The 72,089-nt window shown below is 43.7% G+C and overlaps 2 protein-coding genes across 7 annotated transcripts; one reads left to right on the top strand and one right to left on the bottom strand.

Moving 5' to 3' along the window:
• Positions 1-19,369: 19,369 nt before the first annotated feature.
• On the top strand, positions 19,370-40,479 carry LOC121596763 (trissin receptor). 4 transcript variants are annotated; one of them, XR_006005316.1, is made up of 9 exons: positions 19,370-20,215; positions 26,634-26,778; positions 30,290-30,449; positions 32,951-33,148; positions 33,251-33,412; positions 33,567-33,778; positions 35,532-35,733; positions 36,071-36,424; positions 37,869-40,479. XR_006005316.1 is itself a non-coding variant. In XM_041921976.1 (8 exons), the coding sequence occupies exons 1-8, from the start codon at positions 19,768-19,770 to the stop codon at positions 37,893-37,895; spliced, it is 1,554 nt and encodes a 517-aa protein (XP_041777910.1). In that variant the 5' UTR covers positions 19,370-19,767; the 3' UTR covers positions 37,896-40,479. The 4 variants fall into 4 exon arrangements, 2 of the variants coding, with proteins under 2 accessions (XP_041777910.1, XP_041777909.1); XR_006005315.1 differs by having other exon boundaries at positions 37,835-40,479; XM_041921976.1 differs by lacking the exon at positions 36,071-36,424.
• A 4,098-nt stretch (positions 40,480-44,577) lies between these two features.
• On the bottom strand, positions 44,578-68,993 carry LOC121596281. 3 transcript variants are annotated; one of them, XM_041921082.1, is made up of 5 exons: positions 68,667-68,993; positions 49,015-49,287; positions 47,152-48,934; positions 46,086-46,258; positions 44,578-45,507 (listed from the first exon to the last, which is right to left on the bottom strand). In XM_041921082.1, exons 2-5 carry the CDS (start codon positions 49,285-49,287, stop codon positions 45,022-45,024), a joined length of 2,715 nt encoding a protein of 904 aa, XP_041777016.1. In that variant the 5' UTR covers positions 68,667-68,993; the 3' UTR covers positions 44,578-45,021. The 3 variants fall into 3 exon arrangements, with proteins under 3 accessions (XP_041777016.1, XP_041777015.1, XP_041777014.1); XM_041921081.1 differs by having other exon boundaries at positions 67,785-68,991; XM_041921080.1 differs by lacking the exon at positions 68,667-68,993 and adding an exon at positions 50,258-50,462.
• Between the last annotated feature and the right edge of the window lie 3,096 nt (positions 68,994-72,089).

Genomic DNA, 72,089 nt, shown 5'->3' with positions numbered 1-72,089 from the left:
CGAGGTGCGAGAAAAGGCGAGCCGAGGAAAAGGTTACTTTTAAGCCAAACGATTGCAGCTACTACAGCCCACACGCAACCGGTTCGATGGGAGTGAGGTACGGCGAGGAGGTAAAAACACTTAAGCTTCAAATAAATCTCCCTTGACAGTTTGGTGCAAAAGAATGTGCGAAGGATGTTTGTTGGGCGCGCGCTACCCGAACGAAGCAAGCCCAACACAGCCGGCCCGGGCCCAGCGCAACGAATGAGATTGATGGGTTGGCGAGATAATTTCCTTTTGGTTTTTATTTTTTGATGCTAGATGCGGATCAGTGCAAAAGGCAAGGGTGCGTAATTAGGGCGCCCGTTTTAATAAGCAAAACTGTCCAGCGTCCGATGAAGATTAGATGCTTTTCGGGATGCTTTGCGTACTTACTTCACATTATGCTTTAAACCATACAGTGGTTTATTACATTCTTTATGGTGATTATAGTGACACCAAAATGCAGGGTAGGTTGTTCTACTGGAAGGGCATTACACTGAATCAAAAGCGTAGTTTAAATATTCGTAAAAGTTTGGTCAAAACGAAGAGTGAAAAAACGTATAATGATCATGCTTATGCGAAGAAAAGACGAACCGGTCCTGACAAATTTGCCATACGACAAAGTTTTGATATATTATTGTAATTTTCACTAACAACTTTTTCGGATACTCCCTTTTGTGGAGAGTTTAGAGACAGCCGGGTGAGTTATTTCTTCATTAGTCGCATTTGAAAATCTATTAACAGCGCATGAGTCTTTCACGTACCACTTCACTTACGACCATCGTGCTATTAATCCTCTTAATATCATGGGACTGATCAATACGTTGCTTTCACCTGATGCTGCGCTGGCATCAACTTATCAACAGCCCAAAACCCCATGTTTCGGTACCACCAGAATTAGAAAAGGCTATAAATTTTGCTCCTCCGATAACGCTCACAAAATTAAGGGATGACTGTATCCGTGTGTGCGTAGAAAGCCGGATCGAAACTTTTGCTCAGAAATCACATCAAACTGAAGCCCAAATCGAGGGGGGAGGGGCTGCTTAGCGCTCGCTACAATAAACAAAAACAAACCGTCCCAATCTTCGGACCCGAAACTTTTCACCCATAAATATCAACAGCTTCTGCTTGGGTCTGTGTGTGGTTCTTTTGCTCCTGTTGCTTCGATTGTTCGGCTCTTCAGCTTCACTGCATCCCATCCGATAACGGATTCCGTATTGAATTCCGTTCATCCAGTGTAAATCCCTCATGCCTGTTATCGGGAAGCAAAAACATCCACCTCTCTCTCTCTCTCTCTCTCTCTCTCTCTCTCTCTCTCTCTCTCTCTCTCTCGAGAACTCTCTTTCTTGAAGCCATTGAACCTAGTCAGATTCGGTTGGAAAAGTGTGGAGAAGGGTGTATGTGTGTTGTTTTTTTTTCTGGAGTTCATAATAAATCCAATGGAGAAAGAGGGGTGAAGATATTATGAACGCTGTTTTGGTTTGGCTCACCAGGGAAAGCATCCAGCGGCTACAAGAAGATAGCCGGAAACTCAGGATGGACAGCTACTGGGAGCTGTGGGAGGATGAGGACAGCAAATATGATGTTGTCTTAAGAAAGAAAACATTCCCGAGACAACATGGGGAAATGAAGCACTGGTTGGCAGTGGAGAGTGGACATCGGTAGCAAAACATCTATTCCAACTGATAAGCACTCGAAAGCATTGATTTTCCAGCCGGTGGTGGAGTGTTGTTTGCGATGTTTGCGAAAATTCCAATTCTGAATGTTGTTTCCATCCCAGGGCAGCGTGGATGGTAGGAATTTCAGCAGTTTGAATAATTGTAAATATTTCAGATCCATACCACAATGTCTGGGGCTGATGTGTTTGGGCAAGAGGATTGTGTTGGATTAGCATTTTAATTCGTTGAGCTGAAATATTTTCACGACAAAAAAAAACACACAATTTGGATGTAGTTCCATTGAATAACATTTTTGGAATGCGTTTAATCCAGACGATGAGTTCTTCTGCTGTAAGATTCGTTTGCGCCTGTTTGATGGAATGGTATTTGAGTGTTATATTTCGCATTTTTGATAGCCCATTCTTTGTTAATATTTAATATAATGCCAAATTCATAAGCTCATCATTCATCAGCTATACAACACTTTAAAAACGTTTAGTTTTAATGAATATTAATTGTAATTAATTAATTTTCTAAACAATTCGTCCATGACGTAGTTTAAATTGTATTGTAATAACAAACTTCTTGTATCGGTCCATTGAACTCTCTTTCTGCAGTTTATCACCACGTGGTATTCTTCGCCTCTGGAAGTAGCTTCTCAAGTGTACTTAAGTTCATATTGAGCCAGACATTTCATGGCATATACTTTTTAAGTTGTCTCGTCAAAGCCGGTACTGGATCTTATGGATCGTATTTTGTGCTTTAGCGAAAGTTCCCTGCTATCTAGATGTCTAAACAATTACTGTCACTGAGGTTCCCGGAGTAGCATCACTGGAACATCAGTGGTAGTACAAAGTTAATAAACCTGCTATAAAGATGCATCGAGTGTTTTCTTCGTCCGACTTCTTACGACACGAAGCAGTATTGTTTTATTACAGCAATATACTTGCCCACATGGTGCCAGAGACGACGTTTAACAAAAACGATAAAAAACTCGCTTCATTTTCAAAATTAGTTCTAATAGTCTACTTCCTTGTTCAAAAATGTTGAAGTGGCCCAAAATCTGAAGTAGAGCCGAATAGAACAAATATATGTCTGATTCAACCGACGTTTATTTCCATTACTGTTACTTGACTGAACATGTGTTTATTATTTATTAACAGAAGTAAAACATAACACAGTGACCTAGCGGCGTTATGCTTTACGTTTACCACAATGTTCTTAAACTGTTGATGTGAGCAGTTTTATATCATTATTAAGTCTAAAGTAATGGATCAAATAAGCAAATTAAACAATATTTGAAGATTCCATATTTGTAGCCAGACTGATTTAAAACGTATTGAAAACAAACATAAAGAGTTTACTTTGTATATTTGACCGTAAAAGTTTTATTCATTCGAAAGAACAACCAACACCCTTTCTTAAACTTTAATAACATTTTTTTTAAAACAAACATTGAAGTCTTGTCTTTATAGTGATACATTTGTACAAAAAACTCTCTCCTTCACTGCATTGTGCTCTTTCACCAAATCTAATCTGTTTGTTTTTACGCCATTCCCCATAAACCAAACCGTAGCGTGTACTTAAAGCAAACCAATTTGCTTACTTAATCGGTTTGCATCTCAACCATCTTGGCTTTTAGCCACTCACAGCAGCACAGCAAATTTTCCCGAAACCCTTGCACACTTTTCCCGAAACTATTCTCTCTAAACCGAGTGCTCCGCACCACACACCCATACCCCGTTTTGCACGCCGATCACGGATATTACGAGCTACCGTAAACACTTTTCGCATAGCGTTAGACGAAAAAGGGCATAAAATGAATGTGACAACCTTTCGCCAGATGGTTTTTGGATGCGCAACCACACAACAACGCAGTCCAGCCACAGTGCTCACTCTCGGACGGGGCCAGGTACGCTGTAGCGATAAATATTTTCCCTATCTGCGCTCCCGGCTTGGTGCTTGGTGGTGAAAAGTTTTCGCTTTTTGCCAACCAACCGTCGGGCGTAGTATTTAAGCCTGCAGCCGCGAACCGGTTGACCACCACACCAACAAGAATCACGCATATATAGTGTCGGTGTTGTACAAAAAAAAATACTTTCCATTGCAACGATGGGATTTGACGGTGAAAACTTTGTCCTTTTCAAGCTTGAAAAAGGGCGAAGGAAGGAAAACTAAACGCGTTACGGTGTAAGGTATGCACGGGGTGAAGTGTCGCTAACGTGGCTTACGAGCGGTTGCGCTTCTAAAAAGCCGTGGTACGGATGGTACGATGTCGTGAAACTTAATGTACTATTGCTAACAAACAGCCCGTTGGGCGCTACGAAGGTGCAAGCCATAATGCTTCTAGCATGTTGAAAAAAAGGCACAGCTTCCGCCGAGGTCAGCAGAACAAATATGGTATGATTATTGCTTTTACGGTTATTTTATGCAATGTGGCGGTGGTCCCAAGAGAGGCGCAGTTAAAGGTGAAGCGGGAAAAGAACTGGATTTGAATTTTTATATGTTTTCTACTATCCTCTCGGCATGTGCCTTCCTTTATTCCTCTGAGGCCTTTGGGAGCTCATGGTTTTGAGGGAAAAGGAACAATCAAATCAATTTCCACTTTTATTGACAATATATTAGGCAGAGAATTACTAGCAACTGTTACACTCACAGCTGTTGATGTTGATGATGTGTTACGGTTAGTGGCAAGGAAGAAATGTGTGATTTATTCTTTTTGCTTTGCTTCCGCATGGTTCGGAATGTATATTAGCAAGCTTTTTCTGATAAATTACCAGCTATCTAGCCTTTTAACAGTTTATAGAAGTATTATCAGGCGATTTTTATTCTTTTTTATTCACACATTAAATCATGCCAAATGCTTCTATAATAACTAAAAGCTTTAAAATTGTAAAAATAACTAAATCTTATGAAAATTGCTTAGCGATATAAATCGTTAATAGATATCGTGAAAATGAATAAGAAAATAACAAATTAATATTAATGATCTAAAAGTGTAAAATGTTTTTATTTTCCTGAACTCCATAATGCATATTGTAACTAAACTGGAGATACAGAGTACAATCCACTTTTTTTTGTATTTAACTATTTCAAATGTTACACATCAAACTTATTTTCAAAAACTATTCTTCAAAAAAGACAACCTCAAACTTCAACAAACGAACAGTGGAGCCGTGACGATGTTTTTCCTCTCCCAATTAATTCCAATCGCACGGACGGGACCGGCACGATTGACTGCATCACTTTGCAATTCATCTTTGTTTTGGTCCCGATTCCCCTTTAATTAAAGTGTTTTGCATTGCGCCCGACCCGCAACTAGAGCGTGCAATTGATTCCGATTTGCTGTGCGATCGTTTGATTGCAGATGAGATTGCACCATCGGGCTGGCCGGACTGCTGCAAACAAAACAAAAAACGACCCGGCCCGAGGCCATACCATCGGGCAGCGAGCAAATGAATAATTCATCACACATCGTCATCGAGCTGTCGTAGCCGTCGAAGAGGGCCAGAGTTTTCCGGAAGCGATCGTTATTGAATAAATCAACATCGTTAAGCGCCGGGGAACGCTTTTCACCAACAATTAACACCGAACTGTGTCGATATTCAATGTAAAACTGAAATCCAATCAACCGCACGTTGACAGCACTGCAGCCTGAGTCTGATTTATGGCTGCATGTTCGATTACTACTGTTTCCCTCGGGTGCAACTCAAGCGACTGCAACAAACTTCTCTGGAAATGCTTGGCAAGGCTCCCTCTCTCGCTGCTTCACTCTGTAAGCTGCTTACAGAGCACACGCTTGCCACAAGCCAACGATTGACGTAAATTAACTCGAAACCATCCGTGAACATCGGAGCTGCTCATTCGCAGCACATTGATCATTCAGACGGAACTGCACTGCCAGCTAATCGCGTGTCTCGCATCGCGGATGACGAGCTTCGCGTGTAGTAAATGACAACGTCGTACTATCGCAGCTCAGCATCAGCGCCGCAGTGCAGCGTACCGGTGGAGACAGGGCAGTAAAGATCATCGATTAGCAACGAGAACCTTTCCAGAATCGGGGTGTAATTTTGCAGCTCGGCGTAATGATGTGCCACACACTGGATCGGCCACACCTCTCCTCCAAACCGGTCGTTGTTCCAAGAAGCCCGCCAACCATCCCTCGTCTCGTTTGTCATGAATGATTAGAGCGATGGAGGCGATACAGGAAGGCTGGGCGGTCACGGTGAGATGCAGCCCGTTGGGGGATGTTTTGGTTGCAATCTAATTATCTCATCGCGCGCCTAGCGCCAATCTATCGCCGCGAGATTGATGCTCGGTTCAAGATGCATGACGCGAGATCCGACACTCTGGTGGCAAGTGATAGCCATTAGCATGAATTAATTCAATCTCCTATCAATAATTTACCGGCCTTCGTGGGCAGGGAAGGCAGAGCGATGTGATTGATCTGTCCGACCGGAGACTTTGTGTGGCTCTAGAATTGGGTGGGTGGAATTTTTTATTTATTTATTTGTTGGTGTACGTGTACGTGTGTGCTGGGTGTGCGAGAATGTGTTAGGGTACGCATCGGTGCATTACGTTGGATTGAATTAGCATACGAAAGAGCTTGACTTAAGTGTTGTTTGAATTAATGTAATAGTTGGGATGCTTTAGTTAGGGTGATTTAATTTACGAGTGTTGGTCGGAATTCTAGAAACGAGTGTGTTAAGCATGTGGTATGTGTTTACATCCCATTAGATCGCATGTACTGTAATTTGTTGAGTTGTGGAAGCTTAATTGCAGTAAATTTAGTTGTAGCCTAGATAAGGGCTAAACATTCACTCAACCTGTAAGCTAAGGATGACAATGTTTTCTTGAATCTGGTCCCAAATTGAATATTCATAATGGATAGACATTAGTGTAAGAAAATTCTTTCAAAAACTTGATTGCTTTGCACTAATTAATTGATAAATTTTCTCACACCGCATTTGGAAAAATATCTCTCATTTGTTTTGCGCAATTCGGCAAATTAAGAATCGAAATTGAAAATATTTTTAATCAATTATTAAGCACATCACACAACCAATAGCATCATCAGTCCTAAAAAAAAGGTTTATAGTTCTTTCTGATAATTTTGTATCTGAAAGCTCGTGATTATTTTGTATTAAATGTTAGTGTTATTTAAAAATCGGTTAACTAAATCCTTTCTTTGGCCATATTTATTTATTAAATTACCGGATTTCCCAAGGATTATTGGTTGGTTCCAGGTTTTTTTAGTTGCTTCCCATAGTTAATTGGTTTGTTATCACGATTGATTGAGCGTTACCCATCAATCGATTCAAACATTTAAGGGAAACAGTAAATAAGTGAGACGGATCCAAAAAATTACGAGAACCTTCCAATAAATCGTGGGAAACCCTGTGCCATCTATAGAATGTCACGCACTGCCACCAGGTGTTACTTTGAAATGTTTCAAAACTGTTTTTTATGTGTTTAGATCGAATGACGGCAGCTTTTTAGCATCTGTGGGCCTTTTGCTGTAAATGAGTTGCTGTTTAATCTGCCTAAAGCATTACACACTCATACAACATTACTGAAAAAACGGACCAGAGCTAGTCGAAATTAAACTCATGTTGATAACATAATATCGCGTCTTCGAAGGAATGCTGGCCGATAACCTATTTACCAAGAATACCTAAGCTCTAATGAATATCTTGAAGTGATTGGTCCTTCGAAGATAATATAAGAATTCATCATTTCCTGAAGGCGGCGTGATACGTATTGAAAACGCTTTAAACAGCATTAAAGACGCATCATTCTGCAAGCAACTCAACGAGTCAGCGTTAAAGGAGCGACTATAAAACGCTGTTTTAATACAAAATGATGCAAAGAAACAAGATTATTGACTAACAGTATACTTACTTACAGACCCAGTACCAGAATGTATTGAACGGCCTTTATACGCGTGCCCTGCATTCTAGTAAAGATTTCGTTGTTGTTTATTGAACAATTTAGCTGCATTTAAGCCATAGAAATAATACATGGGAATAAATTAATTATAAAAAAGTTGTTCCTAAAACTAATCTACGATTAATAAAATATTGTTCCAGGTGGTTGCTATGTTGAGTCTTCTACTGGCTCAACCGTAAGTTTTTACCGTTTGCGGTGAAATTCTAATTAAGTTTAGTAAAATATGAGATTCCATGTAGCTCCCTCGGAAATCGATCGAGCTTTTTATTCAACTTACCTCTTGTTACGAGATAATAAGGTATTAGCTTGTTATCGGAAGAACAATCTCACAACAATGACATTCACTTTCCTTTTATATGACTACACTCTGTTTACTTTATTATTCAACTGCTCACTTGCTTATTGTAACATTGATAGGGCGCGTGTTTGCCTCCGTTTAAAGATTACATGACCATGTTTTTCTGGGTAGCTGTTCTTCTTGCCTTTGTTCTCGTCGATGGCTGAGTACGCTCTGAGTAACTTTACAGACGATAGTCTCCAATGTCTTGGTATAGCATGAATCGTTTTCTCGAATAACATGCATGATAGACAAGCCTATCTTCTGGTTCAGGAGGCAAGAAACCTCACTATGCTTTTGGTGTTACAACACAAGCAATGTTTATTCTGGTTCATATACATTTACCTGTACAACACCATCACGATATTAAACAGCACTTAAAGCTTTTGTAGATCATTTGGTTTCGTTCCTTAGACTATCGTTTTTGTTTTCAACTATCACCAAACATATCTTAAGGTCAGTCCCTTGTCAGGCAACCTTCGTAATCCTTTGTTTGACACAACATGAATGCACAACTTATCCACGAACAAACGAAAGCGTGTGACTTCTTATCTGCATCCAAAGCCCCGCAAGCGAGCTTTCAGTTTTGTGTTTTAAAATTCATAATTTTATGCAAACAAAATATCTCTCCCCCCCCCCCTTCACCTCCCCTTTCTGCCAGAACAGCATCCTAAGTGATTGTGTTCCATTTTAGCGCCACCACACAACACATTCCCATTTGTTTCACCATTTGCTGTAATGAGGATTCGCGGTAGCAATGTTACGTTTTGCCGCAAAAGATAATCTTCAGATTTCCCTCGAGCTTGCCCGTGGTGCCGTTGGCTGGCGGTTTTGTCCTTCCGCGCAAGATGGGTAATGGAACACGTGCTTCCCGAGGCACGCAGTTCGTATGTGAAGTGCACTTTAGGCAGCGGGACTGACTGGGAGAGCGCGAACAATCATCATACGTGGAATTGGTACGTTCGCAACGACCGTTCGCGTCAACTCTTGCCAGCCGTTTGAAGAATTTTCCATTACGATATTGTGCCAGTTCTTTTGAAATCATTCCTTTGAGCGGGACAAATTGCCGCTTAAATGAAGCACCGCAGGGAGGCCGACTTCGCGCTTGGTAGACGATGGTGTACTGCACGGTCTGTAAATTACGCGACTTATTATATGTAACACGCAATTCGGTAAACAAAAACGCGTTCCTTTATTTATTTTACAATGTACTCACTGTTAAAGGCATTTTTGAAGCATTTTATCGATTGATTTACGGCATCTTGGTTTCACTGTACAAATAGAACTTTATGACGGCGGTGGAGATGCTCCACCCAATATGACTCACTGTTCGCTCCGTCTCGTTCATGATTTATGCGTTTCCGAATGAAAGGTCTGTGGGAGTGTTTGGACGGACACCTCATCGCCTCAGCTCATCTCATCCGGAGAAGGTGTGTATGTCTTTCTAAAAAGAAAAACTGGGCCGTAAAACATATTTACACGATACATTTACGGCATGGCTTTCGTTTCCGATCGTAAAGCTCGTACGTTTTGCTCCGATCGTGTACGGTGTGTGGCAAACAGCTCGATACATCGATCGTGCCAGCTCCCTTCAGCGTCTGTGTGCCCTGACACACTGTGAGGTTTCACTGTTAATAAATAAGCAAAGTAATCTACCTGCAAGACTCTTCCTGTCTGTCAAACCACTGCGCCCGAGTGATGATAATACGAGGTCGTACAAATCAATCCATCAGCCATCAGAGTTCGGGAGTGACGCAAACGTTGCCCGATGGATAATTCAACCATATTACGTTCCTACAACGTGTGCACACGTGCCGTCCGGAATGTGTATGGGAACATATGGTTATTTCCTGGGTGACAAGCGTGACATAAGGGCAGCCATGTTCTGGTCATCACTGACCTCCACCTTCTACCGTCCTTTATTGGTATTGCCGAGGAAATGGTGGCCTCAGATTGGAGAAGTCCGGCTCCGTTGGTAGCCATGTCAGGACTGGTAAAGGTTATAAATTCGTCCATTGCGAATAAACCAATAAAATTGAGCGTATGGTATATCCAGCGGCGTAACTATTTCCTCATAAAAATAAAAGAACATACTTCCAAAGAGGTCACACAATCTGCAATAGGTCACGATATTCCATTTCATACATTTTTTTTAACGAGTGCGCTTGCGACCAAATTACTTTCACCCCGTGAAAAGATCATTCAAATGTAAATGCCAAATATTGTGCGTGTATTGCACGTGTTGCTAGAGAAGCGGGGAAAGAGAGGGACTGAGAAAATCCTCCGCATAGTTGTACTTTATGCAAAAATGGTCACGCTTTTGGCATCTTGGCCGAAACTCCAACGGTGGAAGCGAAAAGTCGAAGCACTCCACCCAACCGGCGTCCGATCGATGGCTTCATCTTTGACCAGGTCCCATGTTTGACGAAGGGTTCCGGCCGAATGCGAAATGAATATCTAAATCTCGTGCCTGCCGGTGGCCCCCCTGGGCCGTCTACAAACGTCATATACAATCTGTCAATCAACGCGCGCGAAGCTGAAGTGAAGTGGTGAAGATTTTCATTTTACGATTTTTCCACCACACCACACATGCATGCCAGTTGGCAGACAAAGGCCAAACACACACACACAGACACACACATATATGTAAAGGGAGGGAAAATTGAAATTTTCGGCAAAAAACAGCATCACACATCAAGCACACAAAACCAGATGGAATCAGTCAACAATGTGGAAGCATTTCATTTCGGCATTTCACAACGGGCGGGATGTCCTTCGGGACAGCCGAGTGGAGATGCTTATCAATCACTATTTTCTTCCAGTTAGGAGGATAGCAGGTCGTCGTTTTTTTTTTGCATTGTGCCGTTGTCTTCGTTCGTTGACACATGGGAGATTTTCTGTAACGTTCTTTTCGCTTTTTTGTGGCGTTGCTTTGGTTCACATGCAACCTGTCAACGCAAGGCAACAGTGAAGCGGATTGAAAGTGGCGGCAACCGTAGTGGGTTGCTTGGATGTGGCCTAACTGAGTTAGACGTGGATGAATTCAGTGATTTTCCCACTTTTTATGCCCAACCATCTTCCGTTGCTTCGCTACTTTTACAGGCAGTGGCTCAGCGCACATTTGCAAGCGATTCGCTGTGGGTAGGACAATTTACAGTTCGGTCGTAATTCGTCCGCAATTTGCCAGCCCAGCCTTGCAACTAAATCCATCAAACGCTTGCTGGAGACTTGCAAAAGTTGGGATGAAATTTAATGCCATCTAATTTTGCTGCACGCTGCTAATGCATGTCCGAAGTGGCGGCAGGAAGTAAAACGATATCAAAAGCAAGCTTAAACCCCCTCCCGGCTGCATTTCACTTAATCTGTGCGGCAAGATCACTTTACTCGCGGGATGAAATTTTATATTTCCCTCGGGCACCGTTTTCCAACCCACCGCGCAGGGATTAATTTGTATCGCTGTTTGTGTATAGTTTTTGCTGACCATACAGTTGGCCTTCTAGCGATCGAGGTAGCAAGGTTGCGCCGCCTCAAAAGGCGGATTTGCGTACGCGCGGGTTTTCAAGTGCATCACGGGGCGAACGTGCGGGATCTATTTTTACTTCTGAATTACGTTCGGCTTGACCATTGCCGCCGAAACGGAGATAGTGCAGGCCAACTTATCAGGGCCAAGTGGGGTGGGTATCGTTTGTTTGGGTGGGGGGGGGGGGGGGTTGGCATTATATTTCGAGTGCATTCATGATCGGATTGCATTAGGTTTTATTTTGTTTCTTTTTTTTTGATTATTTAATGCACCACAAAAAGGTTGTTTCAAGTTTGATATTCTGAGACTGAGATAGTCCTAAAGTATTTGCTCGCAAAGTTATGAGATTGCTGTTGTCATGCTGTGTCCATTACAGCTACTGAAGAATTTAATTTTTTATTTGAAAATGCTAATTTTGTATAAAAGTTCAAAACCGAATACAGATTCTTCAATTATGAACACATTTTCTTTTAGTTCTCATGCATTAATTTATAAAATAAAAATTTCAAACCAAACACACACCATTCTCCAACCCTTTGGTTCCTCGTTCTAAGTGCTTAACTTACTGCAGGAATAAAAACAAATGGCTCGTAGCAACTGACCGACCAGTGAGCATGACAAGCGTGTTAGCAAGCTAGCAAGTCGTTTGACTTGGCTCCTTGCCCGCAAAATAAACCGATCTTGTTAAATGTCGGCTACGCTTTCTACATCTGGGAAGAACCCATTAGTACAGCTGCTAGAACCTGCATAATGCATGCCTTTGCACACGCTTTAAACAAAACCAGCTAAGTTGATTAAAACATCTAGCGAAATTCCTCGCCACGGTAGACTGTTGCTCGTTCCACCTCGCGCTTTGTTTTATTCTTGTAGGAAATTTATGTGACGAGTTGATGGAGAGATTTTGTACGTAAAGAAACCCCACACACACACACAACTGTGTGCCAAAGTTGAAGAACGTACCCCGTCAAAGCATCGATCAATTCCAACGAACGCCTCGAGTGTGGTAGCAAACGAACCAGCACGACCGGCAACAGCTGACAGCAGCGTCTTTAAACGTCGATCGTAACGTATCCCATAAATTTAAACATTGAGACACGAGGTTTTTTGTTGTGTTGTACGATTAGAACCGTTCACTCTGACCTCACAACGGAAATCACAACAACAACAATGAGCTTCTACGGCAATCACGATCGCCAGACACAAACAGCCAAACGCTCAAACGCGGGTTAAGAAATTGTAACTATAAAAAACACGAACATGCAACCGTTTTCCAGTACAACCCAGCAAAGGGGTGTTTCATTCATCGATCGTGCAAAACCTTCGCTTCGATTTTTATTTGCGATCGCGAGAGATACAGTAAACAGATCATTTTTGGTCGCACTTCACAGCGACGGCCCGCCCATGGGAACGGGTGGGCCAATGTTTACGATTAAACACTCCGTGCTCAATGCTCGTGGACGGCTCCGGTGTGTTTGCTTCGGCCCCAGTCTGCTGCACTTTAGCGCGGAAGTTTATTGGCCTCTAGTGCCTCTCTTCCAGCGTTTCATTCTCTTCTCTTACTCACGCGTTATGGTAAAGGGATGATTTTACGATTGTATGGCAATTTCACCAGCAACGCATTTGCATCCGTCGATTCGGTTGGTCGTAATAAAGAATTGCGAAAAAGCGATTATGTATTTTTGGAAGCGAATGGTGGTGTTTTCCTTTTTATAGACACTTAAACGTGGAATTCAATTTAAGTTTTGTCTAAAATAAACAAACGCAAAGGTTCAGCAGCACTGGGACCATATTGCTCTTTCAGCTTCCTTTGTCTTGTTTGGATTTTCTATTGAAAACATTCGCTTCAACTCTAATAATGTCATTTCCGTAGTGTAGCTATGTCAGTGAAATTTGCAAACCAGCGAATAGATTCCGCAGTTGAAGATCCTATCGGCTCGACGTGAAAGCCAATGTTAAACTCATTTGCATATCTTTGGGAGTCAGTAATATAATTGGAGTCTCAAACTAGGATCTTTTTTCATTCCCAAAATGGTAGTGGCTGGGTGCCTAAAGTATCAAAGTCACAAACAATCCCTTTATCGGTTGATAAGTAAATAATTTCTCACAAAAACGTGTTTAAACTGCTGAACACATAAAATCTTAAGCTCGAAAAATTTGAATGACGTGCGGAATCTATTATTTCTAGTGTTTTGATTATGTTTTAAAATTATTTATATCTTTTTGGATGTAATTTGATTCATAATACCTAACAATATTATTGTACAAATTAAAACTGAGCAGGTATTTAGAGGATATGTCTGTTTGTGTAGTTGCCAGTTCTGTTCATTTTACTTCGGGTCCACTTAATGGTTGCTATTTGTAAAAAATAACTCATCTTAGTATCCCTTAGTACAGCGCCTACCACAACTATATGGACAGTAGTTTTTTTCGGCGATTTTCGGAAACTACATAAGAGATAGATAAAAACAGTGAATGTATGAGTTGTGCAAAATACTATTTTACATCTTCGTATATTTTTTCAAATTTTTTTAACACGTTTTCACACGACTAATGACGAAAAAACAAATTTATGGTCGTACCATTACTATGAAGACACTTCGAAGAACAGGTTTTATGTACTAACTATCGCATTTAAAAATCGTTCAAAAATATAAATAACATATCTTGAAAGGTTTTAAAGAAATATTTTTTTGAACGATTTTTAAAAAGTGTTTTTATAACTTATTTAAGGTTTTATAAGTTTTATAAGAGTAATTATAAAAAACATTTTTTTAAATGTCAAAAAAAATTTCTTCACCTGTAATTATTGTTTTGAAAATGCAAACCAAAGTATATAAAAATAATTTCAAAAATTATTTTGAAACTGCCATGAGAACCTTATCAATTTTACGAACAACGGTTCCCAACTGATCCGATCAAACAAATGCGACACAAAAAGCTCAACAATGATTTTTTAGCAAAATCTACATATTTGCTGCTGTTACATACATAGTTGAAGAATGTAATCCTAGTCTGATATATTTTTCCTGCCACCACCCACTTCACCATCGATGTTCTCTGAGACCGCTACAAAGGCGCTTGTAAATGTTTTGGAGGAAGTGCAGACGAACACGATATTCAATTGCAATGGCCTAGAGTATTACTCTTTACACATATTCTTACCGGCATTACAAATACTTATCTAAAACATGTAAATACCACATTACTAATTCAGCCAGTCCTTATTTAGGCTCATAAACAGTTTGGTAATTCTTATTGAGCATTTCTTGGTATTAACTTCAAAATAATTTTACTCCATTTAGTGCAATAGTTAAAGGTTTAATGAAACATACACAATTTTAGATAAGGTTGATTCCACATTGAATACATTAGTGTTATCTCTAACGTGGTCCCATTATTCCACGTAATGATTGAAACTACCATGAACACAAACGATCCCAATAGCACCTCTAAACCGATCTAAACCAATCATCTCGGTAATGTACGGAAAGTCGAAAACATCCCCTAGCAAAGAATGCTTCCTCGCACAAACTCATCCTACGCAGAATACCAACAACTACCATTCTCTTATCCCTTCCTCGAAACCCCATTCTTTCCAACACTAACTTCATCCATTCATCTGAGCCCCGACCCGCTCCAGAAACCCTAAAGAAACGGATGAAACAAAAAACAAAAAGCAAAATGCTGCACCGAACGGGTTGGTAAATTTAACGATCGATTTCACAACTTCGCATCGGGCACGGTCAGCAGAAAATGGATTGCCAAACCAGTGGAGCCACATAGCAGCTGCCCCACCGAAAGGATGCAATTTGATGCTGAAATGAAGCGTAAAAGAGGGACACAACCGCAAATCGGTACGAAAATCGTTTGTCCGCGCGAGTGTGTACGCGCTGCTTGGCAAATGGATTAGAGTCGTTTGTCTGTCACATTTGGGAGCATTTTAGGGCGGAGAGAGAGAGAGAAAGTAAGAGAAAGAACAACAAGTGATAGGGAAAACTTTTGTCGTTTAATACCATTTTGTTTTAAATTGAAATGAAAACTGATCACTTCTAATGATGCAGTAGCAGGAGCTGGACTAGCTGAAAGTGGTCAGATTTAGGCAAAAGAAGGACCAACACACACAAACTTGACCACCTTCTTTTTGCGGCTGTTCTGCGGAAAACAACGCCAACGATGAATCATAAAGAAAAGCTCTAAAAATAAAACAGATCACTACAGCGGGAAAGTCACCGGAATGATACATTGCTCAATGAAATGGCGGTAATGGATCGGTTGTTGTTTTATTTTCTTCTGTATCCTCCCACACTACCATTAGCCCACGTTAGACTCGCCCCATGGCATTAATGATGTTGTGCTGCTCTTGTTGAATAACCGTAAAGGCAGAAGGCTGTCGGTTGGTAAAGTTTTCATCCCACATTTCACTCCCGTTTTACAGCTAAAAAGCCTGCACGACGCGAACAAAAAACAACAACATAAGACTAATGGCGCACGGGAACGGCACACGATCAACTTTCGCAACGGTGGTAAAACAACTTTTATGGACACAAAGTTACGAACGTTATCGCTATCGTTTTTAATGATGGATTTCTTAATGTCAAGGATGATCCCTGTTTATGGAATGGCTTCCAGAACTTGAGCCAGGTGTTCCTTTACGGTCCCGAACTACAAGCTTTACTGCGTGCTGTAATCGTGCACCAAATGTCAAATCAACGCTTCTAATGCTACATACACACATAAACCCACTCTACAGCAAAGAACATTGCTGGAACGATGTGTTTGAGGATTATATACCACTCTTGGTGGCACTTTGCTCCTTCCCATTTTAGCAGCATCACAACCAATTTCCACTCCCAATTTATCATCATCTTTCCCATTAAATCTCACGCAGTCGAAAACTACAGGCAGTGGGGCTGGGGCTTCCGTGATCTGTCACAAATCATTATCCAGAAGTAAAGCCTTGCCCATTCCCTTCCCGTTTTCATAGTGTGGACTGGAAGGGAGCGGGTTAGAGTTCCATCTCACCGCTCGCCACCACCGGGGTCGGGTGCCATCTAAGACGATGAAATATTGGACGCCAGGGCACTTCATTTGGAGGCAGCACGGCGTGCCCATGCTCGTTGATCGTTAGTGCGGTTGTCGTTGCTCCACAACCACAACCCAGAAAACGCCCCACGATGCCTAAAGATAAATCATGCTCCAATTTCGGGTTCCGGTGAGCTTTTAGCTTTTGCTCCTATCTATCCCGGTCCCGTTCCCACCTACAACAAAAAAAAAAAAAAACTCCCCCATTCAAGGACGCACTTGCGTACGCAAACATTTATTGGAGCAGAAAGCATACTATCATTGTGGCATGATGTGCGTATCTAAATGATGGTACGCTTGCGGGAGCACTGAAACTGTTACGCATTATTCGAACCAGTGTCATGCTGCCAGTATTGTTGCTTTTTTATGTGATGTTTTGCTAACGCTTTGCGCTAGCGGAAGGGATGAAACTCCCCTTTGTTTGGTGCAAATCAACCCACCCAATGTAGAGGTTTGAGGCAATTTCACCAGCGGCACTGATGCTTTTGACAGGCATACTTTGGCATACTGCAATGCGTTGAAGCAGCAAGAAGGAAACTGTCCCCAAAAAAATAAAAACAAAGAAAGCTCCAAATTGTTCGTAACGAATTCAAATATTTTAATATCGTGCGTAACTTTAACCGAGGTGGACATTCTAAAATTGCTTATATAGTAACATATTTCATTTGGCGACAAAGAAAAGTTTCCATTCCCTCGATAACAAATGATAAAGAAACGTTACCTCAGGGATGATCAACTCACATAATCGAAATAATTCATGTTTTTTGCTTTGAAAATGTTTTAAAAATTAAGCAGAAATTAGTTTTGTTGCAGGAAAAAACATGTCAATATTATATTTAAAACTCTGACCTATCATACAAGCTTGATTGTCAATTTTGAAAAGATATTTCTGACATTATCTTAAAGTGAAAAAAAAACAAAATAATTTAAAGAAACAAAACGTTAAGATTTGTCGTGAGAATTTTCATTGATTAATTTTATAATTATCTATTAGGCTATTTGAAATTCTTTTCCAACATTTCTTAAATTTCAAGTCTGCCTTACTTATAAACGATAGTAAATGAGCTCCAAAATAACTGGAGAAAACCACCTATTTAAATATATTACATGGAGTAATATATGATGGGGTCAAATAGGTTCATTCTTGCATCTCAAGATAAAGATTGAATTTTAGCATTTTTTTAATCACTTTTTGCCATAATCTATATAATTTTCAAGTATTTTCATGTCTGATGACATTACAGCCAAAAAAGAGGAATAAAATGTTTGTAATTTTTAAGGTTTCATCCCTTATTTTGTGATATGATATACAATTTTGGTGGTAATTAATCTACTTACTTCATATTGCATACCCTCAGGCGTTCACGAAGGTACGACGAACTATAGAGCACTGTTTGGTTTTAATATTCAGGCCTTTTCTTTTTGCAGCCAACGAGCAGAAATTTCAGCCTGTCACTGGAGCAATATTCGTCATCCAGGTTGTATCCATTTAACATTTACGCTCCACCATATTGGAATTCTGCATTTTTGTATAAACAAAATAGCATTTTAAAGTTGTTTTGTTTGCTATTTACCGGTTTGAAATGAGTTATAATACTGTATTACAATTTAAAATATCGAATAAGAAATATTGTAACCTTACTTGCAGGCTAAAAAACTGAGGCTAGTTTTGGCACGTGATTTTGTACGGAGTGTTGACATGATTTCAGCCACCAACAGTCCAACTCCATATGAAACAGCTGGCTAGTATCGTAAAAATCCCCATAAGAAGTATTTTGTTATCGATAGAAGCAGCAAATGTTTATTTTTTACCAGTGATGTTAATATGAACGATTATGATAACATATAAAGATAACATATTGAATTTTCTACCTTCCCGATCAAAAAATTGTAAGTCTCTTTGCTGCTAGATATTTTCTAAAAAAGTCATACAATTTTCCGCATTCAATCCTTTTTTGGTGATGATGGTGATTCACTAAGTAAAATCTTTTTTATCATTTTTGCCCCAACAGATTGTTTAACCCTGAGCTATGAGTTCACATTCTTTCTTTCCCCAAACATACAACACACATACACCCCAATAACGCGTTCGTGAATACAGCGGTGGGAAGTTTCAGATTAAAGTTTATGTTTCATATTTCCTACCTGGCCGGTTTTCCTCTCCTTCTATTCTGTGTTGTTGTTTTCTTTTTTGTTCTGTTCGTTTATTTCCGTACAATGATTTACTCGCCCCAAAAGCCGGTATCATTCTTTCCGCACACTCTTTGAAGATGGCTGGCAGGTGGCAGGGATGTTTTTCAGCCTAGTCCCCTCGCCGCTTCCCTGTGGTTATTTGTGCGAAGCAAGGAGTAGAGCGCGTGAAAGCGAACGAAAACACCATCCCCATTCGGTTTCATTCATCGTGAGCTCAGAACCGACGCGAGAATAAAAAGGGTAGCATAAAAATAAAACCGATACCGCAGTGCCTGCGAGCGGAGGTGAAATAATGAAATTAAATTTTCATTACCCGCCCCAAGCATTGTTATCGTCATTATAAACGTCACCACATGCGCCACTGGCACAAACAGTTGCTTGTTTCTCCGTGGTTGTTTTTTTTTACCCTCGCACATTTTCATTACCTTTTTGCTGCTTCGAACGAAGGTTAACCATGCGTCTCCATCAGCCGAGGAACAACGGCACCATGCGTCTCCATCGCAGAAGGCGAAGGGATAAGCTGCGCTGACTTTACCACACCGATTGTTAATGTTTTCGTTCCGCACACTCATGTCTCTGTTTTTTTCCCCTCGTTCCATCCACAGATAATCTACTCAATTATCGGTAATCCACCGGACGGAAGACAGCAATTAACCCATCACAGATGGTGTTTAAGTGAAGCGATGAAAAATCAATTCCCACACACGTGCTGCATACAGACTGCTGATTAAAAAAGCCCTTTCCGTTCCCTCACCCGCTTGTCCCTTTTCCACCCACTCGCTCTTTCTCTCTTGCACACTCACACACAAGTGGCCGTACGAATGGCAGGCGGCACTCTCTACTTACGAAAACCTATCAATCATCTACTTCCCCCGTGGTCCCAGTGGATGCAAGCGGTGTAAGTGAAACGTGAAACGTCCCACTGGGGGGAACAAAATCCAATCCACCAGGTCCACCCAGTGAGCCCAGTATTGGTGAAGGGGACTGAGCCGTTTCTGCGAAAAACCATGCTAGACATTCCCAACGGGACCACTTCCACCGCCGCATCCCACTACCCCGGTGTGATGAGTTTCCTTAACGCCGCCGGTGCAACCTTTCTCGATGGCCTCAGCGGCACAGCGGTCAACAGTGGTGGAGCGTTGCTGCCCGCGGGAAATTTTTTACCCACCCTCGGCGGAAGCGTGTCGCCACTGGTCAACTACTCGTCGGTGGTTAGTTCCTCGCCGTCACCGGCCACCATGCTGTCGAGCGGGCCGGCAAACGGATCGATGGCACCGCTGCTTACGACGGCCCTGCTGAACGTGAACGGTACGGGGCTGGAGTACGGCGACACGGGCAGCAATCTGACCCACTCGTTTACCAACTTCGTGCACAAGGAGTTTATCTTTGACCGGACGGATGTGCGAGTAATATTCATCACGCTCTACTCGCTGGTGTTTTGCTGCTGTTTCTTCGGTAAGTACGGGGGGTGTTATTGGAATGTAGCTAACGGTTTTAAAGGTTTAATAGTAGCTTAACGAGCTATATTTGATTGTTCTATACAAACTGGTTCAACTGTTTTCATGTGTTTGAGGAAGGATTTGCACGAACTGGTGCGCCATAACGGTGCCTGACACGAGTCATCATAATTGATGATGTAAATCTTATTCAGTTATTCCACCAATTGAGCAGAATTTGTTTCTATAGATCATTAATGCATTGTTTTATGGAATGTTTATTGTTTATATTTAAAATATTCACTAAGCTTTCCATTACATTTTTTTAAATAAATTATTTCTGTGAAATAGTTAGGAAAGAAATTTAAAAATTGATACGAAAATATTTCATAATAATTTAAGCATCTTTAAGAGGAGGTGGCGATAAGTGGTCAAAAAACTATATATTTTTATTTTACCTGTAAGCTCGGAAAACTGCATGATGATACACACCTTATCTGTGTGTGTGTATAGAATTCATTATTGATATTGAATGAAGTATACATGATGAGCCCCTGCCTAAGGCACATGATAACGCAACTTGGGTGCGTATTATCAAAGCTTCCGCAACCAAAACCCCTTTCCTAGGGCATTTCGATAAACGATAGTGGCCAGTGACTGCTAAATAGGAAAGGTAGTTCGGTCGCCTCACTTCATCATTACTCATGGCGATATCCCGGAATAAAGGAGGCCTCCAATCAATGTTCGCTTTGTCCAAATATCGAACGCCTGCAACCCAAATTGGCTTGCTGTAGGAATGCCATTACGCCATGAACTTTGGTTCGACAGAAATTGAGGAAACTAGCTTAAAGATACCTTTGATTGTTAAACTTTCTTCGGATTCCGTGAAATTAACCATCTGGAACAAACATGAGTTTTGGTTGAAAGCCCCGGAGTTGTGTTTGGTATTTACTTACCATACTTTATCCTCCGTGATCGTACTTTACCAACTGTTTCGTTGCTATCTGTAGGTTAGGTCTATAAAATCCTCTAATTTCAATGAAAAGTCTTGGAGCATCGTTGATTGCATAATTTTTAGATATCGTTATAGCTTCGCTACATTAAAATTCCCTTCATTAACAATACAAAAATGTTCGAGGGGAAAGTTCCGTACTATAGTCGTAGACTGGTAGGATTTAATAATTTACCCGTTACGGGTTCAAGCCTCATTTCGGGACCATCCTCCCGTAGCAAGAACTTTTCGGCTGCTTGGTATTGATGGGTAATCCGATCTGGAGTCGTGGATCACTTGCGACTCCGGTGTTCAAAATACGAATCCAATTCTTGGTCATAAACGGATTTTACTCCGCAATTTTGGACATGTCCGGTCGAGTCCGATCAATTCCGAATAAGTTTGGCCATGCCAGGATGAGTTCAGGCGAGTCCGGGCGAGTAGTTTAGTAGTTTAGGTTGCAATACCAAATTCCCAAAATGGCTGTCAGTTATCGTTGGGACAGTTCTTGATGAGAGTGTTCCATTACAAACAAGGTTTCTTTCTTACAATAATATTTCTTTCTTACAATAATATTTACCATCAGATTCACCAGATCCTTCAGATCAAAATATCCATATCAAGACCTTTCATTCCAATTGACTCCGGATCTGTCCGTATAGGTCTGGATGAATCCGGATGAGTCGGAAAGAGTCTAGGGTTTATTCTGTGAATACCCTCTCCCCAAACTCCCTCTCTCCACGTCAACTGTCGGAAGTAACTCTGAGGCCGACTCCAATGTGTACCGGAGTCAGGAATGAAAATGAAAAAAAATGTTGATAGTTACCGGATGAAAATGTTGCTATTTACCCAACACTACTGCTTGGCAGCGGTGGATCTCGCGGTAGGCGAGATAGGCGGTCGCCTGAGGCTCGATATAGGGACACATAGATCGATAGTCTATATCAGTTGTCTCTAGCCTGTGGTACGCGGACCAATTGTTGTCCGTGACGTCAACAGACGTGGTCCGCGAAAGAATTTACTTTGAAAAGCTTATTACTATACAAATCGTGTATTCCCCACAATCAAGATTACATTTTCAACAGGCATGTCTAGAATATTACGGCAGCCCCTGAAGGATGGACGTTGGGACCCCGAGTCTCGCGAATCATTTGAAAAAAATAACAGTTTTAAGAATGATTAATTTAGTAACGAAATAATGTTAATCAATAGTCTCACGTTTACATTTCATAGCATTAAAAGACTTACCAATAAAAATTAAGGCTAAATAATACAACAAAATAATTTTGTATAGGCTAACTAGTACGCCATTCTTTTATTCAAAATTTGTTACAGACACTTTTTTTTGCTGTATATCAACATACCATTGTTGGTATGTAACATAATACAAAAAAACACCAACTTGAAGTGAAAATGCCACGCTGTTGATCGATGTGACTAAATTTAACCTTTCTTCCACCAAATCAAAATTGTCATGTCGTCGACCACTTCACATTGCAAATGACTTCGTTCAATCAAAACTACTAGCAACCATAGCGCAAATGCCCAGCTTCTCGAGAGCACATCACAATAATTTTCGTGGAAAACCATACCCGGAGTAGTTTGGGACACATCATTTGTTTGGCTTTCGTAACAACCAGCGGCGAGATGTTCCCCGCCCACGGAACAGAAATATCGCAAATACGTGAACACACTTTCCACAAATCAACAGTAACGATCGGTAGCTTTCTTCTGCTCTCGTTCCATCCATGCACCATCGTGCCCGGTCCCCGGATGGTTTTATCCCATCGCTAGGAAACCACTTGAAAAACAACACTTCTTCATGCAACCGCCGCCAATGAGCTTTGCTCGGCTCGCAGCTACGCGAGCGTACCGCTATTGATAGCAATCAGCTTCACACAAGTAAAGAAATTGTCCCGCAACGGCAAAGTCTCGGTTGAATTATTTATTACCACGGGCCCCTGCTCTCCTCCCTTCCTAAGGGTGCTTTTTTTAATATGAGAGGGAGAAGACGGTTTGTGTGTCGTGGATTTCATTTTTTTTTTGCCTTTTAGTCCTGCGGGAAGCGCCACAGTTTCTTTAGGGACGGGGAAGCCATTCACCCAGAAATGTGTTTTCACGAGTTTTCAACTACGCACATCGCACAGCTATTGCAGTTGGGAATAACTTTCATTCAGCTCAGGCGGACGGTCCTTGAAAGTTCTTGGAAAACACAATTCCACTTGGTCGCTTAATCAAGCAGTTACCAGGCCAAGTCCAGTTCGGGCCGGTTGACTCCTAACCGACGCCCTGTCGCGCTGACTCGTTATGTTTGTTATTTTATTTATACCATGCTTTTCACCCGGGTTTATTTTCCGAATCGAGACCCGTTTACTCCGTTTGTCACTCGATAATCGAAACGGAAGGAGCTTCCAGCTTCTAGCTTTGCACACGCAGCAGCAAAAATCATTCACTTCCACCAGGGCTGCACCGAGCGACCCGCCCCAGATAAGCAGATTTATGGCGTGCCGGATTGCCGGCGGGTGTCGATATGCTTCCGTGGTGGGGAGGCTGCCAATTATGTGCGTGCGTTTGGATTTGGTTTCCTTTTTTCCCCATCACACGCGGGCTCTGCTGAGCTTTTGCTTGAGCAAACAATAATTTCACGGTGACCAAATATGGTTTCGTGCTGATTTATGACCCAACAAACACTCGGAACACTCCCATGGCGAGATGCGATAAAACAATTACAAACCGCGCCGGTACCGAAACGCACGGGCATGATTTATTGCAACGAGTGGGGAAGTGAGCTTGAAAATTATTATTATACGTTCGCGGTTCGTGGAACGGTGCAAACGTGAACTTTTAATTACACCAAACACGGGATGCGGTTTGAAAACGGCCAGCAACCGATCGTGTGTTTGCGTGTGTATGGAATATGGAGAAGAGTGTTTATAATTTATTTCTCGCGCGATTGGATGCGTGGCTTGGGAGAGAAAGTATTTAATTGGTCGTTTACTATTGAAGCATTTTTAATTAAACGATTATCCTCTTTATGGTTTTTGTTGCATCCGAGATCATAATCGGATCATATGCGTGGGGCAAATGAACGGGACGATAAATTGGATTATGATGAGCATATAATCCAGTGTGTTTTACAATATTGTTTGGCACAGATGTGTCGTGTTGGAATGACGCTTTTTGGCATCAAGCGTAACAACTGGCAAGCTGCAATAATTGGGAATCGGATTTTTGTACATTGATGTGAACAGCAACACATTGATGTGAACAGCAAATGATCATGCAATATGTTATTAATAAAGCTCATAATCGTGGTTATTTTTTTTTAAGTCAATTCCGTGGTTTTTGCCATAAGTCAATTCCATGTTCAATACATTGAAAAATAAACTAAAACAAATCAGCCGCTAATGAAATGTGTACTGACTTGATTGATGTTGGATATTCGTGGAACATTGGCTGCCATTCAGTCAGACTGAGTATCAGTCATTTTGGTTGAAGACGCTCCATGAAAAATTGGATTCTGAACAGAAAGAATTCTAGGAATGTCTGATCTGTGATTACCGAGAAAAAAGTTGTGTTGTCTTTAAGTACCTTCAAATGACATCAATTCATTCAGCGGGTTAATATAGCACTGTTCGAGCAAGCAGAGCTTTTAATATAGATTTATTTAACCCTTTCACGATCATCAGCTTTCCAAGACGAAATTTGACAATACCATACAGACTTGCAAATGTGGTGAATGTAAGGTTGTTGCTAATAAGACCAGAAAGTTGCTTTATTTTACTCGTTCAGAGCCACTTTTGGCGTATGTTTTTTTTAACATTATTTCAATACAAATATCGACTACACAATAAAAAAAACGAACTTGCAAAACGTTTTAAGTGAAACTAGAGCCGTGTTTACGTTCTCCAAGTTGCATCGTTCATTGTATAAACCAATATAGAAAACATAATTTATTTTTGATTACTTTTTTGGCTCTTTTTAATTGGACTTTTCCTGAAACACGGACGCTTAGGACCATCCTATCGTTAATAAATAAAATAAATAAATGCACCAACTTCTACGTAAAACCAATTCATATTGCGATTCATTAAAAAGTTCTGATTTTTTTAAGGATGATATCCTAAGAGGTGTTTAATTTTATGACTCAAAAGATACGTATACTCTTTTAAAAACTCAGAATAACTCGTTTGATTTAAAAAAAAACTAAAGCTCCTTTAAAAAAAACTAGTTAAAATGTGTTCAGTTGCTGGCTTTTCTTAACAAAATGTTGTAATAAACAATACATTACTACATTGCTGACTTCTACTTGTAAGCAATTTCAATTCGACTGGCTGTTAAACAAACATGAAGTGAATCGGTGTGCTGGTACAGTCATCAACTCAAATTTAAATAATAAAAATATGATAAATACAATAAAAAATTCACAGAACTCAAGAAAAAAAGCAATACATTTTCAACCCATTTTCCATTCCTGTGAGTAAAGATTTAAGTAAGCCCGTTAAATGAATATTATTCATAGTAAACGTGTCATCAAGAAAAAACGGAAAACAATATGCATCCCCCAAGAGACTCAACTTTAATGTGTAATGATGGATTTTTGATGCATGATATGATTTACACCCTTTACATCCAACCCAGTCTTCTGGCATAAAGGGATAACCCTAAATTTACTGGAAAGATAAGAGAACATTCCCATTCGTGGCAAAACTGGCACCATTTCCACAATCACCATTTCCCCCCCAAAAACTAGTGTCTGTTGTCTCTGTTTTTGGCATACCATCTACACATTATCAAACGAACCTCATCGCAGGACACAACACAATTTACGCATGCCTTGCGTGCTTTAATGGTTGTACATTTTTTTCTGTGTTACTACTCTACTCGTTGCTTCACGCAACTCTGGGCCATTACTTCCGAACGACCCCAGCTATTGTGAATAGTGTCACTTGGGATGGCTTTTCAAAGGCATTCACTCGAAAAGGAAGGCAAAAGATAACTCTCCTTCACACACCGCCATCATCATTCACCCTAAGCGTGTGGCGCACTCCCGCCCCCCCCAAATCCCGACCCCCGAAAGGTCGGTAAAGTTCCATTTTCAAGGATGATTTTCCAAGACACGAGAAGGGGGGAGGGGGAGCATTCTTTCAGCAGTAAGGATAAGGATATTCCACTCAGTCCCAAAGCTACTTCTTCAAAACGTCAGTGAACCCTTTTTCGTTCGGGTTTAGCGGGCTGGTTAGCTTTCGGAGAACGTGTCAGTCGCAGCACCGTGCGGGACACGTTCTCATCGGCATCCTCCGTTCACCTCCGTCAATCACCATCACCAGCGAAGTTTTGGTCTTATTGTTCCTCAACCAACCGCACACCAAAGGACGTCATCTTTATTTCTGTGTTTTCATGCACCATTCCTATCTCTCTCTCTCTCTCTTTTTCTTCCCTCCAGGAAACCTGCTCGTAATTCTCGTGGTGACACTCTCGAGAAGGTTGCGCTCGATAACCAACTTCTTCCTCGCGAACCTGGCCGTAGCTGACCTGTGCGTGGGGGTGTTTTGCGTGATGCAGAACCTCACCATCTACCTGATCGAAAGGTAAGACTCCCGACGACGACGACGACTGTCCAAGACATTTTTGGACGATATAAAAATACCATCACTGCCACGCTGCGCGCGCTCGGCAAACGTATTCTGGGAAGCTCACTGTTGGGAGATTTGATTTGGGACAATAATTGATTTTACATTCCACAACACCACACTCCTCCACCTTCCGACCTTTAGCCCGAGATTTTGCCATCCATCCAGTTTCTTCCATCTCCGTCACAATCCCCGTACCTAATCGATAGCAATTAACGAAGCGGAAAAGCTAAATCCAAACCAAAAATCACCGACCGCTGGACGCAAATTCCAGCGTCCCAAAATGGAATACGGGGGGAGAGGGGGAGGGGGGGAGAAATAGCGAATCATTTCCCGATGCGGCTAATGGAGGGACATTAATTACAATTTTGGATGCCATTGAACGAGTCCGATGGCCTCAAAACTGCTGAATGGGCAGCTCATTTCATTTGCCTTTTTGTGTGTGTGTGCGTCCCGTCCCGTTCGTGTCCAATACGAACGATTGGATCGAGCGATTTTTGTGCTGTCTCTTTTTTTGTCAACTCCAATTCGTCTCAAATATCCCAAGGACATTCTCAATCAAGTGGAAAGCTACCATTACGAACGTCAATTATTAATCTTTAATGATGGTGCTGATTGTGCTTCGATGGTGAAGTTTGCAGCACAAGAAGAAAAAGCGTTTGTGCTGTCGGGAGTGAAATAAAAAACAACTTTTGAACAGCTTTTTAATTATTGATTCACCGAGGTTCGCCTTGCTTTTGGCTCAAAACTTCCCCCTCGGGGCAATCCGCTCGTGACAGGCAGGATTTGTAAAGCAACCATTGTTCCCTTCGCCGCTTACCACGAGGCTTATGGGTGTGCCTTTCTTTAAGCTTAACAGCACTAGAAGTGGCTTTATGAAATGTGGGAATGCTTGAACTAAAATAGGATTTAAACACCACATCACATACTTAGCGCCACATGTCTGACAGCCCTCGTGACTTCTCCTACCACACCGCAAACATAATCCCCTTTACCTAATTAGCGAGCATAATTAAAGTCCTGGTAAAGGGGTTAGCTGCCAAGCCCCTTCTTCTGCACCATCAGCAACCAACAGAAGCTCGATGTGTGGCATCCAATTTCCCGCACTCAAGATGGGGATTCATGTTCGCACAAAGTTTATGCGCGTCTGCCACCAAAGCAGGCGCGCGCGCGCGCGCGCGCGTGTTCCATTTTTCGACAAAACTTGTCCCAAAGCGTAATACAATCCCCACCAAATCCTGCCCCAAGTATGGATGGCATATTGCACTTGGTAGGGAAATTTTCGAGTGGAATCAAAACCCTCGCCTCTCAAAGTCTCCCTCCTTTGTCGTTGGATGGGCGGTTTGGGTGTGTCTCGGGATGAGTTTTGCAGTCATGCCGTGCAGCAGCGCAAGAGCACCTCTTTGTGATGGCTTACGCTGCAGTGAAGGAAAATAACGATCGAGACGGTCGTGCTGTCAATCTTGCCGTTCGAGCAACAGAGGTTTGAAGAGCGTTTCTCGGAAGTAGGGAAACGTGTGGTAGCAGGAACGTTTTGAGAAAGCAACAAAAGCTGCCACTTTTCTGTGGTCTTTAAGGAAGGGAAAATAAGATGCTTTTCCCAGTGGCATTGGAATGTTGCTTTGGCTTCTTAGTGTACCGAAAGGGAGGGAGAGAAGAAGAGCTCATACGATGCTAAGATACATACTTTAAAAACTTTGACATTTTAATTAACACATTCAGCCTTTTCCTCTGTTTGTCAAATATAAATATGGTTCGCTTAAGGAAACCAGAGTCCATTAATGATTTTTATACCTTCTCGTGAAGTTTAATGCCTAAAATATTGTTCTAATTCAAAATCAAGTATTTTTGGATCATATTATTTCCCTGTAAAATCATTCAAAAATAATCTTAATAAACGTTTAACGCACATTTACACTGTTAAAATGTTTGTCTCTTGCCTCCAAAAAACAAAATTTAGACCGAAAAGACCGTACCAAAAATGTATGAGGTTATGAAAAATGCGCTAAGAATGCAAGTGAAAGGGAAAAGCGACGTTGAACACACAAACACCCAAGGTAAAAACATACACAACTTAAAAAGCAAATGATTTGAGCAAAGTAGTCACACAAAAATAGTACAAAATACGATTCAGCATCATAACAGTTTATTTCAAGCTAAAAAAAGATGAAAGACAATAAAAACCTAAGAGCTTTTCACTAGTTTAGAAATGAACTAGTGTATTAGAATTTGCCTCACTATTAATAAAAAATTAAATACAAATCATTCTACAATCATAGCTGAAAAATTAAAATATATAGCACTTTTTTGAAGAAAAACTAAACAAGTAACATAACTGAAACCCCTTATATAAAAAGGTTTTGTTTTTAATAAATTTAACTGATTCTAGTATCACCTGCTATACTTTTTGTCTAACATTGACCGTATTCAAGCTAATAAACCGTATATCAGAGATGAAAATATCAGAAAGCTGGTAAAAAAACATGAGAAAAAGACAAACATTCACTTAAAACTTTGCAATAAAAAATTAAATGTCTTACACTCATTAGTTGACATGTTTAGCTAGACAGTGCTGTAACATCAACAATCTGTTGTACTTAAATCTGGTGACCTCCTTTTGCAAACTCACATAAATGCTTCAAGAGATGCATTCAACTGACAAAAACAATAAATTAATTTGAAACCAATAAAAATGCTTCATCTTCAAACCTTGAAATCCATCGATGCTGTTGATTGTTTTTCCCCTTCCTTTGCGATGTTTATGGGAAAATGTTTACTCTAAGCTTCTAGCCGGATCGAACAATCTCCCTGTGAGAAGAAAAAAATACGCTTTATGTTCCCAGCACGTTATAAAATGTTGCCAGCAAACCATCGTTCAAATGAAAAACTGCCCCCATCCAAAACCAGCAGGATACACAATTGCAAACAAACACACACACACCGCTGTTTTCCACCATATGCTTAAACTAATAAACAAATGGTTGCCTTCGCCTTTGGAACAGAGCATTGGGATTGAGATGATTTGTTTTGGCCAAACCGTACCATTACATGATAGTGAATCGAAAAGAAGTACATCAGTACAGCAATGTTGCGTCATGGAAAACAAGAGAAAAGAAAAGGAAAACCCGTCGATCGTTTACAACATCATTATTCAGTTCGAGAAGTTGAACTCCTTGCCCTAGCGCTCGATCTAATCGACCAAGACGACGGCAGTCTGGGTTGTCATCCTCAGGCACGATAAAGTCCCCATTACCCCTATCGATCGGTATGTGTCGTGTGTCGTTTCACTATTCCGCCAATGGCATCCGTGCCCACTGCCCCTTTCTCCTCTCCTGTCGAATCACACACATCACCACACGTCTCACTTTCCGGTACGTGCCAGCGTCGTTTGACGATCCGTCAATAACAGTACGTTTTCTTCACTCTCCTTCTCTCTCTTTCTCTCTCTTCCCTCCCTTTCACCTTTCAGCTGGGTGTTTGGAGACTTCCTGTGCAAGATGTACCAGTTTGTGCATTCGCTCAGCTACACCGCCTCGATATTCATCCTGGTCGTCATCTGCATGGAGCGCTACTTCGCCATCATCCATCCGATCACGTGCAAGCAGATCCTCACCTCGCGCCGCCTAAGGGTAAGTGTGCCGGGCGGCATGTCAAACATTCCGACGCCCATGATGTCTGTAACTCACACAAAGACGAATGTGTGTGTGCCTGTATTCGGTGCTCCGAGCCATGGCATGATTAATCACACCGTAGTGGATTTATCCCAAGGGGAAGCTGCAGCTCACCGGATAGTATGGCGTACCTGTCAAACATTTAGTTGAAGGCATCCATCGACAGCAGTTCTGTAATGGAACTGCAACATTGTAAAGCTGATGAAGTGGGTTTATCTTGTTTGTGTAATGTTTGATCTGGGATGTTTATTACTTCCTTTAAAAGGTTTAGAGACTTTATCGTGTTTCAAAGAAGATTAAATTACAAAGATCAATGCTGTTTGTTAAATTCCATTTCCATGCTTTCCTTGTACACGAAAATTAACTTCAATATTTCAGCCTAATTCAATAGATTTCAATCTACACTAAGCGCTATGGAAGCAACACACTCCACCGTAAAAGCACAGCCCTGTGGCCACGAAAAGACCATCCTGTCGAACGGTTCCCGATCGATTGCACTTTCTATTCAGTCTGTCGAGTGTATGCGATGCGACTTGAACCATTCCCTAATTACCCTTCGAAGAGCCACTCATGCACGACCCATTCAACTACCGCAAGACCAATAAGCAGTACCAAGGGCACCTCACGCGCTCTCTCTCTCTCTCCCTCTTCGATACCGTGGCGTATCCACTCAGACGATTCAGCGGAATCGATATCGTGGCAAAAGGGACATTCAGTAGCAGCAGCAACAGCACTCTTTGTCCTTCCGAAAACGATCGTTCCAACACACAAAAGGAAAACGGCATCGATGTCTTGAAGCGTACCGGGTCGTATGCTGCCTTTGTTCGTAGATCGATAAGCGGCGGAGCAAACAATATGGCTTCGGCGATGTTCCATTGGAAAGGAATGTTTTGCCCGCTGCTCGTATGCGTTGCAGATGCAGCTGACGGGCTTTTGTTTGCTTGCTGCCCCGGTACCTCCTGCCCCGGTTTTACTCTCTCGGAAAGTTTAATCTCGCCAGCAAACAGTGTGCTTTTCTGTGCGGGTTTTCTTCGTCCCCTGTCGCGTGCATGAGAGCAACCCCGTACAAGCTGGGGGTAAATAATCCGCTTAACTGAACACTCGGCCAAAAAAACGGAACAAAAATGAACGCCTCTCGCTACCTTGGCTGCACTTTGCTTTAGCGTGTGAGATGGCTCTGCAAGGGGAGACGCTTTCACGCACAACAAACATGCAAGTACCTTCGCATAGGTGCACTTTACGTACCGGCGGCCACTGTTGAGGCGTAAGATAAGCGAGCAGTGTTTTGCACAGCACTGCAGCAATCGGTGGAACAGAGGGCAACAAGTGGCACCAAGCCTTTGGGCAAACATCCGTGCAAGCTGATTAGCGCTTGAAAGCTTTCTCGGAAGCTTTGTGTTGTTTTGATTTTGTTGAAACATTAAAGAGTTGTTTTACCAATTCGATGGGACTTGATCTAGCTCAAGCCGAATGAAAACACATTTTATATAATTTGGTCTAAAAATGATTCAAATGAAACGTAAAGAAAATTAAAAATATGTGTACAACAAGTTTATCAAGGGCATCTGAAAAGCCATAGCAATGAACATAAACAGTGCCTTTATTTTATATTTCCCCTGAATTCAGGTTCCACTAAGTGCATAAAAGGACATCTAATATTAAAGGAAACATGAAATTTTGTTTTAAACTGTTTTAATTGAATGCAAACAATAGCAGCATAATTAATATTTCTCGCATAAGTGTAGCTATTATTTAGAAATGGGGTACTTTGATAAATTTGCCCTTCAGAAATACAGAAAAAAGGTTTCACAAGATTTATAGATTGATTCCCATAATTGCCCAAAGAAGGCACAAACCGATTGTAATGGTGAATGATTGGATATGGTCAAATTTCAACTAAGCTCTCAAAGAACTCAATATAGAAAAACATCTTTTCGCTCTGTTGTCTTAGAGGAATCTTTATATTTTTCCGATTTTCTTTGAAGTTTTTGTGAGTCAATGTCTGTCATTTATGATCATCCAGAAATATGTTTGGTTTTGGTAAAAATTTATGTTAGAGGCTTCACTTAGTCAATAAATAGCTTGAGGCACATAAAATATGAAGTTAAAAAAATTAATATAAATTAATGGCGGGCTATATTGAATAATTTAAATGTAAAAATTATCGAAGCTTTTCCAAAGTAGAAAGGGAATTCAACAGTTCATTAAGACGTAAATATATAGAATTCATAAACTCATGAATAATTAAATTAAAAGATCATATCCTGATACAGACAAAAATTGCACTGAAAAAAGCATTCATGCTCTATTCAATAGGATTTTATTCTTTGAGCTATTTAATAAAGGTTCTAGATATAAAATTTGAGCAATGAAGTAAACAAAATGACAAAACGAAACGCAACAAAACTGTAGAAACTAACACCATCATACTACCTTCATTTATGCACTTCCCTCGCCAGCTCGTGATCGTTGCCGTTTGGATAACGTCCGCCGTCTACTCCATCCCGAAGTTCATCTTCGTGCGCACCATCACGAACAACCTGGGCGACGACCAGCTGGAAACGATCTGCATCGTCAACCGGAAAATGTTCAACTCCGAGCTGTTCGACATTATCAACTTTGCCCTGCTGTACCTGCTTCCGCTGCTGGTTATGACGGTAAGTGTCCATTACGAGCGTAGCAATGTTTCCCATTTTTTTTCTATTCTCTTTTCTTTTCTCGTCCCACCGCTGCCATCATATCGTTGCCCCTTTCCACAGGTCCTGTACAGCCGAATAGCGATAGCGCTGTGGAAAAGCTCACGGGGGCTGGAGCGGCACATTGCGCTGCAAAATACGACCTCGTCAAGCTACTCGAGCAATTTCCACCGGAAGCCGAGCAGCAAGTATGACAAGCGAACCACAGGTGTCACCGAAAGCCAGGTAAGTGTCCATCCGAAGCCTTCAATTGCCGCCGGGGATAGGGATAGGTGTCGCCACTTCCGTCTAAATGCCGGAAATACCTTAAATGCAAACACACAGTCACACACACACTTCTAATACTAACCTTCTCATGATCACGATTCTCGCCACCCAGGTGTCGGTGGAGTCGGACAAGGTGGTAGTGACAACGTGGCCGGCACAGAACAGCTTCCACCAACGGCACGGCACCCAGCTAACGCAGGTGTCCCACTCGTCCAACAACGTGCTACGGGCGCGCCGTGGCGTTATTCGCATGCTGATGGTGGTGGTGCTAACGTTTGCCCTCTGCAACCTACCGTTTCATGCCCGAAAGATGTGGCAATATTGGTGAGTAGTGGTGATATCACTTGCTAGGATAACGGAAGTGACTTCACATTTCATTTTTATCGACCATCGCTTCTCATCTTCTGACTCACTTTGACGTCAACGGAAAAGAACGTAGAAAGAACGCAGCAGCAGCAGAACAGCGGTAGAATAATGATACGCCTAAAAGTGTATCGTATCGAAGCGAGTCACACCACCTTCACAGTTTGGTTTCACATACTAAGCAGCCTTGGAGGGTGGCAAAAGCTGCCAAGAAAATGACCTTATCATGATCATTTAATTGAAATATCACGCCAGCGAAGAAAGTCTAATGCTTGTCTTCCCCTGCAGCACCAACGCAACGCAAGTGTGAAGCTAGCAGGCTGCGTGGGATTCGATTTATTTGAAACCTTCAAAGTGATTCCAGTCAATTGAACTACACTTTCGACGTGTGTTAAAGGTCACGCTTGATGATAGCACGAGGGGCATATCGTGCACAAAATTACGTCCCTGCTTTCGAAAATTTAAATTAGCGAAAGTTATTGAAGCATCCGTAAGGTTCAGTTGCGTTTTTCAATTAGTTGAAAATGAACATAATTAATTCTGAAGCAGCAAGGTTCCCAAGGATTTTAAAATATTTTTGAGTCCATTGTATTGGATGGTAAACAGTACAAGAATGGCGCGAAGAATTCACATATGACTAGCAGTTTACAATTTTTGGGAAAACGCCTTTTTGTTGAAAACTGTTGTGAGGAATAAGATATGGTAAAGAATTGCTAATTCGTGGTACTTGTTGGAGTAATCAGTAGCCATATTATCTTCCACCATACTGTCTTGATTTATAATACTGGCGTCAAGTTGTGTAGCTTAACCACATGCCCATCGCTGGCTCAATTCTAGTATTAATCGAACTCTCCAAACCCAGGAATTGATTGGAGGAATGTTGTGAGAAATAATTTAAGGTAAAGAATTCTTAATTTGGGGTTCTTGTTAGATTAAACAGTAGACATACCATCTTCGATAACACTGTCCTATTTTATAACACAGGCGTGCGGCCTGGACACATGCTCATTACTGGTTCTATTCTAGAATGAACTGAACTCTTCAAATCCAGGAATTAATTTTGGATTAGATCCATAAAACACAATAAGACCAATAAATAGTAGAGGTGAAAACAGGGCTTTCCCTGCTTCATTATTGCGGCATACTCAGAGACAGCTGGAAATAATGTAATTATACGGATATAGTATTTTACTAGACCAAACTTACAAGACAGCTTAGAGCTATATGTGTATGACAAGATTATCATATGTTTTAGGAAAATTCACTCTTGCTCGCTGCTAATGTAGATAAATTCCATCCTTTAAATTGATTTATTGTGCGTGAAGGTAGTTTTCCAAGTAATTAATTGATATTCATATTAGACTTCTTCTGAACACAGAACAGCATGTCCTCCTGCTACAGTCTGCCTTTTCGTAGAAGGTAGCTTAAAGGAATTGAACAAATCATTTGTATTCGGGAAGTATTATTAATGCGTAATGATGTTTGGTCCTTATTATGCGTTACAACTACTATGCAGCCTTCCAAAGAAGTGTCGTAACTGGCATTAAGTTGGACAAAACACACGAAGTAGGTTTTACCGAAATTCAAGATCAGTTTATTCATTTAAACTTTACCACCGCGCTAATTCCAGCATCTACCCATTAAAGAGGAACTTTCAGCGTACAAAAAGACACTCGTGTTCACACTCTCGTGCTGCTCGTGTCCGTAATTCCAGGTCCACCGACTACAAGGGTGATTCCAACTTCAACGCACTCTTCACACCGCTCACCTTCCTGGTGACGTACTTCAACTCCGGCGTCAACCCGCTGCTGTACGCCTTCCTGAGCCGCAACTTTCGCAAAGGCATGCGCGAGCTGTTGCTGTGTTCCTTCAAGAAGAACAAAAACAAATCGCTCAACCAGCGTATCCCGCTGCACGTAAGTAGCACCCAGCGCACCACGACTCGACTCCCTTCCCTTCTCCCTCTTGTGCGCACACACAAACACGCACCTTTACAAGCTCCTTTTCGCATCCTTTACTTTTCTTAGAAAAGCGTTACGTAGCGCCGTTTGCGTTAGCGTTCCGGCCTGTACGGCCTTTTTATTCCGAGCGTTGCGAGTTTTGTTCTGAGTTACTGCTCTGTGCCTCTGCTGCATGTTTTGCTTTCTCACTTAACATCTTCTTTCATTCATCCCACAATCTTTCCCCCCCCCTCCTTTCCTTTCAAACCCCCGCCTCACTGTCCTCGCGCTTTCCATCCACCGAAATGCTTAGCGACCACGATCCGTCCTAGTGCTGCTGCGACATGCCATGCTATGCTGGGCCACGGACAAACCGACCGTCTCCCTGGCGACGCATTGCCCTTCGCCGACTACCCGCTCGCTCGATGGCGTCGACGAGCGGATGCTGTGATGGGAGCACCGGTCCAAGATGGGATGAGTCGGCGAAACTGAATGTGTCGGGCCACAGCCAGGACGCGGCTGGAGTAGGAACGCTCTGACTCGGTTCGGTTGGTTCGTTGTCTTGCTCGCATAGAGGCATCACGCTCGAAGGTGGCTCGAACCGCTTGGTTAGGGTGTCTGATGCCGTGCTAAACCCATGAAAGAGACCGAGCTAAAAACAGAACGGGTAAATTGGTGTCAGTTAATAAAATGCATGCAAACGTACCTTCGGCGGTCACCAGTAGCGATTTCCATATCCTACCAGCACACACCATATTAGCAGTCCCTCTTTAAACATCCTGTAAACTTCCTTTAGAGTCACTATTTTCGTTACAACTTCTTACCAAGACTTTGATACTTTATTTTAATACTTTTTTTTCATTTCCTTGCACTCTTTAATCCTTCTGTTGTTTAATAGTAATTTTTTGTTGCATAATTCAATTTTATATTCTGTTTTGTATTTTTATTCTCTGTGTTTCAAGCTCTCTTATACGCTACTTTACTCTTTTATTCTTTCGCTTTTTCATTTTTTTATTAGCTTTATTGTAAACATATTCTTTTACTTATAAATTTTCCTACTACTTCTCTTAAATGTACTCTTCTTCTTCGACTTGTACATCCATATTGACACAACTATGCGTCGTCCTTGGTTGAAATGTGTTCCAATAATTGTACGCCCGAAGGTATGCAAAACTGTCTATAGTTCTAATTAGATAGTAGATTGTTAACTTTAATACGACATTTCAGACGATTTTTTTCCTAGTGTTTGCAAAATTTAAGTACAATTGTTAGAAAACTATTCCAGCTTGCATACCTTTAGTCATGAGCTGACCGTACCATAACATTTGCATTACTTTAATTCTACTTTTTGAATGGCTTCTTTAAATTTTCTCTACTATATTACTTGCGCAATTTTCTTGAATTTGTTTATGTTTTTACATTACCTTGTAAATAATCAACTACTAGTACTTTCCGGACGTAGTAAATACTTTTTAAACAAAATAATACTAATACGACATAAACAAAAGGCATTTCATAGCCACACCCTACCTCACGACCAACAACCTTTACCCTTCATCAACACGATCACCTTCCCATCCCCTACACTTATTTAGCATAGTATTTAGTGAGAAAACATTTAGAGCAATCAATTGGCCGCCTTAGTACTATATGCCAACCACTAATCAATATCGTATTATCCATTAAATCCTCTGTATGTATTCCCCGTTTAAATATACGTATCTATGTGTGTTTGTTGATGTGTAAATTAGAATGGCTGACCAGTGGCGAGTGACAAAATTGATGCATTGATTGTAGCCGTTTTCTTTCCCTTCTTTTTTTCATTTCTTTCTGGTTCTGGTGTGTTTCATTGCTCGTACTCGTTTGTGTTGTTGCGATGCGATGCGTTACCCGGGGGGGCATTCCGTGGTTGTGGACTGCCGATGCGTGCCGATGCTAACTTCCCCCTCGGCCCCTTTTTGCTGCTTCGTATGCGTATGTGCACGTGAATTTGAAATAATTACAAACAAAAAAAAAACAATAACAATCTATGAAACAAACAAAATCGATCGACTGCCGATACCGTTGCGCAACACAGAACCATTCCTTACCGACCGATTCGACCCATGTAGGATTTCCCCAATGATGCCACGACCTGATCGACCGCGGGTGCTGCAGTCGGTGCGTCGGCAGCGGCCGGGACAGGGGTAAGGTCAGCCGCGTCCGCCGCCGCCGAGAGCACCGCTAACGCACCCGGCACCACTGGCACCCGGTCGCGGGTGCACCGCTTCCGTCAGCATACGCTCTTCCGGCGCAACGAGCTGCTGTTTCGCCGCACGAACGAGCTGGTAAGCAATGGGGACGAGGACGACGACGAGGACGACGAGGACGATCTGAACGAGCCGGCCACGACGCTGTCCACCGCAACGATGGCTCCACCGCTGACGGTAAGCGTCATCGAGCTGGGCAGTGGACGGTAAAGCGGTTTGTATCATCGCGACGTCCACGACTGTGTTACAAACAGTATTCTGTTTTATTTCACATCGACATCGAAAGGAAGCGTTGCTCAAGCGTGGCGCACAACGAAAGCTTAACAATTAAAGCGATCCCAGAGTCAGATGAATGTCAATCAATAGAGCAAGCGTTTGAGTGCAAGGCAGAAGGCAACCAGGCCAGGTTCAATTTCACACCACAACGAAACGTATGCCAATTTGTACAGCGTACCCGCGTCCAAAAGTTGTTTTTCCTCCCCAAGCCGATTGGTGTGTGAGTGTGTGTGTGTGTGCGAGCGTGATTGGTTCCGAATGGAAACTTTTGGCCCAATTACGCCCATGATGACTGCTACTACATTCGCTTATTTCCATCCTTATTTGCACTGTCTTCCTGCTACTCGTGTCGTGGAAAGGGAGTGCCTGTGTACTAGTGTGAGACAAAAAATGATGCCAAAATTGCAGACGAAAGAAATAGAGCGAAGAGAGCATTAAGTAGCTCCCCCTGATACTGGAAAGCTGTTAGCACTGACAATAGAAAGTTTCGCTCAATAGCAATGATGTACTACCGTTTCTTTCCGGCTGCTAGTGAGATTTGCGCCGAATGCTGAATGTTTATTTTCCCCCACCATTTTTACCAAAGAACGTATAGGGTTGAGCGAGTCACCATTTCAATACTACCACAGTAGATCTTCATAGCAGCGCAGAATAGTGGTAAACATAGCCCCGTGGCGGCAGAATGAAATGCAGACAGAGAAACCAATTAGGAATCACGTACGGAACGTACAGAGCAATGTGTTGAGAGCAGACTATTAGGTTCGCTTTTTTTTAGATCAATGAACTATTTTCTGCTGGGGTTTGAATATTTGACTTGTAAAACTCTTTGTACGCTTTAGCAGTAGCGACTTTGGAATTGAATGTTTGTGGAGCTGCTTAGTTAGGACGAGGAATTAAAAATTTGAAAGTAAATATTTTGAGCCTAAATTTGGGAGCTATGTTTGAGTACAACTTGTAACTTATTTTTAGATAATTTTTAATTTTTAATCAAGCACATAAATTACAAAAGATTATAATGTGTTGAATTGTTATATTTGACTTTTACAAGTCTTTATTTTTGATACAGAAGTTTCAGTTTTGAAAATAAGTTCCACCATTTTAAGATCGTTCATGGTAATTGTAATTAGCAACGCAACTGTAATAACAGTGCAAAAAAGCAACTGTAATTACAAACACTTATTTCCTTTAAGTTTATGTTACTTTGCCATTAGAAGGATCGGGAAGGTCAAACTTTTTGATTCAACATTTTGTAGTTTTTAATTAAACTGTGCTGAAAACATCACACGGTTTAGTACAATCATTTTAATTACAGACAATAAAGAAAGCGGATATGATAACTATTTACTTACACGATTTTTAAATAACTTCCTAATTTTCAGCTTCCTTTTGCTAATGTTTGATTAAGCAAACATTTTAGTAATCACAGAAACTAAATGTGCTACGCTCTATGTGTATTTCATTTGCACTCAAATTATTTCAAATAACGATACTGTGATAAAGCACTGAACAAACGATGGACGAAAGTGGCGCGGGAATGGAACGATGCTCATGTGTAAATGTATGTGCAAACTACTTGGCGGCGCTGGCGAAACGGTTAAGCGATGAATCAATTACAGTTCGTTTTCGTATTTCGATACGAATTTGAATTCCGATTTTGCGAGAGAGAGAAGCAAACAGCGTGCACTGTAAGCTGTAGAAATACTGTACATCAAAGCATATTTTAATCCAAGCATCATCCGCATACGTATTAGGGCGTACTTAAACAAAGGCCCAGCCACGGTACTAGAGAGCCGGCGGATGGAAGTTTGCCAAACAGGTCGAATTGTTGAACAATGAACTCTTCTAACGGAAATGTTGTCGCTGAAGATAAAGGTTATATTTAAAAAAAAGAAGTATATTTTTTCACACATTAACCATTACACCAGAGTTTGCTAATGCGTTAGATGAGATAAGTAGATGAACGGGGAGAAAAGCGGGGAAAAACATCGATTGTTTAAGAAAATGTTCCGAGTCCTTAAGGAAAAAGGCGAGAAAGTGTGTGGTGGGGACGAAAGATTTTACGAGAGATAGAACAATTCGAATTTTAATTGTAGTTTCTACGATTGGAGGTGAGGCGCGAGTGAGGCTCAATGCAAAATCAAAACCAGAAAGAATTTATTGTACGCCCCAGGAATAAGATTAATAAAATTATAGTGCTAAAGTATATGTATATTGTTTGTCATGTTGTTTCAATCTTTCTTTTTTTTTGTGATTCATATCATACAGCTTCTGGTAATGAACTAAAAGAACACATTGAAAGAAAAAGGAATATTCACCATTTACTAAATTAGTACTATTTTACCAAATTGTTTCATTTTTAGCAGCCCTTTCGACCATCTGTTGGCTTTCCCCCTTGTCTTGGAATTATTTAGGGATTGTCTTCTTGATAGAGTGTTCCAACGGCTTATCGTTAAATGGTGGATTTTGATGAACGATTGTAGTTGCTTAACATAAAAATGCATGCAAAAGTATACTCTAAAAATGATAAACAAACACACGACTGTACATTACCTCATACTTGAACATATTTTTCCAGTAATAGTCATTTTAAGTAGCTAACAGACTACATTCCAGGCCAGGACGATGATGAATAGATGAGAGAAGTTGTGTAATGACCAAGTAAATGGCTGTTTAAAATAGATCGCTAAGATTTACAGCGTACGCGATCAAACTGGTCCACTAATAGCTTGTTAGATTTATTTTATCTCGCCATTGGATGCTTCTCCCCTGTTTCGTGGGGTTTGTACGAGAAAATTGATTTACGTCCTACTTTATTACGTCGCTGTCCGGGCTACGATTAGCTATCCATTAAACTATGGTTTTTTTTTGCATGGTCATGGTTTGCATTGAAATAGAACAATAAATTAAATATAAACTTCCATGCGTTAAAGCATTCGACAGACAACAAAGGTAAATTTAAGCATTCAACAGACAATAGACAGTAAATCCTAAACAAATAAGAATGCAAACAGACGGATTCGGTTTAAAAGTTTTAAAGGTTTTCCTTCTGCACCACTTTAAAGGGGGTTTTACGCAATGTTGGTTAGTATTTCGAAATGATTTAACAATGTATTAAATGTATTTAAAGCAATAAGCTATAAAATCCATTGACCATGCGATCGATCATACGATCTTCGACCAGAATTAAAAAAAAAACACAAAAAGATCCTCATAACAATCATAATAATAATCATAATGATGATAATTTGTCATAATTTAATTTTATCTTATTTCATCTATGAGAGCTTAGTCGGCTAAATTGGTCGACAACAACCGTTTGAATAGCAGCTTCTTCTATTTGGTGTAACGTCCTACGCGGTCATGCCATTCTATACAGGCTTTCGAGACATAATTCATTACCACACAGCCGGATAGTCAAAAGCCCTTGCTACAGGGGGATAGTCCATTTGGGGCTCGAAGCTATGACGGGCATGTTATTGAGTCGTTAGAGTTGACGACTGTACCACGGGACCGCATAGCAGCTATCCAGCGTTAAAATGACATTGTTCCAGCTACAATCCAAAAACTCCCAAATCTGTTTTTCTTTTCTGTTCTGGTCCATTGCACTATACTGTTAAGTTTTTTTCAAAGAATTGGAAAACATATTATGCGACAAAAGAGGACAAAGTTAAATTAATTTATATTATTCGATCGCTTTCGGTAAACTTTCTCCGCACTGCCCGCAATGCCACCTCGGGGCGGTCTGCGGCACGGTTTTAGCACCTTGCTGCCCCGGCACTAGTTTTAAATTAATTTCATTGCTTCTCTTTGCCGTCCGTTTTGGGTGAAAAGTTTTCGGCTACCTGTTCGCAAACGGGGTACGCAAGCACCGCAAGCTGCACATTCGGGGCGTGTAAAAACCAGCAAAGACAGCTTGTCCTTAATCTCTCAATTACTCACCTCAATTCGTTGCGAACGTCAAACGAACGGATGGGGTGACAAAAGGGGCAAACTGGGGAGGTTTAAACCGAAAGGAAACTTATGCCGGTTCGTTGCTCACATTACACGAAAAGCCACTTGCCGCAACCTGTTCCCGTGTAGCTAACTTTGTTACTTCGATTCCATCCCGGTGTAAATGAAATCTTTTTTCTCGAATTAAATGGACCCTTGTGCTAAGTGCTAGTTTTGCAGCGAAATAGAGCGGGTGGAGCGAAAAGAGTTTTCCTTGAAAATCGATCGACTCTACCGAACTGCTCTGCTATGTGTTGGTCCCTTTATGATTTTTTTTGTCTGATTCTACTACGCTCGTAAAATGTAACGCCCAACAAAACGCACCGAAACGAGTGAAAACGGGCAAAATCAATTACAATCAACGTTTATCGCCAAACTTGTCGGGCGTCGGTTGAGCGTGCAATGTGGCAATGCGGCTTGCTGTAATAATTTCACCAATTGTGCACAACAATTGGCTTGGGTTGCAAAAGGGAACAAAATAAAAACAAGAACCAAGAAGAGACATTTTGTACCTTTTGTGGCGTTAGCTTTGTGGCGATTCGGGCGAAGAAAGACTGCATGTAAAAAAACTCTCAAGATACCACGTGCCAGCATCACTCACAAAAGTTCCAAAATTAATTACGAAGAAAGCGCGACTTTCCACGAACACGCCACGGCGACAGAGTAATGGATTCGGTGGAACCTAAAAAGAATCCTTCTTCAACGAGCTCATGTTTTGCCGTGCTTTTTCTCTCTCTCTCTCTCATCCTTTCTGCCATATTCATTAATTCCGATCGATTGCGTTGTTTTCGTTGCGTTTTAGCTGTGATTTATTGTGCATTAATAATTCATAATTATGCGTTATTCGTAGGGTTGGTAATGAAATTCTTGATTAATTTGGGCTGTTCATTCTTCCAACTGATTTCAATCTGACTGTGCGGCTCAATTAAATCCACGCAACCGACTGTGGCCCCAAAAGTCTAGCGTCAGCGCCTGAAAGTATGCAATCATGAACGATGCTCCTAAATGTATGCAATCAGTAAGGCGTAACCTTCGTGCTCGAACAAACGAATGCGTTGTTTTTGAAGCGTTTTTCCTTTCTTTTCAAACATCAATTTCTAAAAACGTTCTATGTTTGCGCATAAAATTTAAATCCTTCCGTTTATTTTACTTTTTTTAAACAAAAATATCAATGTCTGTTCCCCACACAAAAATTCTATGCAGCACTTATTCTGCATGCATTGTCAATGTCCAGCACATCCTTGTCCATTCGCTACCCTACAAAAAATCATTTCCAACCAAACATTTCCGAGAAAACAACATTGGCCAGCTCCAAAAACATATGTGTACTAAAGTGTGTATGTGTCGACATACCCAGTGACCGAGAAATGTCACCGTCACTTCCACAGTTTTTTTTTTCCACTGCTGCAGCCTTCGGGATCGTGCAGGAAAAATCGTTGCTCCTATTCAAGTGCTGATTGGCTTTCCATGGCGAACAATTGTTCGCCCTGGACGAAGCCGAAAGCGATGTTTCGGCCCGGGGAACGGAATCACCGAAGAAGACTGTCTGGCCTGTCACCAGCACGTCGGCAGCAGCTGTTGAGTTTCATATGGATTTTTTGGTACGGACCATGTACGCGGCTGCTCTGTGATTTACCGAAACCGGCAATAATGGCAGCAAAAATCTTGCAGACATTTACCGCAAAATATGTTTGCCTCTTTTGGATGGGGCTTTTTGTGTACAAGAAATACATAATTTAATTCCGGCATGAATTGGATCATAATTCCCCATTCCAAGGTCAATCTTATACTGCCATGCAATAAGGCTCAGTTCAATCAAAGAATAATGTTAAGATAAAACCCACCACAGATTCTCTTATGAATTGAGCTTTGACATACAAACACCACCCAATGGAATGCAAACATATTCGGTCAATATGCTAATGCTCCAACAGGCCCTTTCCGTTCGATCCGATTCCGCATTCTTCACATGTCCTACCAAGTGGCCAATTTTATTGAATTATTTGTCGCTTTTTTCGGTATTCAAATTAACATGTGCGCACACACACACTTCCCCTTCACACATACCGTTTTTCCGACAACTCAAAGCGGCTAGCGTACATGCGAGAGCTATGTGACCATGTTTGCTAAAATCCCTCATGAATATGTCCAACACGCAAGATAGTGTGTGTGTGCGTGTAAAGATGCTGCTGGATGGGAAATTGGATTTCTTGATCTCTTCCTTTCGCACTCTGCCTTACAGACAGTGCATTAAACTCGTCTTTCGGAATATTTAAGGCTATATACTCAACACTGCGATAAGCGCTTCAGTTTATCGTTCATCGTGGTCGATGGTGTATTTGCGTTGTTCCTTCGCCTGAACATGCTTTCCCCCTAATGCTCGGAGGAAATAACAGTTCGTCTTACATACACTGCGGAATTTTGGGGGGTGATAAATTACAACATTGAATCGTTCGAATATATTAGCATTCCTCTTGGTGACGAAAACACAATGTACAATATGATACAGCTACATACAAACAGTTACATAAATACAGATTCGCTTTCAGCATCTTCAGCAACCTCCCAGAGTCGTTTCGTTTGCTTCCGGTTCTACTCCGGTCTCGTTTCGCTTCCTGTATGGCACAAGGATTCCTTGGTTTTTTTTTTCTTCTTTTGCCCAGTTCCCTCCCTCCCTCCCTCGTTTCGTAGCTCGGCTACATCAGCCCCCCTGCCTCCGCCTGCCGGCAATAGCTCGCCATCGCCCCATTCAGACGTAACTTTCCTGCCGGTTTTGATCCAGCACCATCACCGGCCCCGCTACCGGATCCCGGTGGATGGTAAGCCGGGTGATATGTGGCACCGTTGGGCGGCCCTCCTCACTGCCACTGCTTTTGGCCGGCCGCGTCGACACCGTTTCACTGCACCACCGGCTAACGTGCGCCACGTCCTGATAGTGTTCGTTCGCCCCGTCCAGCGTGCGCTCGATGCGCGCCAGCACGGGCGCTACCGTCGATTCGATCAGCTCGTGCGACGCGCCAGACGCGAGGCTGCCGCCGGACAGGAGCCGCCCGAGGACGTGTAGAATGTTGCGGATCGTTTTGCGCTGCGCCTCCGTCTCGACGCGGCTGGGCTGCTGCTGGTGGAACTTTTGCGCCAGCACCTGCACGAGGAAGGTGAGCAGTGGGCGGCTGGCGAGATGATGATGGCACTTCCAGTTGGTCGACATGTTGTAGAGCGTTGAGGTGAATTGTTCCTGGAAGGGAGCAAAAAGACGTTACGATTAGTATCGCAAAAGGGAACGAAGCTTTCGCCCCCTGCCCAAGGCGTGGAATTAATGTCATCTCATCAAAAACGAATCAATTCACAGCAATATGTATCCTTTCGTGTTGTTCGCCCGACCGATCGGCGAGCTAGAAGCTGGCCCGGGCAACATCTAACACCACAAACGGCTCAGCGTGACGGTAATCCATCAATATGTGTCCTTCCGGTGCAGTCCAGCATGGAATGGCGGCAGCAATATTTCACCCACTGGCCCATAAATTGTAGCGCAAAATTGGGACAGCTAAAAAAAAGCCACACCACATCGATTGATTGCCTCAATCAGCCACACAACAACGCTTCCGGGTTTTCTTGGTGTTGGTGCCTAAAAGAGCGATCATCCCTCTGTGACAGTGTGACGTGTTACGCATCGCTGAAGCGCTTTCTATTGCATTTAGTCACCTCACTAGTGTGATATTGATGATGATAAACTAGATCCGCCACGATGGTACGATGGTGGCTAAACGCAATCCCTATACTGCATCTTTCCTCCTCCCCACTCCAAATACTTACGTAGAGAAAGATGGATGCGCCCGGGCCGCGCTGCTCCGTCGCCTGCTGCAGCTTGTCCACGGTGTCCTGCGACATCACCGAGTAGACGGCGGTCGGTTCGATGCGCGTCATGTTGTTCAGGCTGGCGGTGCACAGCAGCAGCGTTTGGCAGCAGTTGGTCTTTACGATGATCTCTGCGTGTTTTGCGCAACACAAGCCCAAGCAGAAAGAGATTGCAAAGAAAAGGGAGAAAATAGTGGAAAAAAGGAGAAGTTAATACACTGTTCACTGGCACTCCCGAGCAGCTACGGCGACCGAGCAGCTCAGTCTTGTTAAGCGAACTTTTATCCCACCGCAATTACTTTGCCGCATAAGGCTTAATGCTTCTAATTACAAATTTACGATACTATCGTCCTCCGCTCTGCGGGGATGAAGCATACGGGATCAAGCGATAGCCGCTAGCAACCTTGTTGTGATAGTTCTGAGGTTCTTTTAAGCGTACATACCCCACCACACAACCACTCCTCGAAGAATTTTGCCCTTCTCTTGTACTGAACTAGTCGTGGGGAGTGCTTTGGCAGCAAATGAAATGCAAAATGGCCCCAATCATGGTGAAAGCTTTGCACATAAATCACATCTACTTCCCCGAAAGGGAAGAGGCCTTGAAGTAGGAGGACTTAGTTGCTGCGAAGTTGCTTTTAGTTGCAACATTAAAATTGCAGGATTTTATGAAGAATATGGATTTTAGGCGGATGTTTTACATGGAGAACATCGTTTGCTACAAAATGCACACGTCTTTCGATGTTCCAACGATTCGAAATGCTTTCAAAATTCCTCAAAAAAGCTCTCTCGCTCAACAGCGCCATCAACAGGCGTCAAATTCCACATGCCATTCCAAGATATATCCAAGAAATAAAGTAAATTCTAGGAATTCTTCGTCCTGCAGAGAAATACGTTAACAATTCACCGGTGTCAGCTGCCAATGTCATCCACAAACACACCCATAACATTGCATAACATTGTGTCCGAAAATAGTTCGCCACGTGTCCAGACCAGCCAGCGTCCCTTTTAGAGCCCATTCCCTTACCGGTGATTGCCTCGACGATGCCGTGCACGTACTGCTTCAGCCCCTCGAGCCGATGGTCCTCCCCGTGCCAGGGGGCGGTAATTTGCGTCAGCACCGAGACAGCCTCCCGCAGCTCCGGCTCGGACCGGCCATCAGCGCCCTCCACCACCGCCAGGATGTCGCGCAGCACCTCCAGCCCGTCCGCTCGCTCCAGCTGGCGGATCGTCTCCGTCGTCGAGCAGACGGTTGCCAACGCACGCAGCGCCAGCGCCCGGACGGACGAAAGCTTCGACTCGACGCAGACGAGCAGCAGCACCCGCACCGTACCGTTCGCGATGAACGCGTCGTTCAGCGAGGCCAGCCCACCGTAGTCCAGGTTGGAGAGGCTCGCCACGTAGCTGAGGTTCGAGCGCAGCATCAGCTCGCAGCGTGCACCCTCGACCGCGTCCACGATCACGCGCACCAGATTCTTGAAGATCAACCGCACCGTGATGAGAAAGTAGCGCTTTACGATTTGAATTTCCTCCTCGACGGAGCGATAGTCGAAGGTGTCGCTGCTAGATGCGGCCGCCCGGAGATCTCCCAGCATGTCCGCCAGTGCCCTGGCATTCTCGGCAAACTTGCGCCGATCGTCCCGTTCCGATGCTTCGCGGCCGAAGTAGTCCGTCGCTTGCTGTTTGCGCACGAACGCATCGAGATCGGTCGCCAGCCCGTGCACAAACGGGGCCACCTTCTGGTAGATCTCCTTCTCGTCTTCCTCATCGTCGAAGTCATCTTCCGCCCGCTGCGCCGTGTGATACTTCCGGATGGTGGCGAACAGTTGCTCGACCCGCTCGAACTCACCCTGCAGCGTGGACACCTTCCCCTGGAGATGGCGCAATATCTTCACCGCCACCGTCGAGGTTAGCTTCAGCGATCGTCCCGCCTCCGTCGCGATCGATTTGGTCTGCAGTATCGACATCACCTCGTTCTGGCAGGAAAACCGCAACCCATCCAGCCAGCCCTGCACCGCCGGCTGGTGCCCGTTCAGCAGCGGGTTGTCGTAGATCGTGTAGGATAGGGCGCGTTCGCTGCAGCTGCTCGAGGTGGTCGTATTGTTCGGCTCGTCGTAGTAGTTGTCCGTCCCCGAGGGTGCCACGACCGGACGGACCGGTGGCGGTGTCCGATGCGTCGGCGAGATTGGTAACGATCGGTACAGCTTCGACTGGCCTCGGATGGGCGTGGAAGTTCCTCGGGTCGGGTATAGTTCCGAGTACGTTGGAAGCTCCGCTGCCGTCGTCTCACCCTTGATTGCATTATTATTGGCATCCGCTACTGGCACTGGTTCCGGTATCGCCTCCTCCTCTCCCTCCACCACCGTACGGTTCAGAATGTTGGACAGCTCACTGCTGTCCAGTGAGATCATCTCCTCGCTCGAGTTGCTTAACTGCTCGCTGAGATTGCGCTTCACGCGGCTGTTCTTCGTAATGACGCGGCCACGCTTGAGTGACACATTGCGCGGACTTTCGGAACCGTTCGCATGCTCCGCGGGCTCACTGTACGATAGTCGACGACCGATAGTGATCGACTCACCTACCGGGCCGCCCGGTACAGGCCTCCGGATGACTGTTGGAGGTGTCGGCGCACTACTGTTGAGGGACGGTGACCGGGCAAACAGTTCCTCGTTGATGCTTCTCTTTGGTGTTAGCTTGTCGCTGGTTGTCCCCGCCACCGACTGGACACTGTCGTTAATGTTTGCCCCCAGCCGCTTCGCCACACTGCTGCCCGCGTGCAGGGACGTTTCCGTGTCCGAAAACCCCGAGTCCTGTGAGTGCACAACAACAAAGATACGGTAAGAAAATCAACCAAAAATTGCAAGAATTGTAACTCACACACGGCACTTACTTGACTTTTGTGACTGGCGGGACTGCCCTGGCGGTCCGTTTCGGTCCAGCTGCTCGCGCCGGGCGAACTTTTCGCATTCGTCTGCTGCTCCTCGATCAGCTCGTCCTCCTCCTCGAGGTCGTGAAAGATCGGGTAGGTCGGCTGGGACATGGGGCCACTGTACGGGGCGTAGCCGCCGTACGGCCGGAAGCCACCGCCGTACGGGCCACAGGGCTCCGGTTCATTGCCGAACCAAACTTTGCTTTGTGAGCGCGCAAAGTTGGAACGTGACATCTGTAACGGAATTGTACCAGCGAAAGAAGAAAAGCGAGAACCAACGAATTAGAACTAGGGAGTAAAGGCAAGGGTATCTTGAAGCCAAAAGGTGCAGCGTTCTCTTCTAGCGCTTCGAGCTCGCTCTCATCAATGATTACAACGGCAAACTGATCCAAGTAAGCAGTACATCCCAGTAGTAGGTAAGATTAATTTAATTTCAATCCTTCAACCACTTCCAGCCGCTTCAGACGGCACTGTATCGTTAATCCAGCGGTATTCCGTAGCGCAAACAGATCAACGCCTCCCAGCAAACACCGGACGAAAACAGAATCGGCACACCTTGGGATGGGCAAACATTGGGAAGGCAAACACAAATTCCGCGGTGTGCTAAAACACTCCAAAAACCCTCACCATCCGGGTGGCTCTCCGTGTGTGTGCGCGCGCTCGCGTGTGTGTGTGTTTACATTGCACTCCTCCGAGAACATGTCGAGTGTCGATCTTGCGGGAGCTCGCGCCGCATGTTCGCGATGCAAGTCGTTGCATGCAGTGGAAATAATTTATCCAGAACAACCACCACCGCGACGACGACTCTCGAAACGAACGCTCGACCGATGTAATCAACTCGGAGCAGCAGCAGTTCCGCCCGTTTTGCAACGGCAAACATTCCAGCACTTGGACCACTTCCGTTTGGACTTCCCACGAACAAGCACACCATTTTTAGGGTTTAATTTTCAAACAGTATTTCACGTTTGCAGCGGATAAGATTATGCAAAGTAGCGTTAGAAGCATCTCGGATCATTCTCCCCCTCCACAAATTAGCATCACTTTTAGCACACGACACGCGCTCCTAGCTCAGGAATTTACCATCCAAGCAAACACTGACTAACCCTGTCGCGTATAAATTTCGCGCAAACGCATAATTTTGCGGCCAAGAAAGGACACCCGCACTGTACTAGCAACCGGCTACTCTGATTAGATTATGGTTCACCTTTTTTGGATTATTTTTTTCCTGCAACAACACACACTCGCCCGCAAATTGTGCTTCCGTTTGGGACCGGTGAAAAATCGGGACTAAAACTTCACTGCTCAAACCTCTCGCCCACCGAATGATGACGCTCGGGAGTGCCGTTTGGTGCGATATCTGGACCGGTGCCGGCGCGTCCTTGCGAATGCAAGCTGCGTCTGTGTGCGTCCTAACGGCCGACGCGCCCGAGACGAGCAGATGTTGCTGCAGCCCGGTTTTCCCCCACTTTGACAAGGGATGGGCACAGGGACGAAATGCGTCCGTAGCGCAACTGCAAAGGACATCATGCGTGTATGTGTGTGTTATTATGTGAATCAATGCTACTGATTGTAACGTATTTCCCATTTCGCTTGCGCAAGCACGCAACGCTCAATGTTGGGCAAAAGGGTCCTAGCTGCCGAAGGGTCTCACAACACAGCCGCGATTTAATTACGCAAGGGACGCAACAATACCAACCCATACAGTACTGGAAAACCAAGCATTTGTTCCCTTCGTATGTGTGTGTTTGTGTGGGAATGGGATGGCAATGGTTATCAAAACTCGATATTAATCTCGGTGCGTTTCGTGCTGCATGATTTCTTTCCTTATTCGTCGCTCTCTTTCTCTCTCCTTCTCTTTAGTTTTAACGTATCCCTTTCTTCCCTTCCCTTCCCTTTCCATTTGGTTCAACGGTGGCATACGGGTTTGTGGCCATACACAAAAGGTAGAGGGGTGGCGCTCTAGCTAACGACTTTTATACAATTCCCCGTCGCTCTCGGGCAGGCATTGGCCCGGGGACCAGATGAGCACACGAGCCGCCGATTCCGTAGCGGAAGTGAAGCCAGCAAGTCAGCCCAAGGATCGGGAAGGATCGGTTCGTTGGGAAAATAGCAGCTGATTTTTTTTTTCTGTTTTGACGCTATTCTTTGCAGCTTGTTTTTTCGACACAGTTGCGAATTTTGTTTGCATCTGGTGGAAAGGGCGGGACGACCTAGTTGACACGATCAATTTGGGCGAAATTGGGTGAATTTATGGCAGCTGTGCTCTTTAATTTTGAGGCCGGGGAAGCCTAAATCGGGCGCGTTGTAGTTGGTGGTTCATGCGAGAGCGATATAAATATGAAATTAATTGTACAATGAAATACACCTTAGACACTCATATAAGTAAATCTTTATTTTCCAATGTGAAATATATTTACTAGGACATACAGTACGTGATAAAACTTAAGGAACACTTCTTTGACCAAAAAATGAACATACACTTGTTTTAACAGGGCTAAACAATGATCTTATCAACGCATATTCCTCAATATTCGTATAGATATATCCCTAAAGATATAAAAAGTACGAAATTATTTAAGGATTAGTACTAGAATAAATTATTATTTTAATTATTAATTTCATTAGTATGTCTCTAAAGCTTCAAATATTCTAAAAATTATTGAGTATAAATGTTTATTTGACTGCTTTTTAAAATTATATGATTATATGCCCATTACTTTGCATGTTAATATACTTTGTTGAACTATGGTTGAAAGTTACACAAATTTTTTTAAAGGATATTTTTTCTATTTGTCTTAAAAAATCATGAAAATATACCATTATCTGTAAGTTAACAGCAGTGTTTAGCAGTTCAGACACTTTTAGCCCAATGTCTAGATACGTTGTATTATATCATTATAATTCCAATAACAAACAAGGCATAAATGTATCACTAAATGTCACACAGAGTGCATAAAGTATACCAACTTCATTATGACATATGAAAAACCCTATAACACAGGTAAGCAAGAATATATGTTCAGGTTAATGAATCATAATCCTGTTTTCCATTATCACCAACCTGGTCGTTCAAGTTTAGAAAAATTTAGTCAAAAAAATAAAGAAACAATTGGAAAGAAGACCATATTTATAAAAATTCAACTAAACGCTATCCCTCAATAATGTCTCAATATTGTATTTTGGGAAAATAACGTAAATGTAATTAAATTTCTCAGTGTTTGCTTGTAAAAAGTGATTATATCATTAATATGTGTAGCTCAAAACTACTAAAACACGTTAATATGATGAAACTTAGTAGGGAAGAAACAGACACTAACAAATGTACCCCCCGAGAAAAGCTTATAATGCTGCTTGTACCTATTCCAAAAAAAAATGTGTCCGTATTGATATATTTATAAAATTGCAGTGTTTATTACACCAAATTTACTTTACTGTACAACCCTTTAATAAAATTACTTTCCCAATTTTTTTACCCACACCTCGGCGGAATGCAAACGCTCAATCGATCGGCTTATAATTGAAGTATGCTTTTGATGCTCCATCCGTCGTTCCTGGGCTGCCTTCTAACCTTGAAGGCATTCCGCCAATGCCTCTCACTCCCTCCTGGACTGGAAAGTTGCAAATCACCAATTTCCGACACCACCGTAACGCTCCGTCAGCTCCACAAATGGGCTCAATAAACTTCCCATCATCACCTCCCGGGCGTGCCCGTTGGGATGCGCATCCGTACACCGCGGTGCGTACTACTCACCCGATGATCCCCGATTCCCCCATTCCCCGGGGCGGCAGTGGCATTATCTGCTTTCTTCTGCTTCATTTCTTCAGTGCTACCTGCGTGGTGGGCAGACTGGGGTGGGGGGGGGGAGGGAAGGTGTTGAGTCACAACAAGCACAGGCACATTCTCGGCACAGTAGCGAAAGTGAAGCACACACCGAACAGCGGCTACAACAGATCATACGGAAAGGCAATCGATTCTACGCTCCATCAGCTTCCGATGCGCTCCGGGTGTCACACAACCCAAGTGTGTGTGTGTGTGTGTGTGTGTGTGTGTGTGTGTGTGTGTGTGTGTGTTTGTACCGCCGGCTTCAGGAGAGGAAGCTTCAGTCAAGGCTTCAGGAATTTCAAAGTGTTTTCCGCCCCGACATTTGATCTGCTGCCGATGGGACGCAATCTACTTCGATACACTACTAGGGCAGGTTGAATTCTTTACAGCCGAGCGTGCCATTTGCCTTCTCGAAAGCGAGAACGGGTGAAAATGGTTGCATTCTTCGAGCGGTGATGGGGGTATTCCTCTCAGGCGGTCCGATTTTTTCTCGACTCGATACGGTGGAATGTGTTTGAGCACATTCTCTAGACAAACTCATGCACAAGCCCTTAGAAGTGACTGAGGCGGGGAGGAAAGAACAATCCATTGGCAAAGGCGCAGTGTTCAAACTGTATGACTCACTGTTGCTCATGATGATGATGATGCCGATGGTGAGCTGAGTCCTTTGTACAACCACTTACGGCGGTGCATTATGCAGCTGCGACAATTGTAGCTCTTTGTCGCTTCAGGCACACACACCATGGCTGCAAACCCTTTCCAAGCTACAGGAAAGTTTCCTCCGACCAGACCAGAGCCATAGAAGTCTGCCCAGCGACAAAGTTCCGACACGAGTTGTGAGTTGCACGTTTTACTGTATGCATTTTGTTTCCCCCCCCCTTTTCCTCTCCCTTCTGCTCCCATCTCCCTCTCCCCAAAGTCAGCTAAAGGGAACGAATGCTTCCAAGCAACAATGCCTCCATCTCCAATGGCTGCAGCGCCATTTACGGAAGCGACGTACTTAATCGTCATGCCGTACTGCGAATCGATTAATGACACTTTGCGCGCTGCGGTAGTTACAGCCCTCCGGATCCAAATGGGTAAACAAAAACACTAGCAACCGTAGCGAGCAAAAAACCAGCTCCAACTACCGTGCTGATCGTGAACATATGTACACCGTTCGGTCGGTGTACAAAGTTGTAAACGAAGCGAGTTTTGCTTGATAAAACTGCTAAACTACAGCCAAAAACCCCACCCGCTGAGTCAAAAAATGCAGGTAAAAAGCGGGTACAGAGCGAGCGGGCAGAATGGTTTCCCAAACTAATGCCACCGAACTGCAACAAAAAACGAAGTCCAAAAAACGGACCTAATAAAACCCACATTCTGAATCATAAACTTTTTACTTACTTTCGTCCCGTTACCCTTTTTGGTATATTTCGGGCTTTGGGTTTCGCAGGCTTTGGGCTTTGGAACTTTTCCCACTAACTGTCAAAACAATATTCTGTCACTCGATCCGGAGCTGGATGGCGAAAAGCTTGCTGGCAACATTTTGAACATCAAAAACTGTGTCTGACAGGGCGCGCTGACAGGCGTGCTGCGCACGCAGCAAACTGGACAGAAATTGGGGTTTGTTTGGCCAGAAATGGCTAGAACTTTCCCCCCTGTGCGTGAGAGTCTCAGCAATAGGCAGCAGCATGCGCCTTCGGGTCCAAAAGCGTCCATTAACACGCCATTACCGATACCGGTTGCTTCCCAAGCCGAAACGCTACCGCTGTGGGACAATACTACACCACGCAACAATGTTTGGAGTTGGATACTTCTCCGTGAAAAGCAAAACTTTTCTACCCATCCACCGAGCGAGATCGCTTAATTACCCTCTCGGCCATTCACAATCGATCGATAGGGCTGAGGCAAACGGGGTTGGTTAATAGGATTAGGCGACACTTGATGAGGCTCCTACGTTCTGCGCTACATATACGCTGGGCCACAATTGAAAGTAGAATGGAATGAAGTAGAAATTCCCCCTGGTACACGGGTACAAAGTTTGTGCTCACCAACTGAAGCATCGGTTGAGGATATTTTACACTTTTCACACAGCCTCTCTTTGCCATCCATCCGCGTTGTGGGTAGAACGTTCTCGACTTGACGCTCCAACCCCTGAAGTCTTCAATTGTGTCCTCACTTCACTTCCAGAGCTTCCTCCGAATGAGGCCTCTTCATAATCATCATCATCATCATTATCAGCAGCACCGATTTGCTCAAAGCTTCCCATTTTCAATTTACCACCACTTCCAACCAGGAACACGGTGTGCAGATGTTCGTAAAGTTGTCCCGGAGCTCCTAATGCGTCCCGCGCGAACCCGAGCGCTTTTTGGGAGCCGTTCACGATCAAAAACTTTATCCTTTAAGACTCTCCAAACGGGCCCTCACCCCCGCCCCCCCCCCCCCCCTCTTCACAAGTCAGACCACAGGCATCTTTTACCTGTTACCGATGTGGTAATTTAGTAATTAGAAATGTCATTACCATTAACCACACCGAACATCGAACACGGGAGCATATTCTAAATTACATTCCCTTCCGAACGGACGGAAAGCCACCAATTAATTGAACAGTCGCGCCGTGTCGAAGCCGTGTTGTTCGGCTTCATGCGGTTGTGGTTTGCCCGCTAATGTACACTTGCGCCCTTCCTATTTGTTGGCAAACGGATTCTACGGGCCTGTTTCGGTCGGCCGCTGAAGTGCACCACCAAAGCAGTGTACGTGCCCAGAATGGCGTACAGTGGGACACATCATCAGTCGTGGAAAAGGGCTTCATAGATCGACTTGGTTCTCTTTCATGGAAATGCCGACGGCCCAAGTGCGTCGTACAGAACGCCCCGAATGCGAACCACTGTCCATTTACCATTGAACCGCGGTGCCGCGACGAACCGATTGAGTTCGTTGCATCCCAAATCTGCAGCAGCGGGGCTATGAATATGAATAACATAAATATTCATTCCGTTTGCCCATTGCGAACGTGAATAGCAATGAGCACTGGGCAACGGTGAAGGCAATGAATAACGATTGCCATAAATAATTTCTACCGGACGCTGCCTTTATGAAGCTTGCTGGGCCACCCGAAAAAGCCGAAACCCCCCTGACTGTCTCTGATTTAAGCTCATCTTCATTAGCAAACGAATCTCCATCGAATCTAGCTGCACACTGTTTTGCCTGACAGCGGGAAAGCCACGCGTGCGATGACGCGCCAATGATAGCCACCTTCTCGAACGCGCAACTGTTTAATTGCCCGGTGCCCCCGCCGTTGCAATTTGAAGCGCCAGCCAGTGTCCGGGTCAATAAAAACAAACCACCGTGCACTTCCTGCCACGCGAGGTGTGGCCCACTCATTACACTTCATTCGCTCCCTCTCTCGCGCTGCAGGTGAAAGTACTGCAGCGCGAGTGATCTGGACCACGGCTTCACCCGGCTCAAACCAAACCGCCAATCATCATCAGCATCATCCGCGCCCGGCCCGGGATGGTTTGAATCGCGCAATCGAAGTGAATGGTGCACAGGTTTATGCATATTTATCGCTTATCGTGTGGCGCGGCCGACCAGTGCATCCGATCGCATTCGATCGCACGGGAAAAAGGGCGCATTGGCCCTGTTGCGATGCTTCTAACGCGCGTGGAGTGGAGTGAGCGAAATTCTCCCCGTACCTAAACTGGGAGAAAGTATGAAAAGGCACGGAGCACAAAAGTCGGTCATCGAAAGGGTAGGTAGAATGTTTTGCCAACACACAATCTTGACTCACTTTGTATGGCAGGTGGGGGATGAGACAGATGTAGGACAGGACAGTGGAAGTGCGAATAGAAGCAGAAAGTGTGGGAATAATTGTAGCTGCCCCAGTGAAACTTCTCACTTTGATCGATCGATTGCAGGGAATTTGAATAAATATTATTTATTTTTAATTTTTAAGATAAAATAACTTTGCTTATTAAGCTCTACATGAAAAGCATATTGCAAACAATGTAAATGAGCCTTACCTACAGGTCAAAAGAACAATATAATTTAAAAATAATTAAACAGATAAGAACTTTTAAATTATAAATAAACCGTTGTAAATAAAACCAGAAGGGCTCAATGAACGGAATGAACGAAAACATAAACAACAGAAATACAAAAAATACAATAAAACAACTAAAAAATATAAAACTAAAAAAACTAATAAAGAGAACAAACAACAAGTAAAAAGTAGATAAAAAGCAAAAAAATGAAGAAATAAACAGTAATAGAGTTAGTGTAATTAACATACATGTAACATGTAATTAACAGCAAGAATAAAGGAATTAAAAACCAAATCAATAAATAAAACAAACAACAAGTAAAAAGAAGATAATTAACAATAATGACAGTAACATTTAACAGAACACAAATAAAAAATAGTGAAATGAAATAAGAAACAAAAAACAGTTCAAATGAAACACTAAATAAAAGGACATGCAAAATAAGCACAAAAAAGCTTAACAAAAATATTCCAAAATAAGAATTTAATTTTTACAATCCACTATTTTTTCCACGAAATTTAATCAAGACATAACAGATTTCAATCACATTCGCGAAACAAATTTCCATCAACATTAATAATCACCTTGGCAGTGTGAATTGATATTGCAGTTAACAGTATTTCCCCAAAATTCTCCTACTTCTCCCTAACTCCTCATTAATATTGCAATTGGTTCCGCGCTAGTATTACAGCTCGTCACTATTTCATGGCAAAAATCTCACCGCTCCTCCGCCCCGCCCCATTCCGTCCAACAGTGCATTCAGCTGCATTCCAAATCAGTACGAACTAATTAAAGCAAACATGTCACCTCAGAGCGCGTCTACCATTGAACCATTCCGCTCTCCTCCCTCTCTCTGTCGCCGGCAGACAGGCACCAAAAGTGGCACCATCGCAGGAAGTAGAGCTTCGCGGAACCAATTGGCAATTACCTGCACCCCCACTTCCCAACACCACGACAGCAATGCGACAAATTCCAACCTTTCGTCGGCAGCAATTAAGCCTTCAAGCGATCGTGTACCGTCGGGTCACTTGCTGCCCGGCTGCTGGCCAAACCATTCTTCTTTTCACCGGGTGGTTTCCATGAAGGCTGCCGGGGTGTCCGGATTTCAGCCAAAGGGCCACGACTTTGATCTCGATCTATTAATTACCCTTCCAAGCGAGCTTTTTTTAGCGTTTCCTCGCCCTATTTCGTCTCGCTAGCGACAACAGCTCAGCCAGCCCGCCGTCGCTTGGCGTTCCTGGAAGGGCCACTTCACCCGAAAAGGCCGGCCAGTGTGCCCGGCCCTCCCACCTGGCGTGGCCAACGATTCAATTCGAAATCAATCTAACTAATCCATGTCCCATGTCGGGCGGGTCGGTGAGGTGTGGGCTTTCTTCTCCGCGACCCCGCCGACGGCCGTAGCGACGGTGCGGAACGAGCTCCAAAACACGTCCGGAAAGAATTTAATGCTCACGATTTGTAGCGATTGAAATTGCTCTTTTAAAAGACCTGACCTACGCGCGTAGCTGGGCGGGAAGAGGGAGAGACACCCGAAACCCCACCACTGGAGTCTCGAGTATGTCCCGAGCGGGGGGGGTGGGGGCTGAGAGCTCAAGTACAAAAGCATAGGGGAGGAGAAGAAGGCAGCCATCGTACTTCAGTCATTTCACGTGGCTTTCGGTGGAGCACACGAACATATCACAACGACCGATTCTACCGATGAAGACTGTAGAAAGGGATTTTTGCTTTTTATTTGCTGTGTTGTTATGGGTCTCTATCCTCTCTCTCTTTCTCTCGAAACATGTCTGTAAAGCTTCCAGCAAAAAGAAGTAAAAAACCGCCCGACACGCTAATAGTCCCTTTAACCCCGTTTGGCGCTTGGTCCCTTGGTGTGTTCGTCTGTGTGTATGTGAGTGACGGTGTTATATCATTAAGCGCTATCACTCATCGGCGTCTTCCGTGTCGACACCGTAAACCACTTCTAATGCTGCCCGCGCGATCGCCCGCGAAAGTGCCGTTAGGTGGGCAAATTTTTGCAGAAAACCCAAACTCCTCCAAACTGTCCAGCAACTAATCACCATTCCCGGGGATGCCGCTGCCGGCATCTCGCGAAGAACGTCCGCGAAAAGCATACCCATCACACGGGTACGTTTGCCCGCGCGTTGTAATCCGTACCCGTCAGCAAGTCCGTGCCGGCTCGTTACAGGCCAATCGACGGGGTACAGCGTTCCACGCTCCCTAACGACAGCATAAGTACCGATTGGGATGGGCTCGAAATGGAGTGCACCACATAGGACACCAAGTCTGGCGGCGTTTTTTTGGAGAAATTGAACAGTTTTGCGCTTCGCAATGACGCTGCCATTGTGTTTGTGTGTCTTGGAGCTCCGAGTAGCCTCTATTCCTTGGCGGAAAGATGTCCCAAAAATGTTTTGCCACTCACACACACACTAGCTTAAAACAAACCCATTGGCTATAGCAGCGGTGTGTTATCCATCGCAAGCAACAGTTATCCATCATCACTCCGCCATCGGTTGATCGCCGCTTTTGCCTCCACAGCATCTCATCCCCTCGCGCGAGGGTGTACAACACGCTCGAGAGCTCTTAAACGGTACTGGAGTGGAAAGAACAAGAAAAATCCTACCCCCTTGAGCGGTGCGAACAAAAGCAGCCACAACAACAAAAAAATGCTGACTTCCCATCCCATCGGTGCTCTCCATTCTTCACCAGGTTTAGATCAGCATCCGATCTTAGTGGGGGAGATCCATCACTGCGCGAACGCTTTGGCAAACGGGGGAACGGAATGCAACGCCCGCAAAACGGGTACTTCCATGCCCTCGCCCGCATTCGGAGCCTTTCCCTTCCGTTAATTGTTTAGTGCCGGCAGAAGGAACGGGGGAAGCAACTTCAAACTGTGGAGCTGGAGGATGGTTTTGTAAAAGCAAATGCAGCACACAGCACATTCCACCGCAGCGAGCTTGACTTGAAAGCGATTATTCTCATCCGAGAGCATCGTGTGTAGAATAGCTTATTGCGCTGTTTTTTTTTATATTCTTTCCACAACTCGCAGCCTAAACACATGCGCCGTAGTACCCCCGAACCCCGTTAGGAGAGCCTATCCCTGTGTGGGATGGCGTATGCAGATAGCGCAGGCCCTAGGCTCAGACTACGATTAGCAACATTTACATACACACGTCGTATTTTCATGTCAATCAATATTTTCATAAAAGGGGAATTTTAAATAAAAGAAAAGGGAGTACAGTGGAGCGATTGGGGTTACTGGAAGACAATGGAGCGTGTAGTAAAGTGCAATGACTTCTTGGCTCATGTGGGGGAATGGTTCATTGTCTGGATTTGTTAGAATTGTTCAGCTATCCTGTGGTAGATCGTGTTGAAGAAGTAAAGATCACACATTTCACATTAAAATTCTAAACGGACGTGATTAAGCGATCGAAACCTCCCTCACAAGCTGTTAAACGAAATCTCCCTTCGATCGAATTACACACTAAAATTGGAGCAGCATCATTAACATCATTGGTAGAGTGCAATAAATTAATGCTCTTTATTCACTTTGTTAAAATGCCTCCCCATTTTCAACATCACTTATCACTGTTAGACTCCATAAAAACGACACATTAAAAACGTTACCATTCGCTACGGCGCAGATGAAATGTAACCCCCATGTGCCGTTTGGCGTTTTGCAAATAAACGCTCCGACCGAACAAACCGAACAGCGTTCAGTCACGTTCATAGCTCACGCACTCTACCGGCACCCCACCCCGAACTGGCAGGACTCGGACTCGGTTGGCGTTTAACAAATCGGCCAATTTCCTCACCCCTCATGTTCTGCCTCTCCCGTGCTCGCGGGCTCAGAACGTTACCTAGTTAAATAACAGCGTAAAAGAAGAAAAAAAAAGATCATTGCCTCATAATAAACACCACGGATGGGCTTTCCTCCCGTTGGGCCATTTGAAAAGCGGTTCTCCGGCCGTACTATAAACACCGAGCGAGCTGGCAGGGCACGCACGACGAGATGTTTAAAATTCTAAACCATTGGTTATAGACGAGAACTGCTTTGTGGATTCTCCCCTCCCCCCCCCCCCCCCCCGCACCCGGGGTACGTGATCGGATTGCGGCGTGCCGGCTCCATTCACCGTGGTTCCTAACACTTCCAACCACGATTCCGAACAGGCCCGATCGGGACAGACAGGCAGCGAAGCGGGAGGACGGGTAGCTCACAAACACGACAAGTGATCAGCTAATTTTAATTCCTCACTGACAGATTATTCAAATTTTGTACACTCAGTTGGAACACCAGAGAGACAGAGAGAGAGAGAGAGAGAGAGAGAGAGAGAGAGAGAGAGAGAGAGAGAGAGAGAGAGAGAGAGGATGGATGTTAGGAGAAAACAGAGGCGCTTGTTCCACATTTGCCTTGCAATGCCCCCTCCCCAAAGGCTCCAACCGCAAAAGTAAACACGACGACTTTAACAAACGCCCGCCTGTGACGCGATCTGTCAACCAGAAACCCGCGCCCGATGTATTCTCGGTGGTACTCTCGGGCCCGGCTTTATTTGGGGGTGTGTGAAGATTGGCCATTTGGAATGACGAACGTGTGTGTCATTGAGTGTAGGAAGACAAAAACTTTTCTGAAAGCACAACGTCACACGGGTTCAACAGCTTCGTACCAGGTGACAATGATCTCCAGGGCGTCGACAAACGACTGGCATACTGCAAGAACCTTTCATTATCACAAGTGTACTCTTGGTCACTTCCTGGTGCGCCGTGAAGATAAGGAGACACTCACTCATACGGAACTCTGGCTGAATTAAGGGAGATCTTTCCTTGAGGCCTCGCTTAACTCTTGCGAGCTCCAAAAGTCGTTCTTAATAAGGTGCCCAAAAGGTAACAGGCTTTATAGCATAACGTTCCAGGTGTTTGCTAAATAAAATATTAAAATTAACAATGTACAGTTACGCGGTGTCGCTGCGAGTTCCCGAGGCACAATAAAAGCATTTCGATCGTCTCTTGGACATGTAATAAACATGTTGCCAACCCTGCGGCGATAGACGCGATGTCACCACGACGAACGACACTCGCCGAACTACGCGGGCACCGATCCCACCATGGAATGTCGCTCATCCAGTAGCCGGCGGGTGGTAGCCCGGTTCCAGGCCTACGACCCAATATCTTCGGGTGCACCGATATCGGTTTGCCACCAACAGTCTAACAACAGTACGGTAACAATGGTTGTATTCACAGTCACGGTTATGCTGGTACGACTTTAGATTAGACAAGACACATAGTCGCACATGAGGGAGGGCTAGGTTTGTTTGTTTTGTCCACACGAACTCACTTAATATTCTTCCCGCGGCGTTCAGTGATCTTCTTCAACGCGCTTTGCTTCCTTTCAACCTGGCATTCTAGCGATCGCGGCTTCGATCGATGTAATCGTGCCGAGAGGGCGAGAGAGATAGGAAGGAAAAGAAACTCTTTAATTATGCAACGCGGACACAAAACCTATCCCTTTGCAGCGTGCGTTCCGTTCGATTCGTAAAGCCTGCCCAATTTCCAAACTGCCCCGTCGCTTCTCGGCTTACGCGTCCCAGCGATCGGGTGATCGTGTGACCAAGGAACCGACGAAAGGAATGGGTTCCGTCCTTTCCCTTTGTGTGCAACAAACTCGACCATATACACACACGCACACAAAACCATAACCATTTACTATCAGCATATTGATTGCAGTTTTGAGGGCGCAACGAATCAAGATGAAAGCATCGCACCAAAAACACACACAACTTCCCCACAAAGTCTTCCACCTGGTCCGAGAAACAATTTACATACTAATGATACGTAATGAATTTAAAAAAAGTGTTCCCACCTCCGCTTCAGCTGTCCATCCTCCAGCAAGATCTTCACGGTCGCATATGCTCGCTTTGCGCCTCGAACCGGGTGAAAAGAAACCGCTAATCACGGGAAGTCGACGCATCGAAAGCGTCCCTCTGTTGTGCCAGGAGAAAATGGGGGGACTTTAGGCTCGTTCTGAGCTCGGGCGATGAAATTCTACAAATTTTGATCACGCCAGCTGGTGCAGAGGAGGTAGTCGGAGAAGGAGGGAGAAAGATTCCCAACTTCGAGAGTTTCATAATCGTTTGCCGTAATTAATTGAAGCGCATCGGAGGCGATAATTCTGATTATGAAAATTGGAAGGTCGTTAGAGATATCGAACGGGGGTAGAGAGAGTGCGCTATTACATCATATAGGTGGAGAGGAGAAGAATGTTGGCCTTTATTTTATGTTTCTGTGGGGACAGCGACAACGATTTGGAAAGTATTTCATTATCTTTACATCTACACCAAGGGGTAGGAAGAAGCACAATCTTTTTGGGACAGAAATTAAAGTTCAGTTATTTGGACGCTACAAACATTGAAAGCTCCTTAGGACTTACAGGCACCTAGACGCAACATCAACACCCAATTCTCACTCAATCGTTAAATACGCTAAGGTGATTATGAAGCAATGTCTTTATCGATTCATACTTTACATTTTATTAGACAACTTACAAGCCTGTGGGCTGCGACCATTTCAGCTACAACCTCAACGACACATTAGCCAGCGATTTAAAGAATTTATCACCAACTCCAATGCCTACCATCGCAATCGTAGTGCCTACAGTGCCTTTATCCCAGACGTTCAAAATTATGATTATGATCTTGCGCTTTGTTGGACGTCACTCAATTATAAAGGCTTGGCCTCCCGATTTGGCATCCGCTGCATTGATAAGCGATCGATCGATCGATCGCTGTGGCATTTTGATTAAACAACAGAAACAGAAACAACGAAGAGTTCCGACCGAAGCGTGGCAAAATGCAAATCAGACATGGTACGGTGTTGGGCATGGAAAGAAGTCGCTGCGTTGCGGGCTGCGTCGGTAATAACTAATCATTTGTCATTCAACCATATTTTACACGCCGAATCGCTGATTACCTTGAGGGAAAACGAGGCGTGCTATAAGACGTAGTTGGAGGATGTGTTATGGGAGGAGTTGAAGCAAAAAAAAAAAAAATACAGAAGAATACGACAGTCACATCTTCCACCTTGACACAGTTCGGCTTGAGCGGGTTCGCGTCCTCCACCTGAAGAAGCATTCGAAACTCTGGCCCCAAAAAAAAACCTTGTTTTTTTGGGGTTTATTTACCGATAAGGTTTGTTTTACGGCACCCAACAGCCTTCCCCAACGGTAATTTAGGGTCAATAATTGTGACAAATGAGCCTCTTTTGCGCGGCACACTTTTTGAGGGCGTAATGAACTTGTACTGTACGAGAAAAGGCCCAAAACTCCATTTGCATGCCTTAAATTCATTAAAATGACAAGAAGACAGTGTAAAAGAAGAGAATGAAAACTGAATGTTTCAAGAAACGGTTTTCCACCGAACGACGACAGCTGTACCATCACTCGATAGCGTGCGGCATCCCGCATCAAAAACCATAAAGTGCTGCGCAGTGGCGATGACATGCGCAGGATGCGTCGAGCATCCGCAAACGGTCATAAAAGTGCACCCTCACTCCATTAGCAACCACCTACAAAAACGCTCGAAAAAAAAACATGATCACTCCATATGTGAGCGGTTCTAAAAATATCCCACTACACCCGCAAAGGACGACGGCTGGCAATACGGTAAGGAACAGGCACAACCGTTAAGGACTTCGTGCGCCGCACCCATATGGTCTATCGCGCACTATCGCTTGCTACAATCTCCCCCCCCCCCTCGGCAGGAAACGTGTAAGCGCGTATGGCACGCGCACGGGGACGCGCATCCCTCTGAACGTGGTCGTGTTTGGTTACATTTTTCCTGTGCGCAGTGAGGCGGGTCCGTGCTGCATTGCTCTAAAAAGGGGCAGATGTGCCCCGCTTACCGCGCAAACACGGGCCCGATTACCTCGTCAAGAAGAAGGTGACGGTTTTATTTTGTATGCATGGCTGTGTCGCTACCATGGTAACCACACAACAACAACAACAACAACAGCGTCAACGACGACGATCCTGCCACCTTGAAGAAGGGCAAAACAATTTAATTATAATGTAGCGAGTGAAGTGAATCCGCTTTTTGAAGAAGGTTTGCCGAGAAGGTGGTTGGAATGTACTTTCAGATTCCATCGCCAGCTCACGCAGATCACACTCGCGCGGTAATATATATCATCACCACACGCACACACGCACACGCGCGCACACACACACACACACACACACACACACACACACACACACACACACACACACACACACACACACACACACACACACACACACACACACACACACACACACACACACACACACACACACACACACACACACACACACACACACACACACACACACACACACACACACACACACACACACACACACACACACACACACACACACACACACACACACACACACACACACACACACACACACACACACACACACACACACACACACACACACACATACACTCACAGTCGATAGTCATCACGCGCATCATTGCAGCTACGTCACGGAGCAAGGAGCAGCAAACACTCCGGGCACGCTGAATTATGCATTGCAAAAGGCACGCGACGATGACCTCCGCTGTGTCCGCTGCGCTGCGTCGTGATTACTGTTTTCGGTCATCAGATAGATCGGCCATCGGCCCTCCGACCAGGCACTGCAACCTTGAGCGAGCCTTCTCCAGCTGCTGCCACAGCTGCCCTCTACTCGGCAGCCGGTTAAGGGCAAAAAAAAACACGGAGGTTACCATCGGCATCGCAACTGGCAAACTACTCGTTGCGCTGTTTATGGCATTGTTTAGTCGTTTAAGTTGTTTTTTGTTGTTGTTGTGTTTTGCTTCCTTCCCTCCCAATGATGGGGTATTATCAACGCCAGCGTTGGTCGCCTTTGCCCAAGGGTGGTTATGACGCGGCGGAGATCCACAACCCGTCAATGTGTCTTCATCGGGGCGGCCCGTACAGAGGCGGTTCACGGCATCAAGGTACAAAAACCCTCCAGTGCAAACCCGTATCATTGACGCCTTTTTTGAGAGCCGACTTGTGTGTGAGGGTGCGTACACACGGGTTTGTGTTTGAGTGCGTATTACCCTGACACCAATAATTCCTTCAAAGTGCATTATCTTATCAAACCGCAAACAAGGCAGCGAAGGTTTTTTGCCCCTTTCTGGCTTATAAAGTTTGAGGAGTTGCCCAACGTAAGAGGGGCTTTTTTATGTAAGGCTGAACAACGCCTCAAACGCCTTGTTTTTTTTTGCAACCCCGATAAGCTCGTCAACCGTTTTGCGAGTGTAAAATCTTTTGATGCTTGATTGGTCCCACGCTACAGTTACAACATCACCAATCGGATGCTACATTACGCCTGGGACAGGTGATAAGGTACACGCTGATACTGATAACCACACCTGTCTGTTGTTGATGGTGGAGCTAGTGCAGCAATGCCTTCGGTACGATCAGACCACCAATCTGCCGAGACCAGTTATTCTGCCGAATTGCTCGAAACTGGGGCGCATTAATGCTGATTTAGCGGACATTTCCAATTTCCCGCGAACACGGCTCCAAAAGCGTGTCAAACGCAATCGCAAACGCATGATTGTGAAGCGCCGGAAAAGGCCGATTTTCTGCTGACATCAGGTTTATTGAATTTATTGCTCGGTTTTGCATCGGTTGTCAGCAAACATCGGACAATATGAAGCAATAATTGCGTGTTTTCGCACCACGGAAATACGCTACAACCGGTGGTGTAATGGAGCTAGCAGATCACGTGTAGCGTACTGGCGAGTTAATTTTATGCTTCATTTAAATGTGTTATTTCACCCGGGTTGAACCGTTTACTCTCAAAGAGGAAGGGTTCAGACGGGGGTTTATAATAGAGCGATGAGTAATGTGACAATCTTCAACAAGTGTTTTGGCACCATCCCCTCTAATCTAACCCCCTTGGAAATTCCCTGGAAACGCGGTACAGCTCACGCTCATCAAATAACGTAAACGTAGCCGCCAAATGCGTTGCATACCTGAGAGATGGTGAAGGATGAATCACAAGACAGCACTTGTGCGTTGGTATGAGCTCTGCTACCTGAAAGTGTATCTCATTCAACTGCCGAGCTTTGACAAGAGGCGCGATTTACACGCGAGATGGGACAAAAAGGCACCCCAAGAAGGCAACGAGACAACGTACACAGTGGTTAACAGCCTTACCCTTTTACAACCACTCACACACCCTGAACCTTCGAACATGAATCACACACACACACACGCGTATATCACGTGCGATACTAGCGCGGTTTTGCTTGCGTCTACCATATGAATTGCTAATTGTTCGCCATTAGCAAACCGCCACCCCCCAGTTCCAGTGCCAACCGTTTCGGGACGGAAACAAATGCATACCTTAGCAGCCCGAGCAACAACACATCGAGCCAAAGGGACACACGGTCAAGGGCGCACACACACACACACGTGCGGGACGGAAACGAGTTCCTTTTGGCTGGTGAGGTGCGGCGGCGCATTAGCGGCCGGTGTCGGTGATGCTATGCTGACTCTAGCGGTACCACCGCGGCAACCACGATCGATAAATCACACACATCGCGATCTGCTTCCCGAGCTTGGCCTCACCCATCTCTTGCTGCCCGGCGTTGGAAAACGGTAAAGCTTTATCCAGAAAACTGTGGCTGTAAGGTGGCAGGAAGTGAGTAAATTATGAACATGGAACCATCACAAGATGCGATAAGGCGGCGTACTGGAGCGCCTGATGGTGAGATATAATTAGAATCGTACAAGATCCGCCGTGTCTTTCGCTCCTTCTCTATGCTACCTAGAAATGTAACCTCCGGATGGTTCGCCGATGGTAGATGGTTTCCGTATAAGCCTCTTCTTACCTTTAGTTTCGTTGTAGATGCTTGTCCCTTTTATATCCAAGCAGGTCGAAGGCAGCTTAATATGATCTTGTCTCGATGTTTCCGCGTCTTCCTTAAGCCTCCAGATGAGCTCCGACGAAGGGATATGATTGCTGGCACCGGGGTTTAGAATGTGATCCGGCTGTGCTAACCGATGGCACACAGCATCACAGCCCCGCTCTGGTACCTGTGCTTCCCAAAAGTAACGTTATCTTCCCAGGTACCGTGTGCGTCCTTCTGCCTTTTCGGCGATGGATTGCTTCCTCTCCGTATCGATGGAGCGCTTCCAATCTTGAGCTTTGCGATCGATTCTAACCTCAAACGTCGTTATGTCATAAAGCGCACGATCGCGTACGATTAGCAGGCCACAACAATAAAGGGCCTCATCACACACGCACCAGCGAAAAAAGCATAAACAAACACACAGGCACGCGGTGGTAAAGTAGCACAAACCGCTAGAAAAGCGCACAAAAGCAAAACGTGACCTGTGCCAAAATTCGCTAATAGCTGTCAAATTTTGGGAAGGAGCAGAACAGCTTCGTTTTTTTTCGCAAACACAAAATTGACGCACTGTTTCACCGTTTTTCACCGTTGCGATTGCACGGCCACTCGGGGTCTTCCGTTTTTTGGACACCACTTTTTCCACTGACACACACACACACACACAAGCGGATTTGATATTATGGTAGCAGCATGCAAATGTGGGCCAACAAAAAAATAAGCCTTGGAGATCACTGGATGAACAGGCCCGTCACAAATCCGGGAGTCGCACCGACACACCAGCAAACACACATTCCTTCACGCGATCGGGCGCAATTTTTGCGATGACACATCGAATTTACAACTGCAAATCTTAATGCTTCCCGGTTGTGAAGCAGAGCTGCAACGCTCTTTCTGCCCGGAAATCACACGCTGTTCCACTCTCCACTTCCGGTAGGTTTTCAATTTTCGCACCTCACAGATCAGATCTTATCACACTACTGCTTCCGATCAGTTAGCACCGTCTTATGCACAATAAGACCCCGCATTGAAGCCACACACATTTCTGGTCTCACACACTGTACGCACGTAACGCTCCTGAGCGGCACCACGTTCCCGGTCGGCTACGGAAACACGAATAAACGGGAGGGTAAACACAGAAACGCAGAAACTACCCCTGCACGCGCGGGCACCCGGCACGATCTAAACCGACGACGCATCGTTCGGCATCGTTCGCTTTGCTGATTCACGCGCCACGTGCGAGACAGGGATGCCGGTACGGTATAGCGGCCCCGGTCTGACACGCTTCATGCCAGCAAAGGCCTCGTGCCCGACGGGGCCTAAGCGATCGATCGGCTACCCGTTGCTTCGATGTACAGCAGCAAAACAGCTGTGCTGGTAGAACAAATGCACCGAAAGCTTTAAACGCTTGCGCCTTACCGCATTTCCCTGGCCTGCCCTTCGCTTCTACTTTTGTAGGCGCTGCAGCCGGGCTGGCCAGACGATCGCGATGGTCCCACAGTTTACGGGGCAGGATCGTGCGATCATGCTGCGCGATCCTGCACGATGACGTCATGGCGCCACGCAGCACGCGCGTTTTGGAGTTATTGGAAGTTTGCTGCAGGCTCGGTGACGCAAATATTGTTGGGATTTAGCGCAGAGCTGTTGGGGTGGGTCCACTCCATCGCTGGATTCCTTCAATGATCCGATCAGTGAATCATCACCTATTTTGGGTCATTGATCTTCTAGTTAGTTGCATGCAAATATAATTATTCCATTTGAAAAAACACATAAACCTTAATACAATCAGCAGTGGCAAAAGAAACGAAACTGATATGGATTTTGATATTGTCAAACTTAAAACTGAGTTCAGTATCCAATAAAATCAATAAATAACGTCGATAAAATATTTAATTAAATTAACCGAATTTACTCGTAAGATCTCTACCTCACCTTTATCGTTCTTGGTTTGCTTTACAAACCTTTATTAATTGTTCTTAATTAGATTATTGTGGTTTTGACATTTTAATTTACATTTTAATTTACAGTTAAATAAATAGTTTTTTATCACACAATAACGAAACAAGAAGTTTCTCAATTTATGTTTGATTGTTTGTTGTTGAATTATTACATCAAACCTGTTTTTTTCCTAACATTTATATTCATTTTTTCTACTCTTATACTTTGTTATTCTGTTATCTTTTAGTATACAGGCGTCCCCCGAGTTACGACCCCCTCGAGTTACGACGATTCGCAGATACGACGATTTTAATTTTGACAGTTTAAAGTTGTCATTGAGGGGAATTTGAATATATTTTTTTTAAAATTTCTGTGCTGATAACCGTTACAAACACATTTCCAAAGATTCCACAACTACGCGATCTTGAATATCTCTATCGTGTAAACGAGTTATGGAGTAAAATTAATACATTATCAAACATTATTTTGAATAAAATACACGATTTCATGGATTCCGACTCTTCAATTTTGGTTATAAACTTTATATTCACAGATATTCGACATACGACTATTTCGACTTACGCCTTGCTTTTGGACAGTTTTTCGGTCCCAAATACAGTCGTATCTCGGGGGACACCTGTATTTAAAAACTAAGCATAATTTTGTTTATTGCAAATCTGTCATTGTGAATACATGTCTAAGAAACTTAATGATTTTATGCTCACTAAGTGAAACAGAAATAATAATTCATTTCTTGCAATGATCTCAGTTCATCAGTTTTTAGTAATTATCATTTAGTTTATTGTGAAGCACATAATAATGATTTTTTGAATTATTAAATCCTCTTGGTATCGGTTTTAAAATATAATATGATATTCAAAACACGAACATGGTGTCTTAGCCATAATTGCTACCGCCTTATTTCCCTCGAAATCGAATAGCGTCTAGGTTTGTAAAAATGCCTAACAATGAGTCGTATTTTATTTCACAGACCAAGCCATGTTGCACAGCTCCAAGCGTAACGATTTTCGATCGTTCTGCAATATAATGTGCTTCACTATCCGTGCTTCGAATATACCCCGTTCGTACGGTTAACATTCACCTTAATCTCCATTGTATCAGGATCGATTTTCTACTTCACCAAACGCGAAGCATCCCGGCCCTATCCCAGCTCGGTGTATTATGCTGCGATGAAAAAGCATAATAGCATGAGCACTCTCGCCTACCTTCCTAGTCTACTAAACTACCCTTCCGCCGCTTGGCCGCGGTCGAAGCCCTGCCGAAAGCCTGCCGGCGGGTGTATCCGCGCCCGGCATCTCGGCTCATCAGTGCGCGCTCCACCATCGCGAAAGCTACAATTTACGCGCCGCCGCGGAATGTGGAATATGTGCGAGAGATTCTTCAACCCGACGCACGCGAGTGATTGAACCCACTCTAAATAATGCCTACCTTGCCCGCCAAGCTCTGCTACGGTTACACTTGCGCACAAACACACACATACACACACACACACGCACGCGGGGCCCAAAATGGGCAAGCGTAAAAGGCATCGAACCGAGAAAACTTCTTGCCCGTGGTGGTGGTGCTGCTACTGCCCCAAGCTCCACCGAGCCAGTCCTGGGAGTGCGGTAAGCCGGTCTCACTAGATCGAGGGATTAAAATACTGGGGACCCCGGGAGCTAGTCGAAAATCTACTGTATCGCAGGATTGAATTACGTGTCTGGCCAGCCCTGCCATTGTCGCTTGGTTTGTGGCGTTGCAACCCGGACGGGGTGATACGATAGTCCGTCAAACTGAGGTACTATGGGATTCTCGAAGCTGTTTGATGTACTAAATTATGTGAAAATGATAGCAAAGATCGATAAAGTGACGATAAGTTAAAAATACTAAAAAAAATACTACAAAATTTGTACGAAAAAGCATTATAAAAAAAATTGATATAAAAATAAAAAGAGAGATTCATCACTCAGAGCATACAGCCATTCAAACTTGAAGAGAAAGAAAAATTGTAAAATAAAAATTATAGATAATAACTAAATAAATATAATATTTATATTTAAATATAACCTTGAAAAACAGTTATCAATATGATGAAAAAAGTTAAACCACATTTATGACAAGATGTAAAACAAGATGAAGTAAAGACTAACAACATGAAGAAGCTCGATGAAACAAGTAAGCAGTAAAAAAATAAATAACAATCGTATATGAATAAATAATGTAGAAATTGACACTTAAATAAGAATGATTATACAAACTAACTGTTAAAAAAGAGTAATAAATATAACAATAAAACACACAATTAAACTAACACCAGCAAAGAAAACCCGGTAAATCATCAATCAATCA

This window comes from Anopheles merus, chromosome 3R, assembly GCF_017562075.2.
Source record: "Anopheles merus strain MAF chromosome 3R, AmerM5.1, whole genome shotgun sequence".
Classification (NCBI taxonomy): Eukaryota; Metazoa; Arthropoda; class Insecta; order Diptera; family Culicidae; genus Anopheles; species Anopheles merus.
The sequence above is the reverse complement of the archived record's forward strand: the minus strand, read 5'-3'. Positions and strand labels throughout refer to the sequence as shown.

Coding starts and splice junctions, on each gene's coding strand:
- LOC121596763 (XM_041921975.1), top strand. CDS start 19,768: ATGCTAGACATTCCCAACGGGACCACTTCCACCGCCGCATCCCACTAC. Junction 33,413..33,566: donor CAGGTGTCACCGAAAGCCAG/GTAAGTGTCCAT, acceptor CTCGCCACCCAG/GTGTCGGTGGAGTCGGACAA. Junction 33,779..35,531: donor CGAAAGATGTGGCAATATTG/GTGAGTAGTGGT, acceptor CCGTAATTCCAG/GTCCACCGACTACAAGGGTG.
- LOC121596281 (XM_041921082.1), bottom strand. CDS start 49,287: ATGTCACGTTCCAACTTTGCGCGCTCACAAAGCAAAGTTTGGTTCGGC. Junction 48,935..49,014: donor CCGCCAGTCACAAAAGTCAA/GTAAGTGCCGTG, acceptor GTGCACTCACAG/GACTCGGGGTTTTCGGACAC. Junction 46,259..47,151: donor CATCGTCGAGGCAATCACCG/GTAAGGGAATGG, acceptor CAAAACACGCAG/AGATCATCGTAAAGACCAAC.